This window comes from Chaetodon trifascialis, chromosome 1, assembly GCF_039877785.1.
Source record: "Chaetodon trifascialis isolate fChaTrf1 chromosome 1, fChaTrf1.hap1, whole genome shotgun sequence".
Taxonomy (NCBI): Eukaryota; Metazoa; Chordata; class Actinopteri; order Chaetodontiformes; family Chaetodontidae; genus Chaetodon; species Chaetodon trifascialis.
The window spans coordinates 33,989,962-34,062,050 of NC_092056.1; the positions used below are offsets into that span (position 1 = coordinate 33,989,962).

Below are 72,089 nucleotides of genomic sequence, written 5' to 3' on the forward strand. Positions count from 1 at the left end.
GAAATCTCTAAGTATGTCATTGAAAACTGGGGGGGCATGGGTAAGACAAAAAGGCATTACCAACAGCGCGTTGTGGTGCGTCACGTTGAGCGCATAGGCTTTGATGGGCTTCTCCAGAGACTCCAAGCTGCAACGTATCTGCCTTGCCGTCCGCCCATCCAACAGGTTATCCTCCGCTCTGGAATCAACTAGTGTGAGTAAAGAACAAGACCCCCCCCCCCCACAGTTAAGGCAGCTTGGATCTGAAACTTGCGAGGCTTGGAACATCGTGGATCTTGTGAGATGGGGCTCATCAGTACCCCCATGCTTACTGACGAGCCTTCTTTTGCAGCGGCTCCACTCAAACGGCTGACTCAGGGGGTGAGGTATGACGATAGCGGGGTGAGGGCTGGTATGATGCATGGGCTGACCTCTCCAGCCATCTCTCCCTGAGGCGGTTGTCGATTCATATTCAGGTTGATTAGAGTCTGAAGATCAGTTGGCTCGCCTTGGGTTGCCAATTCATCTCTCAGCTGCTCGCTGAGTCCCTCAAGAAGCGCGTTGCATAACGCAGTGTCTTTCCAGCCTGTGTCTGCGGCCAGTGTCTGAAAACTCACGGCGTAATCGACGGCGGGGTGAGAGCCCTGCCTGAGATTAAGTAGTCAGCTGGAGGCATTGCCCCTACAATTAGGATGATCAAAAACCAGTCAAAGTTGCTGCCCAAAAATATCGTAGGTAAGTGTACTTACTTTAACATCTGCGTGGAATGCCTCAGCCCACGCCAGCGCCTTGCCTCGCAACAACCCCATAACAAAATGGATCTTGGCCTGGTCGGAGGAGAAGGAACGGGGAAGCTGCTTAAAAATTAGGTTGCACTGAAGTAGAAAACCCCGACACTTATCTCGGTTATGTCAAATGGTTCTGGATCACTAATATGCACCTCAGTAACAACCGGAGAGTCAGAGGTGACGGCAGGTGGCTGGTGAAGCAGTGCACCAGTCAGGTGGGACATGTGCCGCGAGAGCTCAGTAACCTGGGCTGCCATGTGCTGGCTAGTTTCACACAAGGCTTGGAGAAGTTGCTTATGTTTGCCAAGGAGCAACCCCTGACTGGCAAAGGCTCTTTTCACCAGGTCTGATGAGTCCATACTGGCCAGATTATTCTGTTAGGCAGTGCCTTAAATTTGGTTGTACTTGGACTCAATTGACAGACTGGAGACAAGAGTAAAAGAAAAAAGTGGTTTATTTACAATAAGAAAATAAAAACACACTCATGAGGAGTGGAGGGAAAATGAACAAAAGGCGCACTTATAAGGAGTGGAACAGCAACTGAAGGCACACTCAAACGAGTGGAACAAACAATTTCTCCACGTGATGGGTTGTGACTGAGCAAGGGCTGAATGCGGCAGGTAGGCAAGACAAAGACAAAAGCACACATTAGGGCAGGGGAAAAAACAGCCAGTAAGTGTGCACATGAGACAGCAACTGACAAAAACTGAGAGTACTCACAAAGCACAGGCTCTGGAAACTCATGGGAGAGATCAGGATAATCCGGCAACAACCCAAGCTCAGAGTTTTCCTTATATTCTAGACCTCTCATAAGGCTCATGCACTCCAGGGGCCTGTTGCACAAAACTAGGATAAGGGATTAAGCCGGGATACGTTGCTTATCCTGGCTCAACTTATCCGTGATCCGGTTGCACAAAAGCAGGATAGTGGAAAGTGGGATATGTTATGGGATAAGTTACCATGGAGATTTATTCTGTGGAGCTAGCCTGCTCCAGACCAGGCTAAATTTCAGGATCTATTTAATCTCATCCCTTATCTCAGTCAGCAGTCATCACAAACGGAAACCAATAGTTATTCCACTGCCCACTACAAATTGTTATCACATTCAACTAGATCCTTATGGTCATTATTTAAACATTAACACAAAACATAAGCATCATTAATTTCAATTTTAATTCATTGTAGAAAAATGATGATTTTAGATGATGTTGCAATCATTAGATAGACAGTTTCCCATATGACTGCTGACATGGCTTACTTTGATATTAATGATTGTATGAATGTTATAGAATTGCACATGCTCATTTACTGGACTGTTTAGGGGGTGGATCACCAGCTAAACAGCTTTTGCAGGTGGCAGACACTGTGTTTAGTGTGGCACGGTGGAACGGTGGCAACACTGTCACCTCACAGCTAGAAGGTCCCAGGTTCATATCTCACCGTGGGTGCTGGGGGGTGTCCTCCATCATGCCTCTGGTGCCTGTTGCTCGAGGAAAGGGGCCTTTCTGTGTAGAGTTTGCATGTTCTCCCCGTGTCCGCCTGGGGTTTCCTCCATAAAAAAAACCCCCACTAAAAACATGCAAGAAGATCACCACTTGACCAATGGTGACAAACAGGAACTGGGTCCCTGGGCACCGGTCGGATGGCAGCCACCACTCCTGGTCTGCTGCAGAGGAAGGATGACCAGGATAGGATAAATGTGGAGGACAAGTTTCAGCAATTGCATGGTGTGTGTGTGCATGAGCATGTAAAAATTGTGTGACGAATAAAGGGGATTGTCCCTCCAATTCTTCTTCTTCTTCTTTAGTGCAGTGGTTAAGTCCGACACCAGTATCACTGCCCCGAAGGACAGCGTTGATAGCACCTTGATTCAGCCGGCAGAAATACATCAAAGGTAAGACAAATTGATTTTCACAACGTAGCATACACACGATATCAAGGAAAAAAAAAAATCTATTTACAGTAGGAGGCCACAGCTTATGGCATAGCCTATATAATTTATCATATAGCTATGTTGGATGTGAAATGCATGAAAAGAAATAAAACAGAGCAATAATAATAAACAAGAATGATGAATATTTCCTCTTTCTGCAGTCTGAGACAACAGAGGAACTGGGGTCTTCCACATCGCAGGCCCACGCTCAGCCTGAGATGCTCCCTCGCCAACACCATCCCTGCTGGAGAAGAAATTGGAGGCTGAGATAGATGTGCTCAAACAGCACAAAAAGTCCTCCTTCTACAGGAGGAGTACTACAGACTCAAAATTGAGCATCTGAAAAATTAATTGGCTGATAAATAGATATTATGCATCTTATGTCTTTACTATAACATGTGTTGAATGTTTATGTATGTTGTTTTAATACAGCCAATACAATTCCCAGTCAGAGCGAAATTCCCCTCCTGGTGAGGATGAACATTTTCATCATCCACGTCATCACTGCTGTCCTAGCCATCCTCGGGAGGTTCTGGGATTTGCCTGGCCTTACTGATGTTGTGGGGTACTGCCCAGGCAATTATTATTTGCAGACCTTTCCCAGCGACAGCCTCACTTCTCCATGCAACATGTGGAACCTCCGTTTCAGCTGTCCAATACCCTGCTCAACCACTGCCCGTGTTTTCTTATGGGCCCTATGCACATACAAAAAAACAGCACAGTTGCACTCAGCAGCTGGATATTGTGAATAATCGCAGATGACTGTCATTGTTTTAGGGAGAGATTTTAAGTAATAGACACTCCAACTGCTCTTCATCTATCTATCTATCTATCTATCTATCTATCTATCTATCTATCTATCTATCTATCTATCTATCTATCTATCTATCTATCTATCTATCTATCTATCATTGGTGCTGCTGTGAACTGGAATTTGAATTGAATTGAATTGAATCGAATTGAATTGAATTGAATTGAATTGAATTGAATTGAATTGAATTGAATTGAATTGAATTGAATTGAATTGAAACTTTACAACGCCCCTGACACTCCGGTACAATAGATGGCGCAATGCACCTACATAGATTGGTTTGCGATTCACCAGAAGACGAAGAAAAATCGTCTTCTTCTCCTTCTGCTACTACTGTGCCGCACATGGAACCACGACGACAACTAAACATGACTTCTGTGAAGTATTGATATAATTATTTAGTCCTTTAGAGAAGGTGTGCGATAGATTCAGGATATTATTGTTCACGAGATGGACAACACATATGACCACGCTCCGTCAGATAAACAGAAACCTCCTATGTGCAATGGCGGCTATCTGGAGAGTCCGTACACCCTTAAGAGACCGACGTTGAGCGCAGCACAAGAACCGACACAGTCGGACCACACTGCTACACGGTGGACACCCTCACAGGGAAACGACAGTCACCCCTACGGATTCGGGAGCAATTTCCCCGCACCGTCTCCCAGTCGTGGTGGTTTTGAAGGGCCTCACTTCGCCCTTTCGTATGGATTTGACCCAACCGTCCCTCCGCCTCCTTTCGGCTGTCCACCTCCCGGACCCTTGTCCGGTGCCCACATGGTGCCCACGGCTCGGATAAACACATACAGCAGCAGGGGAGCCTCAACATTTCAAACATTTAACCAGCAGTTTAGAGCCGGTTATCAGAATGCTCGGTATGACCCAGACTACAGTCAGAAACAACAACAGTATGATTATGCGGATTTCTCTGGGAGTGGAACTCCGTTCGGCTGCCCTCTGTTTCCCCCGCGGGCGAAAGACTACGACCGGAGTCTGGGAACAACAACACGAGCTGAGGATGAAACAGTCCTTCAAAGTAAGCAGGATCAACAGTGGCTCAGACGCTTTTTACAAAGCAGAGATAAAACGTTAAAGACCCCACAGACCCAGCAGCAGCACAGTTGTATTGACGACCTGAGAGAGGCTCTGTACAGGGCAGTTCAGCTCGTCTCACAGATGGAAGAGTCATGTGAAACTCTGAGGAACAACGCGGATAATGCATGTGTTTGGACGGACTCTTATTTAATGGCTTTAAACATCAAGAAAGAGCTACAGGACAAACTCGCAGTCCTCAGTAATAATTTAGATCTCTGGAAAGCTAAACTGTTCCGTGTTTCTAAGAGGAGGACCCGACGACTGAGAGCCAGGAAACTGCAGCAGGTGGAGGAAAAACACAGAGAGGACCACATCTCTGAGAAAGAGGCTGCCATAAATAAATGGAGGATGCAGCAGATACATCAAGTAGAAGAGAAGAAGAAGGTAAATACATTTGTCAGAGGCCTGTTTGCACACCCAGCAAACACAGAGCCACATTAGAGTTCAAGTGAATGTCTAATTGAAGTCCAATAATCACTTCACTTGCCAACTCCATTTTGAAAATTTCTCATCCATTACAAACAGCGGAGGGGCAGAAAACTCAATGCCACAATGTTCCAATCGCTCATATTTACATTGTTACTATTGAAAAATGAGAGCTTGTTACGGACCAGTGAAATCACAGATTCGAGGCAACTTTGTGTGTTGCACTCTACTCTTTGATTCTCCCTTAACATTTTGAGCTGAGAAGGAGTTTTTAGTGTGCAAACCAGAAATTATAACTGTTGACAGCTGATGAATGTCTGTGAATTTTTATTTTACTTAATATATGATTAAAACATGCAGCTTTTGTGTTACTCGATCAAGTCCTGTAATTTAAAAACAAACTGCTATTCTCAGATAGTCTCATCTCATGCTGTGACATATTATTGTTCATTTAGACATAGTAACTTTATTTTGTAACAAAGAGATGATGAGGGGAGAATAGCAGAAAATCATAATGAAAGGTCAGATATGTATCTATTTATGTATCAGGAGCAGGAGCTCAAGCTGGCTGCAGATGCTGTTCTCTGTGAGGTGAGGAAGAAGCAAGCAGATGTGAAGAGGATGCAGGATGTTCTGAGATCTCTGGAGAAGCTGCGCAGACTGAGGAAAGAGGCAGCATTGAGGAAAGGTAACAGTTATTATTGTATTCAGCCATCCACCTTATTCCCAGTCCATTAATACCTTGTTTGCATTATGGGCCAGACTTCCCATTATTCCTTTCACTGAACCATTGTCTGTGCTAATTAGCGGTATGCTAAAAGTGTCTTCACTGTTCTTAGAGATCTGGGAGAAATACCAGCCTGTCCCTCCTTAATTAGTAGTTAGCAAGTTAGTTTTTTTTTTTTTGGTAGTAATCTTTTAATTTCATTACATTTTCCATTTATACTGTTGTTGCATCTAGTCTGTTATCTGCTTTGTATTTTGCTACATTAACCAGGATGAACTGTCATCCAAGGGTTGTGCATGCAGTTGTGCAGGAGAGCTTTAACCAGTTGTCCTTGCAATACAAAGAGACACAGGATTGTGCCAAATATTAAGGAGCTGGCAAAAGCAACAACCTTTGATATTTGTCCAGACCCTGAGTGTTACAGCATAAGTCATGTGAGGATACCTTTCCTATAGAACAGGTCTATACCTTGTCCTTTTATTAAACAAGCTAAATAGCCTTAAGTTATTTATCTTATTTATATAATGGCATGTCATTTGTGTCTCTGCATGGTCGCACATTTACAATTCTCCTTTGCTCTGTATCGCACATGGCGGACTTCCGCCCTGATGTGCGCGCACACACACACAAAGAAGCATGCACACACACCCAGGTGAGCACATTTCCACTAGTGGACAGTGAGTGTGCGTTGGAAAATATGTCACATCAACCACCTGAAAAGCAGACCAAAATATCTGCGTTTGAACTCGATAAATGAACCAGACGTTCCTGACTTCCCATATCAAGAGGCTCTGGAAGCCCAGAAAGACACATGGCAGTGTATCTTTACCCCAGAGATGTAAACCTAGGGGAAACACTGGACTCCACTCACAGAAACAGTAATTTTATCACTGACAAACTCACATTCAAATTCAAGGAAAGCACAACAAAATTCAACAAAACCATTTTTATTCATCCCTACACTACTCCAACAATTACTGCCAGTTCTGCTTTGGTCAAAATAAATAATGGTCAGAGCTTGTCTGACCTGGCTGTCCTCTTGACTTGTAGTCATCCTTAATCTCTTCAAAGTGTGTTTCAATTCAATTTAATTCATACTCTGGCTTGAGGTACTGAACTAGTTCTTTGAATCCCCCAGTCCAGTGAAAATTAGAGATAGATGGGAAAATGTTCTCTCTTTTCCCCTCCTGCTGCCTCTCTGATGTCCACCCTCTCTTCTCTCTGGACACGGTGAATGAAGTGTTTATTTCAACCAATTAAGACTTGGTTGTGATTGTTGGAATGATAAAAGATGACCCAAGAAGATTTTTGGATTGAATTGGGGTCTGATGGCTTCTCGTGAGAGTGATATAGCAGCTGTTTCTGGAAAACCAAAAAGGATTTTATTTTCTAACAAAAAGGTCTATGTCTGTAGGGATCTTTCCATTATGTTGTCAGACACCTATTATGACAACCTGAGTCTGTCAGTGGCAAAAGCAAAGTGTTTTAGTGGACGTACATCAATGGTGTGCAAACGCCTGGAGGGATTCTTGATTAATCACATGAACACAAAACAAGGAAAAAACAGGGTCCTTCATCAGGAATTTCTCCATTTGTTTGGGACATTGAAGTCTTCCAGGACACATGGACCAACACCAGCTGGAAAGTCTGTACACAACGTCAGTTTCATTGATTGAAAATTAAATGTATGTCAAGTTGAAATTAGCACATAATTCAACAACACGGTACAGAACATTATTTTATTTGTTTATTTTGTAATGTGTAGGTATGCAGATCTTTTAAAAGACATGTTTATTTTGAAATAGTATATATAAGTAAAATATATAAGTATTAGCCCGTGTATGTCATTGTGTTGATTTTCCCTCTTATGGACATAATGTGCAAAAGTAGACATTCGCATGGTTTGAACGTGTGTGTGTGTGTGTGTGTGTGTGTGTGTGTGTGTGTGTGTGTGTGTGTGTGTGTGTGTGTGTGTGTGTGTGTGTGTGTGTGTGTGTGTGTGTGTGTGTGTGTGTGTGTGTGTGTGTGTGACCCAGGTATTGTCACTGAGCAAGAATGTGAGGAGGCATTCAGCAGCCAACTGAATCGGCTGAGGTGTGTGTTGAAGAAGAGGACAGCAGTTTACTCAGCAGAGGAGAAAGCTCTGATGGTGATGCTGGAAGGAGAGCAGGAGGAGGAGAGGAGGAGAGAATGGGAGAAACAAGTGAAGAAGAAGAGGGAGAGACAGCTGCAGAGGAAACACAGAGTGGATGCCATGCTGTTTGGAGGTAAGATTTCACAGCCTGTCCACACCAAAAAGACATTTGTCCTATGCACTGTATGTGTTTTATAGAATGTTGTTTTTTCTTATAAGTGCTTTATAATGGAGTATTGTTAGTAATTTAATTTCCTGTTTGTTTCACAGATGAGCTTCCCGCTGATTCTGTTCTGCAGCCCTTCACGGAATTTTACACTCAGGCTGAAAGCTCACTGCACGCTTTACTTCAAATCAGGTTAATCTTCACTTCTTTGCTTAAGTCTGTGTAACAACAATAAAAACCACGATAAGAGTCAGAATGTGCTACTGACACCTATGATTTTCCTGCTGTCACATGTCAACACATCTTGAGACCCATGCACACCCCTACTGCTATTGAAATGAATTTGCAGATGATGAAATAAGATAAGACTTTATTGATCCCACACCGGGGAAATTAAGTCATTACAGCGAGCAAGTATTACAAAAAGCAAAATCAGTGGCACAGAGGGGTCAAGATAAAAAAGTATACAGGGTACAGAATAGAAAAACAATGTATATGTACATTATGTGCCTCTTGCAGGATCATTGTTCAGCCAAGTTATCATGCGTGTCGTTAGGGTCACGTGAGTGCTGGTGTAAGTGGCTGATAATAGTTGTCTTAGACCACTTCCTCTATTCAGTGATGTTCTGATCAGGTGCAGATGACTTTTGCCCCTCCTATACAGGACATCTGGGTTGAGGTGAGCACTCAGGTATTTTTAATCCCCCACAATCTCAATCTCAATGACTCAATGTCGGTGGAATGTCACCGGTGTAGTCTGTGGTACGTTCCTTCGGAAATCAATCACCATCGGGTAGCACGGTGGCACAAGTGGTAACACTGTCGCCTCACAGCGAGAAGGTCCCCGGTTTGAATCCCGCTGTGGGCGCTGGTGGCGTGTCCTCCACCGTGTCTTCAGTGCCTGCTGCTCGAGGAAAAAGGGGGCCTTTCTGTGTGGAGTTTGCATGTTCTCCCTGTGTTCACCCGGGGTTTCCTCCTTAAATAACCCCCACTAAAAACATGCAAGAAGATCACCACCTGACCAACGGTGATGAAGAAGGATGGGTCCCCGGGCACGGGCACCGCTGCCGCAGAGGCAGCTTTTTTTTTTCACATAAAGCATGGCGTGTGTACAGTCTCCTCCTCCCTGTAGCATGTGTGTGCTGTTATTAGTAAAGTAAAATCTTAATCTTAATCTCCTTCATATTGCTGCCGTTGATGTGCAGTGTCACGGGGTTCTCCTCTAAAACACAGGCGTAGTCGGAAATACACTGTTGGTGTTATTTTATTTGCCGGCCTCCCCAGGTGCAAACATATTTACAAAAAAGTGAAATGCAGAAAAAAAAAGAAAATAGAACAAAGTTCAAATAATATTCTAGAAAAGGAAAAAAAAAAAAAGTCCTTCAATAACTCACAGTAGTATATTTTCCCTTCAAAGAAATCACTCACACAGTCTCGAGATCAAACACTGTTACCTCCTCTGTAACCCAGTCAAGACTCTCGATCTAGGGCTGAGCAGCCTCCTTTTAAACCAGTTGCCCCTCCCACTAGGCTCGGTATACACATAAAAAAAACCATATTCAACATTTTCCTTAACCCTATTCATATATTTAGTCTCCCAACTTCCACTATAAATAGAGCAAAAAATAGTATTTATGTTCACAAATGTTCCCCTTTAACCATCCTTAGTTATTCATCACAAAATTCAACTTTACAAACAAAACAAATAATAACGTAGGTCACATGATCATAAAATGCGCGAAGACAGACTATTTAATGTAGCTGTCAGTTACGCCCCTGTTTGGCCAACCAAACTAACGACAGCGTGAGAGAGCAGGATGGACACATGGTAGGTGATAAAATGGTGGTATGAATATGTGTGGAAATATATGTATGAACAGAGGTAGAACTACCAAGTGTGCACCCTTGGCCGTGCTACAGAAACGGAGGAGAAAAGGGAAATGGCTATGGGGTATTTTTAATTACTTATTGAAAAGACGGGGAAAGTGAACAGGGACGTGTGAATGAAAGCGTTTGCGTGCCTATGTGTGTGCCTATGTGTGTGCGTATGTGTGTGAGTGCGCTGCCCAACGTTAGTGACGGAGCCGCTCCGTCACATGCAGGTGGTTCAGTCCACACTAGTCAACGATGTTGGTGATGACCTCCCTGTATTCCAGTTCATTCCCCTGTGATACATGTCCAAAGATGACAGTATCATCGGAGAACCTCTGGATGTGACAACTATCGGTGTTGTGTCTGAAGTTCAATGTGTAGGGGGTGAAGAGGAAAGGGGAGAGCACTCTCCCCTGGTGAGCCCCCGTGCTCCAAACTACCACATCGTTCTTGCAGTCGTGAAGCCTCACATACTGTGGTCTGTTGGTGAGGTAGTTGATGGTCCACACAGCCAGGTGGCAGTCTATGCTGGCTCCTTCCAGCTTCCCCCTGAGGAGTGACTTTTGGATTGTGTTGAAAGCACTGTAGAAGTCAAACAACATGACCCTCACTGTGCTTCCAGTATGCTCCAGATGAGAAAGAGATCGATGGAGCAGGTAGATGACTGCATCCTCCATGCCGATGCCTGGTCAATATGCAAACTGTAGGGGGTCCAGCTTGCTGCTCACCAGTTGACAGGTGGTCCAGTATGATCCTCTCCAAGGTCTACATCAGGTGGGAAGTTAAGGCTACCGGCCTGGTGGTTGGGCTCTCTGGGATGCGCAGTCTTTGGGACTGGAACCACACAGGAAGTTTTCTGCAGGGCTGGAACTCTCTCCAGATTGAAGCTCATATTGAAGATCCCGCAGAGCTGACCTGCACGGTCTCTGAGCAGTATGGAGCTGATGCCTTCTGCCCTGTAGCCTTCCTTGCCCTCATCCTTTTGAGCTCCTTCCTCACCTGGTCAGCTATTATGGAGAGGCTGTGGGGGACTGGGGGTGGCTCCTGTAGAGTGACGTGGGGGGAGTGGAAAGTAGTCTGTGAAGTGGAGTGGAGGGGGATTAAGTGATGTGAAGACGGTGCTGCTGGTGCTGCGAGGGTGAGGTAGGGTAGGATCAAATCTGTTGAGAAACAGGTTCAGTTCATTTGCCCATTCCTGGTCTCCAGATTCAGGGCCCCTCCCACTGTCGCTTCTGTGACCTAAGGTGGCTTTCAGGCCCCTCCAAACCTCTATGGCATTGTTCCCCTGAAGGCACTCCTCCAGCTTCCTCCTGTAGCTGTCCTTGCCTCTCCATATCTCCCATTTCGCTCCCTCTGCACTGTCTTCAGCTAATCTTTGTCCCCTGATCAAAAGACCCTCTTCCTCTCATTCAGTAAGGCTTTCAGTTCCTGGGACACCCAGGGTTTGTTGTTAGGGAAACATCGTACCTTCCTGGTAGGCACAGTGTTTCCCACACAAAAGTTAATGTAGTCCGTGATGCAGGTTGTTAAACTGTTAATGTCCTCCCCGTGTGGACTGCACAACACATCCCAATCAGTCGTTTCAAATAACTTGTTGGCACTGTAATCTGTTTTTCTTTCAGGAGAGAGTGGGATGTGTTTGTAGTTGCAGCGGATCATCCTGACGGTTCCGCTGTTCCTGAGAGCTGGATCCTGCCAGATGCCCCATCTGATCAGGCTTGGGCTTCTGCTCTGCACAGTGCTGACTCCGAGCTGTGAACTCAACTGTAAACTATAAATCCAAACCTGTGCCACTGAAAGTAACAAGTTGATGATATTTAAAGTTCTAAACCCTTTTGTTTTTGAGAGAACAACAACATTAACTTGAAAAAAGAACGAGAAAATGAATGTGTGATCTGATAAGATGTTATCTTGTTAATTTTAACATATTTTTCTTATGAACTATGGTGTCTTGGAGCTGTCAGACTGCAGAACTAAATCGGATCTGATTAATGATGACAAAGAACAAAATAGCTTTGTTTCTGCTGTCCTTTGTGCTGTTAATACCTGCTGAGGTCTTTTTTCTGGTCTCTGTTAATATATTTTCTGTTTTGTACACAAAATATGTTGTGGGAAGCAATTTTGTTGAATATATTGTACACATTGATAAACTACACTCTTTTTTGTAAATATACAGTACTGTGCAAAGGTTTTAGGCAGGTGTACACTTGCACAAAGCCAGGGATTTTGTAGGGTTAAAGTCAGGTGTATGATCAACCAATTATACCAAACAGGTGCTAATGATTATCAGCTTCACATGTAGGTTGAAACACAGTCATTAACTGAAACAGAAATAGCTGTGTAGGAGGCTTAAAACTGGGTGAGGAACAGCCAAACTCTGCTACCAAGGTGAGGCTGTGGACAGTTTCATGTCACAGGTTGTACACCATGGCAAGACTGAGCACAGAAACAAGACTGTCACGGGGTTCTCCTTTAAAACACAGGCGTAGTCGGAAATACACTGTTGGTGTTATTTTATTTGCCGGCCTCCCCAGGTGCAAACATATTTACAAAAAAGTGAAATGCAGAAAAAAAAGAAAATAGAACAAAGTTCAAATAATATTCTAGAAAAGGAAAAAAAAAAAAAGTCCTTCAATAACTCACAGTAGTATATTTTCCCTTCAAAGAAATCACTCACACAGTCTCGAGATCAAACACTGTTACCTCCTCTGTAACCCAGTCAAGACTCTCGATCTAGGGCTGAGCAGCCTCCTTTTAAACCAGTTGCCCCTCCCACTAGGCTCGGTATACACATAAAAAAAACCATATTCAACATTTTCCTTAACCCTATTCATATATTTAGTCTCCCAACTTCCACTATAAATAGAGCAAAAAATAGTATTTATGTTCACAAATGTTCCCCTTTAACCATCCTTAGTTATTCATCACAAAATTCAACTTTACAAACAAAACAAATAATAACGTAGGTCACATGATCATAAAATGCGCGAAGACAGACTATTTAATGTAGCTGTCAGTTACGCCCCTGTTTGGCCAACCAAACTAACGACAGCGTGAGAGAGCAGGATGGACACGCAGCACATCTCCACATGGTAGGTGATAAAATGGTGGTATGAATATGTGTGGAAATATATGTATGAACAGAGGTAGAACTACCAAGTGTGCACCCTTGGCCGTGCTACAGAAACGGAGGAGAAAAGGCAAATGGCTATGGGGTATTTTTAATTACTTATTGAAAAGACGGGGAAAGTGAACAGGGACGTGTGAATGAAAGCGTTTGCGTGCCTATGTGTGTGCCTATGTGTGTGCGTATGTGTGTGAGTGCGCTGCCCAACGTTAGTGACGGAGCCGCTCCGTCACAAAGACACATGGTTATGCTGCATCAGCAAGGTCTCTCCCAGACAAAGATTTCAAAGTGGACTGGGGTTTCAACATTTGCTGTTCAAGCTCTTTTGTACAAGCACAAAAAAAATGGGCAACAAGGAAACTTAGTGCAGCAGATGAAAAGCATATAAAGCTTATTTCCCTTTGAAACTGGAAGATGTTCAGCAGTGCCATCAGCTCAGAACTGGCAGAAACCAGTGGGACCCAGGTACACCCATCTACTGAGAAGTCTGGCCAGAAGTGGTCTTCATGGAAGAGTTGCAGCCAAAAAGCCATACCTCCAACATGGAAACAAGGCGAAGCGATTCAACTAAGCACGAAATCATAGGAGCTGTGGTGCAGAAAAATGGCAGCAGGTGGTCTGGACTGATGAGTCAAAATGTGAAATATTTGGCTGTAGTAGAAGATAGTTTGTTTTCTGAAGGGCTGGAGAGCAGTACAATTATGAGTTTTTGCAGGCGACAGTGAAACATGGTTGAGGTTCCTCGGAAGTTTGGGGCTGCATTTCTGCAAATGGAGTTGGAGATTTGGTCAGGATTAATGGTGTCCTCAATGCTGAGAAATACAAACAGATACTTATCCATCATGTAATACCAGGGAGGTGTATTTTTTGCCCCAATTTTTCTGCAGCAGGACAACAACCCCAAACATACAGCCAATGTCATTAAGAGCTTTCTTCAGTGTAAAGAAGAACAAGAAGTCCTGGAAGTGATGGCATGGCCCCCACAGAGCCCTCATCTCATCATCATCAAGTCTGTCTGGGATTACACGAAGAGACAGAAGGATTTGAGGAAGTCTACATGCACAGAAGATCTGTGGTTAGTTCTCCAAGATGTTTGGAACAACCTACCAGCAGAGTTCCTTCAAAAACTGTGCAAGTGTACCTAGAAGGATTGATGCTGTTGTGTTTCAGAAAAGTTGGGACAGGCCGGAGACATGACTGGGAAGGTGGTAGATATCTTAAATATGTTTGGAACATTCCACAGGTCAACAAGTTAACAAGTAATAGGTGATAGTATCATGACTGGGTATGAATGGAGCATCCTTGAAAGGTGTTCACAAGCAAGGATGGGGTGAGGTTCATCACTTTGTGAAAAACTATGGGAAATTTGTTTATTCTGCACTTCTATCAAGCATGCTGTTCTAGTAGCCAAAAAAAAATTAACATGTACTTATGTTTCACTCTTTTTTCATACATCATGCAATATGTTTTCCCTAATTGTTGTTTTTAATAAATTATTAACTGACCAAGATGGTGGCGTATGCTCAATGTGAGGCTCAGTGTCTCATTTCATTGTCTCTGTGCTGCACTCTGACGATGACAAAGTTGAATTAAATCTAATTGTTGAGAGCTTGTGAAAGTTGAGTGTGTTTTTTTTTTTCTGTCAGACCAAGGAAGCTTAAAGAATTACTACAGAAAAGAGTAATCTAGACCCATCCATGAACAGCAACTATAGACCAGTCTCTAACCCTCCTGTAGTGAAATCCTTAAATATTTCAAATCAGTTTAATTTGTTTTACATGGTCATGTATAGGTTAACACGGGGTCAACTGTACAATGAAATGTGTTGGATGATTAAAAAAATACCAAAATTTAATCATAAATTTGGATATTTAAAAAATCTATATAAAATATAACAGCATATACCTTGTGGTATCTCCTTCATGCTCTTGAGACTGTTGGGAGACACAGCAAACCTTCTTGTGACCACATGTATGGATGTGCCAGCATGCAGGAGCTGGACTACCTGTGCAACCTGACTGGGCTGCAGGTACTGCCTTATGCTACCAGTAGTGACGAGGACACTAACAGAACTCAAAACTAGAGAAGAATAACTCAGGAAGGATAAGGAGAGAGCAATTGTCTATGGCCACTACACGCAAAACCATTCCCTTTTTGGCGGTTCATTTAAACCAAAGCAGGTGTAACTGAGTCACAATCACTTGTGCTTCCTAAATGGACAGATTGGTGTCTAACTTGTTCTAAACTGTTATTCTGCGATGATAACATGTTTCCTTAATTTTTTGAGCAGTGTATATAGCAGTGTATTGTGTATGCGCATGACCTGATGGTGATTAGATTTTTGAGTTCAGCAGCCTGATGGCCTGGTCATAGAAACTGTCCTTGAGTCTGATGGTATGTGCAGCCATGCTCCTGTATTTTCTACCAGACAGTAACAAGGACAACAGTCTGCATACTGGGTGGCAATGGTCCTTGACAATGCTGTGTGCTTTCCGCAGGCAGCGCTGGCGGAAGATGTCCTGAATGGTAGGGAGTCTGTTGCCAGTGATGTACTGTGCTGTAGTGATTTGTGGATGTGGGCAGAACAGCTCCTGTACCAGACTGTGATGTAGCCTGTCAGCAAGCTCTGAATGGTGCATCTGTAGAAGTTTGTGAGGATGTTGGAGTTCATGCCATATTTCCTAAGTCTCCACAGGAAATAGAGCCGCTGGTGAGCTTTCCAGGAGAGTTTCTTGGTGATGTGTACACTAAGAAACTGCTTACTCTTACAACCTCAGCGTCACCGATGTGGATGGGGAGGTGTCCACTTTCCTGCGGTCTCTTATAGTCCAAGATAATCTCCTGTGTTTTGCTGATGTTGGGAGGGTGATTGATGTTCTGGCACCAGCTGGTTAGTGCTTGATTGTTGTCCATGGTGAGGCCCAGGATGGTCATGTTGACAGCAAACAGGGAGTACAGGAAGGGGCTTAGCACACAGCCCTGCAGTGCGCCATGTTAAGGATCAGCAAAGAGGAGTTGTGGCTGCTGATTCTCACCACCTGGGGTCTGCCGTCAGGAAGTCCATTATCCAGCTGTAAATGTCCATTATTCAGCTGCAGATGGGGGTCTCCAGTCCAAGATCAATGAGCTTAGAGATAAGTTTTGTGGGAATGATGCTGTTGAATGCTAAGCTGTAATCAGTGAAGAGCATTCTCACATATATATTCCCTTTGTCCAGGTGGGTAAGCAAAGTGTGTGTCACCAAGGCAATGGCAGCAACTGCACAGTTAGGTTACCTTCCACAGCCTGCATGATGTGTACCAGTTGGTTTTAAGAGTGAAGCATTCAGAAATGGCCCTTGTCAAAGTAGTCAACAGTCTTAACATCAACAAACAAGCCTATTTCTGTGCAAACAAACATTCTAATCTGGTTTTGTTAGACCTAAGTGTAGCTTTCAACACCGTTGATCATGACATTCTAATAAAATGACTTGAAAACTGTACAGGATCATCTAGACCAGTTCTTCAGTGGTTCTCAACATTTGTTTTGGCAACTTCTGAAGAAGAGGACATTTTCTGTGGTATGCCATAAGGGTCAGTTCTCAGCTCGCTATTCAGTCTATACATCCTCCCTCTTGGAACCATCACACAGAATCACAATTTATCCTATTATTCTTATGCTGATGATACACAACTCACTTTCCTTTGACAAGCTCATTTCTATAAACAAGCTTGTTAGATGCAGTGATGACATGTCTCAAAACATTCTATAGTTTAACAGAAAAAAAACAAACAAAAAACTGAAATTCTACTAGAAAGCCTCAAAACACAAAGGCAAAAGGTAGTATCTATGTTGTCTATATGTCACAGTATGGCAGAAATCTGGGTGTTACTATTGATGCCAATCAACTTCCAGCGTCACATCACCACTATTACAAAGACAGCTTTCTACCATTTAAAAAATGTTTCCAATCTTCGGAGATTCCTGTCACATTCTGACTCTGAAAAACAGGTTCATGGATTAATCTCCAGCAGATCAGATTACTGTAATGCTTTTTTTACTCTCCAGCTGATCCAGAATGAGGAGCAAAAATTAAGAAAATAGATCATACTTCTCCCATATTAACTGCTCTGTGCTGGCTTCCTCTAAAATCTAGAAGTTTAAAAGTCTTCTCCTTACCTACAAAGCCCTGAATGTTGAACACTGTGTTTACAGAATGCAGGCTTACTAATGGTTCTTCCAAAAGCAGAATGGGAGCCAGAGCTTCAAGATCATCTCCTGGCTCCATCCAAGCTCCATTCAAGTATTACGGCTTGTTTACAAAGCCCTAAATGGTATGGCTCCTGACTATATTTTTAAGCTGCTGACTGGCTGTAGTCCAGTCATATCAGCATCGTCAAATATGCAACTGCTGAATGTACCTAGAATTAAGACTAAATCAGGTGAAGAGAGGACACACCTGAGAGTCTGACTGCAACTCCAGCACAACATATGTAGGTGAAATATAGTGCTAGGGTGCCATTGTCTGGAACAAACTGCCTGATGACGTAATATCTGCTGCAAATATATCTTCTTTAAAAGCAACCTTAAAACATTGCTTTCCTTTCCGTCTTTTGCTACTTTATGTGTGTGAGTGTGTGTGTTGCTATGTATTCTTCATGTTGGACATAAAATCTGTTTACACAATCACATTGTGGGGACAAAACGCAAGTCCGCATAATGAAAATCATTAAATGTTAGGATGAAGACTTAGGGTTAAGTGGTTACTGGTTAGGCTAAGTCTCCAGGAAATAAAGGTAAGTCTATGTAATGTCCCCAGAAATGATGGAAACGTGTGTGTGTGTTTGTGCCTTCGTGTGCACCCGCTGTAATCCATGTGTGAATGCTGTCGTAGGAATAAGACAGGGGTTATGAAAAACTTTTTTTATGTATTTCTGTGTGCAATATATGGATGCCTGAAAGGTTATTTTATTTATATAGAGTATTTATATATGTTTTTTAAAATCTAATTTGTTTAATGTTTTCTGTCTTTTACTGTAAAGTACATTGAGTTTCTCTGTGTATGAATGATTTGGAGAAATCTCTGCACAGAAAGGGCAAGGCCAACACTGAATGGCCTGACATTCAATCCCTCAGGTGCCACAACATTAAAAACCAACATGATTATAGACAGAGTATTACTAGATGGACTCGGGATACTTAGGAAAAACATTGTTAAACACTGTTTGCTGCTGCAACAACTGCAAGTTAAGACGACCATGCAAAGCAAAAGCCATATATCAACAACTGCCAGAAACACTGCAGACTTCTCTGGGCCTTTGCTCTTCTGAAATGGACTGATGCAAAGTGGAAAAGTGTTCTGTTTTCTGATGAGTCCACATTTCATTGTTTTTTGAAATCATGGATGTCATGTCCACTGGGCTAAAGAGGAAAAAGACCATCCAGACTGTTACCAACAGAAAGTTCAAAAGCCAGCATTTGTGATGGTATGGGGGTGTGTCAGTGTCGACAGCATAGATAACTTGCACATCTGTGAAGGCACCATTAATGCTAGAAAGTACATACAGGTGTGGAGCAACATGTGCTGCTTCCCAGATGCTGCTTTTTTTCAGGGGGGGCCTGCTTATTCAAGCAAGACATTGCCAAGCCATATTCTGCATTTGTAAAACACTCTGTAGAGCTGAGGGAGGCTGCAGAGTCAAATGATAAGTCTATGTGTGGGTTCATAATGCCACCTTTCACAGGTCATTTGCTCTATTATTAATATAAAAACGTTGATTATGGCAACTTTTGGGGTGGCAGAAGCTCAGTCCGTAGGGATTTGCCTTAGAACCCGGGGGTGGCAAGATCAAGTCCAGCTCCAACCATGTGTGAACTGGTGGTTAGAGAGGTTCCAATTCACCACTCATTTCTTGGAGTGCCAACTATGAGACTATCAGATATCTTTCCTTATGCATGTCTATAGGTCACACACAAGATCTTGTGTGTGTACTTTAGGCCTATGTGTGTGCTGATGAGAGGAGATGAGTATCTTTTCATGGGCCAAAGTGTGGAATAACGCTTTCAGTCCCAAGTAAAAAAACTTTGACTGACTGAAGTGTGGCATTAGATGAAAGGTCAAGAAGTCCCCAGAATCCTGTGAAATGAATATTCACAGGTAATGAGATAAAAATCTAGTCATGTTCTAGATGAAGGTGTCAAATAAACAGACAAGTTCATGCCTTGCTGATAGCCACAGAAAAAGTCAGATTTATTTATTTTTTAAATCAAGGTAGACATCATATTTATGTGAATACTGTGATGCTTCATGTGTTTTTGAGCAAAATTTAGTTACTTAGGCATCTGTTTTCTTTTCATGCAATAAGCAAAGGATAATCACAGAATGTTCTTGAAGCTGTAAAGATGGGAAAGTGTATATCACTCACATTGTTCCTGACAGAATCACACTATAATCGGCTGTCTGTAGTGCGGCAACAGCGTTATTGGTGTTGTTGACTCTCTGTGCACCGATTATCTCTCTCTCTCTCTCTCTCTCTCTCTCTCTCTCTCTCTCTCTCTCTCTCTCTCTCTCTCTCTCTCTCTCTCTCTCTCTCTCTCTCTCTCTCTCTCTCTGTGTGTGTGTGTGTGTATGTGGGTTGTGAATCAGCTCATGTGGGTTACTGCAGGTCAATAGATTAGTGCTCCAAATGGCTCTCCTTTAATTCAACTTGCAGTCTCAGTCTCTCCTTCATATACACACCAAAGAGGACACACCTGAGAGTCCAACTGCAGCTTCCACACAACAGAGGTAGGCTGACATTTGTTTTATTAGGAGGGTCATTTGGTAAACTGGCAGTTGCAAAATGTTCAAAATGTTGAATGTTTGCAGCCTGATAGCCGTTGATGACACTTCTCAATGTGCTAAACTGTTGTTTAGCATCTGATCACACATACACTGTCTATCAGAACATGTAATAACAATAATGATGATGATGATGATGGTGGTGGTGGTGGTGGTGGTGATGATGATGATGATGATAATAATAATGTTATATGTATAAAGCAATGTAACAAATTGCTTTACAAAGGAAAAAGAAAACAAGTCAATTAAATAAAACAGTGAAACTTGAAAAATAAAACTTTTGGCTACTATCACTTCACGTCTTTTCAAAAGTTTTAAAAAGTAATTTAAAAGATGTTACTGAGATGTTACTGATTCTGCAAATCTTCAGATGTGAATATTCACTATTGAAGTTCACAGCACAAAATTGTTATAAATAAATTGTTATTCAGCTTTATTGTATATTTGTTATGTATTTCTTTTCTTTCTTTCATTTTTTTTGTTGTACAGTATAAAAATGGGAACAGAGGAGAAGAATATCCGGTACTTTATACTGGGATACACATGTACATTTTTGCTTTTTTAAAGTCACAAATGTACAACGTATGCTACTTGCAACTGGTCACAAACAGTTCATGTGGTGCAGTAGTATCACCATGTAAATACGTGTTTGGCACATCAATGACCTTGAGGAGCATGTGTCCTCTCTGCTGTTGTTAGTCCTGGACCATCTGGCTTGTTGGTATTTTGGTGTTACTGGAGCAAAGACGTGATTAGCTTTCAGGGACAGAGGACACTGAGCAGATTTACCACATTATGTCTCCCTTATAGTGTCACATGGTCATACATGCACATGTTTTTATGTGTGTACATGCAGAGGGGTGGGGGGTGCCAGCTTTGGCACACATCTGAACTAACATGAGGAAATAAAAATTTGATTTCATTTCAATATAATATAAATATACAGTATACCTGAGAGTGGAGTGTCTCTGTGCTTGTTGAAATGAGCCTGATGCTGCCTAGCAAACAATGTTTTAATCCCTGATCCTTCCGCTGCACAGTCACTCTTCATTATGTAACACCCTTGACCAATTTAGACAGGCAGAGGTGTGACCAGACAGGCTTTCTGGGAAAGTAAATCTGATTTAGCTTTATGCTTTTCTTAGATCTTGCTGAATCTCTCGGTGTGCACAAAGTCAAATGTATGAGATTGGATAATTGCTTGACTTAATGTTTAATCGATGAGCTCTTCTCCTGGAGGCTGCCCTCATAACCTGACTGACCAGATAACTTCCACAGTGCACAACCCTACACATTTCCTGCTCATTGCTCTTCCGGACTGAGAGTACACCTCAGCCATGAACTGCCAAAATACAGCACAAGTGTCGAACTAGGGCTAAAAAACACTGAGACATTGTTGCATGATACTTAAGGATGCCTAATGCTTCATCCCTTATGCAGCTTTGGGACCTATGATCACTGTTTGGTTCATCTTGTCCTGACTTACCAGCAAAAACTATGATCTGTGAGATGGACCAGTGAGGCAAAGCTGCAATCATAGGCACTGACTGCACTGATTGGAGCGTTTTTGAGGCTGTAACTGGATGGGCTGTCTGACACTATGGCATATCACCTGTTGTGAGGATGTGTGTGCTGACCACACTCAGGCAGCTTCACCAGGCAAAGAAATGGGGACAGAATCCTGAACAACCAGGACAGAGGTTGACAGAGGAGATCAAATTAGCAAAGTGGAGCTACACTAAAAAGCTGAAAAAAGATTCTCACCCAACACCCTATGTCAGTGTAGAAAGGCCATGTGATGGAGAACCATCAACCTGCTGATGACCTGAATGTGTTTTACTTTAAGTGTGATAAGTAATCATTCATGCTGTAACTAACTTAACCCCCTGCCACTGCCTCACCCCTCCTCACTGATCCTCCACCTGTGCTCAGGATCTGTGAAAAGGATGTGTGCCACCCCTTTCAGGGACAGAAGATCAGGAAGGCACCAGGCACAGATGGCATGTCATTCTCCTGTCTCAAAGCTTTTGCTGACCAGCTGGCCCGCATCTTAACACAAATCTTCAACAGATCACTGGAGTAGCTTCAAGTCCCCTCTGCTTCAAACACTCCAAATCTCAATCATACCAGTCCCAAAGAAACCTTCTATCACATGATTCAATGACTACAGTCCTCTCACCCCGATATCTGTGGTCATGAAATCCTTCAAAGACTGGTCTTGGCCCACCTGAAGGACAAACATCGTGCTGGATGGGATTTTTCCTCATCGGCTGTCTCTTGCCTATACAGATGTTTGTGACCCACTGACAGATGGGAGCTGGCAGGGTGAGCTGTTTGCCTGGTTTCCCTCCTCCTGAAGTTTGCAGATGACACTGTAGGGCAATTTTAGCTCAGTTTTTCATGTCAGTGTAAATCTCCAGGTTTCTGGCATCCAGTTTCTCCCAGGACCTGAAGTGGAACTCAGACATAGCCTCAATAATCAAGAAAGTGCAACAGAGGATGCCTCAACAGCTGCTGATCCATCATTATCTGGTTTGGATCTGTCATCAAACAGGGTAGGACCAGACCAAAACAGATTCTAAGCACTGTTGAGAAAACCACTGGTGTCAACCTGCCCTCCTCTCAGGACTTACACACCTCCAGACTGAGGACACATCACTGCAGAACCCTCACATGGACACAGTCTGTTCCAAATTCTCCCCTCTGGTTGGTGCAACAGATCACTGAATGCCACAACCACACGTGAAAACAGTTTACTTCCCACAAGTCGTCACCCTGACAAACAATTAGCTAGTCATACAGTGTCCCTGACACTCTGATGCCAAAATATCTACTGACTTACAATTTCAAATCCATTACTGTACAGTTTTTAACATGAACATTCATCACTACCATCACTGTCAACATAAGCCTGCACATTGTAAAATTCATTGTATATATTGTTATTGCCTCATCATTCTTTGTATATATTGTTTATTTTATATTTTGCCCTTGCTTTTTTTGTCCTCATTGAGCTGTATGTATTTTTTTCCATGCAAGTTCATTGAGTGTAATGTTTAAACCTGAATCAGATTCCTTATATGTACACACATTCGTGGCCAGTAAAGCCGATTCTGATTCTGAGTCTAATAGAAATTCACCTAGATGAATAGTAATATGAGTAGAACTTGTTGGATTTTGACAACACCAAAATGGGTATACATTATCCAAGGACTGAGATGTGCAAGTCAAAAATGAAAAGTTTTTGTAAGGGACAGAGCATCATCAAGCCATAATTGGGAATGGGCCTACCAAAGAAATTTTTCACCCAACCTATATAGGGGGCGCTCTAAATTCCCAAAACATCGACCTTAAATGAGCGAGTGTGTGATTTGTTTAAACAAAATTAAACTAGTAACTGTGAATTTTCTCACCTTTGTGAAGCCTGAAACATGCTTATTGCTGTTTGCTGCCTTAATTTTGGCCCATTGAGCTGCTTACTTCTGTTCTGAGAACAGAATTACTTGTGGCTATGTAATAATAATAATAATAATCATCATCATCATCATCATCATCATCATCATCATCATCATCATCAAAATTGTGTTTGTGCTGGTTCATTATTATTATTATTTGCTTTATTATTATTTCTGTTTTTATTGCTGGTATTATTATTATTAGTAGTAATATTGTTATTTGTTTTCTTATGCTGCAGTTCACATTTCTATGAGCTCGAATGGAACTCAGTCTGGAAATAAAATAAGCAGAAATGATGTGCATGTCCTTCCATAGAAATGTGAGCCCAATCGGCCAGATGGTTCTGCAATTAAAGCCCAAAAATGCTATTATGAAAAGGCCATGCCCTTCACACTGTAAATCAGCTTGAAATTGGACATATAAGTCCACCTCAATGTGTTCTACAAAAAAGCCTCCTGGTGCACCATGTCTTGGTGAATGGTATCGAGAAGAGATCGAATTAAAAGTCAAACTGTGTGTCTATCTGTCTCTCAGTCAACTGAGCAATATGAACGGTGTCCCTCTGAAGATGCCACAGAATGCCTCACAGGAAGTCAAAGAGGACATAAAAGTTATGGTGCCTGATTCTCTCATCGTTCTGCAGGAGACAGAGGTCAGTGTGGTCTGTGTGTATGTGTACATAAAGCATGTGAAACACAGACTCTACTGTATGTGTGTCACTGTGTGCCCCTATTGCTCTTTCTCCTACAACCATACTCTTGCTAACTACAGTGCAGGCCTTTTTTGCTTCTCTGCTTTTCAGACAGAAAAACACAAACAACTCTTTGCTTTTCAAAATTATTTGTGTGTATATGAATAGTACACATTTTCAGTTGATATGATGTGAATAACAGTTCAAAGCAGAGCTGCAGACTTTAGAGTGACTTCACTGGGGACCTCAGATACAGCTCTTCTGAGAAAGACATTTTCAGAAGACTGGTGAATCTTTTATACCCTGGCTGGATCCAGGAAGCAGATTTTACACAGTCCATTTTTAGAATGCACATCCCTGAAAACATTTTGGAAATGCGAACTGGAAAAAATAAACAAACAAATAACCAAAATTAAATAAAAACAGACCAAAAAACAAACTGACAATTGAAGACTGACTTGACAGGCAAGACATGGCAAGACTAGCTGTGAGAGAATGTATGTACCATATGTTTACAAAGAACTTGAGTTTTCAATTTAAATAAATAATTAGACATTTTCATTCTGTCAAGTTGCATGCTGCATCAATGCACCTTTAGACATTCATCCCCTCAGGATGAATTGCAATAAATTTAATGGTCCTCTGAATGTTCAATGCACACCATCATCATCTGGTCAATATTTTGGTTTATGATAAAATACCAGCAAATCTAGTGACATTCCCATCAGTCTCAGTCGTATGTTAGTTTAGATTAGTGTAAATTAACTAATGTTAACACACTAAACTTGCACGACCAACAAATTGCTGGCTGCTAACATGGCTGTTTAGATATGCCATCATGACCTAATGTTGAGAATTTTGAGATTTTAAGCTGATGATGGACCTAGATGAAAAGTCAAGGGATCACTAAAGTGAAGTTTTGTGGTGTTCCGTGCAACAGGAGTTCAGATATTTCACTTCAGATCAGTACTTGATCAACAGACTGACTTCCAGTGACATTCCTGGAGTGGGGACACCAAGCTAACATAGCTACAAATGTTGAAATAATGATATAAGACCAAAGAAAATGGAAAGCTAAACAGTTGGTTGAGTAGAACACTAACATGTTGTTTGTCCATGTGACAGTATGAGTTCAGTCTGGAGAAGTGGGTGCTAACTGGACTGCAGAGTGGCTTCACCAGCCAGCATCAGCCTCAGCTCTCCTCTTCTTCAGGACTACAGCCAACTTGCCCACCATACTGGATGATGTTCAGCAGCCCACAGCAGAGTCGCCTGGCCAGCCGCCACTGCTCTGACTTCTGGGAGCCCAATCCGAGGCAGCGGTCAAACAGCCTTAACCCCGCCATTCTGCGCACCAGGTTTGTCATCTCAGACTCTGAGGATGAGGGAGAGAGTGCCACAGATAAAGCCAAGACATGTTTGTCAGGGAAAGCCTGCTCAGGTGGAGAGCAGAGTGGTCAGAGGAAAGCACAGAGAGCCTTCGTTCCAGACCTTCTGAACCCTCCGGCCTGTCTCAGCAGCTTGCCACACCAGCGCAGGAAGAACCTACGACAATGTTCACTCTTAGTGTTGGACACATCCAAACAAGATAATCCCAACACAGACAGCCCATCAGTGAGCTCATCCTTACACAGGACCCTGGACACCAGAGCCCCCAACATTACAGCCAATACAGTCGACAGGCTCCCCAGAATCAACAAACACAGCGCAACACATACGGTAAGAGAAACATTGTAGGTAATAAGGTAATATGTCATAGTGTGAGCTCCAGTTTGATTCACACTCAAAATTTTAAATAGCAGTCTATCATTTTGAAGAAGATAACTGAGGTCCAGGATGTGTTGAACCAATAGGCCGATCCAAGGGCAGGGTCAGAGCTGCATTGGCCCTAGCTGAAATCTGACTGGCACCTCAAGTGCCCTGGATTGCTTCAGAGCACTTTACTGGCTGGATTTTTAAAGAAAAAATGGTATGTGAAAATATGACATTGTTGTCTGGCATCTGAGTTTTGTGTTTGCTTGAAAGACAATTCCACACCACATAAAATACAATAGGCGGCGGCGCAAGCAAGTAGTGCACGTGCCTTACAGTAAGAAGGTTGCCGGTTCAATCCCCGGGCAGGGCCTTTCTGTGTGAAGTTTGCATGTTCTGCCTGTGCATGCGTGGGTACTCCGGCTTCCTCCCACAGACCAAAAACATGCTCATTAGGTTGAATGGTGACTCTAAAATTGCCTCTAGGTGTGAGTGTGAGTGTGAATGGTTGTGTGTTTGTACCCTGCGATCGACTGGCGACCGGTCCAGGGTGTACCCCGGTGTATCCCAGCTGACAGCTGGGATAGGCTCCAGAAAGGGATACACGGTACAGAAAATGGATGGATGGATGGATAAAATACAAGAAAACATAGGTTGGCTGTAAATTTGACAGGTGGCATAACCACTGAGCCACATTCCCCTCAGGTAACACAGGTGGCAGTATGTAGAGCATTAGCAGCAACATCCAGTGACAAGAAGTTATTCACTCAAACAGCACCCACCAGTAAAACAAGGCGAGTAGAAACATGGCTGCATTTATACTATGTCCCATATCCATTTTCAAAATCTACCTGTTCAACCAATTGTCCTAGGTGCCAGTAGCCTCTCTCAAAATCACAGACATGACACCTGCCAAACCATAACCTCCTTCTCTCATGGGTCCAGCAATACCAGAGCTTCATCAGGTCACTCAGATGATCTGTCATTGTTACTGGTAAGACAAATATATAACAATATTACATTGTAGTAATATAATATAATATAATATAATATAATATAATATAATATAATATAATATAATATAATATAATATAATATAATATAATATAATATAATCAAAACTATTAAAGGCTGCAACAGCTCATTGTAGCTCAAAGTAGTGCTAATTTATTAGGCTACAAATCTGCATTTCTGATGTGAGGCTGAAGTGTGTGTCTCTGTGCTGGATCAGTTTGACTGACCTTGTTTCATGCGAATGTTGTGATGTGCTGGCCTATATACAGTACAGCCTACTGTATGACTCAATGAAATAATCACATAATTGACTTTTTTTCTTTTTTTTTTGAAAGTTTTGTATTTTGTTTGGTTTAATAATTGGGCCTAAAAGAGGAGTGCCACCATACCTTTGTGCCATAAACAACATAATTTATTAACAATGTCCGGGTATGCGAATGGAGGTTGTGCACCGGGGTCTGTAATCTAGTCTTTCCATGTCATATGGATCTGTATTGTTTGTTAGTGCTTTGTTGCCTAGTGCTTAGTTTTTCCAAATGCTGTTGTTTGTGATTCAGTTTTTCAGGGTAGGATCACTTTTCTTTCTTGTTTCCTGTCTCCATCTATTCCCCTACCCATCAGTTTTGATTGATTTAGCCAACTTTAGCAAAATATAACAAAAGGTAAGCATTTAACCACCATAACAGGCACAGGTAACAGAACGTGTTCCTTACAAGATGGGGCCCCTGTCCCAACACGCAACATGGTGTGATGTACCATCACATTCCCTATACTAACCACATGATGCTTTTCATTATTTAAATCATGATCCTGACTAATTTGGAAGTTAGCAAATGTGACACTGACAAAACAAGACATGGTGTACAGCTCATAGTTTTGTTGAGATGATTCCACCATCGTCAGCAGAATCAGAAGCTGCTGGTGAGGGTGGACCTGATCCTTCAGTGTGTAGCTGAAGGAGTGGCTCCAGCTATCAGCTATCGTATAAATTATTGTAAAGAATTCAACCTGCAAGTTGCTGTTTAACCTCATAGTGATTGAAAAATGTCACAGTGAATGTCATGTCTAATATTATCAGGGAGACTACAAATGCAGCCTAAAGCTCAGGGCATTATTTTTCCTGAGCCCTACTATAAATCTCCACACATTAGCCAGTAACTGATAAGGCTTATTATGGTATCAAAAATACCCTGAATGCTCAACACAGTAGAATTAGTTTCATGTCAAAAATGCATTAGTCAAAGGAGAAAATCAATCCTAAGCCATCCTTTTTTTCAGTTCACATTTCCAAAATGTTTTCAGGGATCTGCACTCTAAAAATAGACTGTGTAAAGTCTGCTTCCTGAATCCAGCCAGGGTATAAGAGGTTCATCTGGATTAGCAAGTGGAAGTCTTCTGAAAATGTCTTTCTCAGTGGAGCTGAATCTCAGGTCAAACCTGCTGTCAGCATTACAGAAAGAACATGAAAATGTGGTTCAATCTGACACAGTAGTACCACTCACTCTATCTGTATAAACACACACTCATTACAGCTTGTTCTTCCGTAGAAATCTCTCAGTCCAGACTTCTCTAGAAAACTCCCTGTGACCTCAACCCATCAGGGTCTCACTGCTTTGGAATCAGACTCATCAGTAGAGCTCCTGTCAGCTCTGAGCCCTGAAGAGAGAGAGCTGCTGGGGGCCATCACTGCCCGAGGTTACCCCCTCCGGACTGCCATCATCGCCTTGCAGAAGACCGGCCAACAAAGCCCAGATCAAGTAAGCCTGTGTCACATACAACACCTAAAGTAAGACTTCTATGAAAGTGGCAGGGCAATTTTTCTGTAGCAGTACTTTTACTCTTAACACTTTCAATCTGCACTGCCTCACCTCTCTGACAGTGAGAGTAACTGAACAATCACTGTGGATGTGCTTATGACTCCATGGGCTCTGCCATAGTCCTAGTTGCTGCAGCCTACTCCGTTGTTACAGTTTGTCCCCCCTTCAGCTCTGGCAACCTAATCATTGCTGGCTGATTTAAAACATATCACATATCACACCTATCATATCGGTAGCACAGGAATATCACCACAGACCCAAGAATTAAAAAATTTGTTATACTATTAAATATAGAGTTTTACGGTGGTGATAGACTTAATCAGTATTGTGTACACTCATTTGGCAAGGGCTTCAATGTAATGGATATCCATTTATATGTAAAAGTGCTAAGATACATCACCCAGATTATACCTAAGTACTTTTACTAAAGTAACATTTTGAATAATGGATGTGACTATTTCCTCTACAACTGCTGGATAGGACAGTTTCTGTTTGAACACTCTTTTCCAACATTAATGAATGTTTTTGTATCTTTGCAGATCTTGAATTACCTGGTAGCATGTGACCATCTCTGTCAGATGGGTTATGATATGGCCCAGGTAGAAGAGGCTCTGGAGATGTTTCAAAACTGTGAAACAAAGGTAAGACATGCTGAGCTACAACATTACACAAGTCTTTAATCTTCTTAGAGACAGAAGTACACTCTTCCTTTCATAGAGCCAGTTTTATTTCAAACAATTCATTAAATAACATGATACTGTCACCCTCTTGAGGCGGAGGAGTTTCTTCACCTACTGAGTCAGTTTAACGAGATGGGCTTTCAGCAGAATGCCATCAAAGAAGTGCTGCTGGTCCATGAAAACCACCGAGAGCGGGCACTGGAGGAGCTGATGATGCGTGTGGCATGACAGCACATCAACACACTCACATGCACGTACACCCACACTCTAAATACATCAACTGCAACCTAAAATTTGTTATTTACTGCAGGACAATATGCAAAAATGTAATTCATATTGATAAAGGCAGAGAGAGAACAACTATACACAGATTATTATAATATAATAATATCTGAAGATGGACCGTGGCCTTCAAAAGTATATTGTTGATATATTGCAGTTATGATTATGATGGTGGTGATATGATGATGATGATGATGATGTTAAAATTAATGATGGTGACATTGATGATGATGATGATGATGATGATGATGATGATGATGATGATGATGATGACGACAATCTGCTCATATTGCACATTTTCATTCATGTGTTTAACATTTTATTTGACTTGTTTGTTTATTATGTCCATGCTTTGTTATAGTGTGAACATGCTCAGTGTAGTATAGTGTAGTGTATCTTTATTATCTGTGTAACAGAATAGAAGTGATCTGAGTAGTTGTAATTGTGTATTATAATATATATTTTCAGTTAACTAATTCATTTGGTTTGTTTTTCTTATTTAATTTCTATTAACTTATATCTTAAACAAACATTTTATAATATTTTTAATTTGAATATAGTTAATTCAGTAATACTTAATGAAACTTAATGTTGACTCAATAAATTGAACTGTACGCAACTTACCACCACGAGAAACTCTACTCAAAGGATCAAAGTGTGTTAAACTCAAATATTAATGGAAACATACCCATTGATCAAAAATAATTTAAACTTCACTGTTGGAATTCAGTCTATTTATTTTAGTTATAAAGCTGTTATGAAACAGCCTGCCTTTTAAAAGGCATCAACAATTCTAATCAGAGCTTGAAACTTTTCCCATATAAACCACACTATTTCACAGAAAACACTCTTTCAACAACGGACTGAAAACAGGTAAAACAAAAGAGCACCCCTCTCTCACACAGAGCATGGTTACCTGGGTGGTAGATTAATAACAATCACAATAAAACTTTTCTCAATAATGAGCTATGTGCTGAGCTAAGTACTGACATATTGCACATACACATTCTGTACCATATTGTCTAATTTATTGACATTATCCATTAAAACATTTTGAAACCTTGCAGTCTGGGCTATCTTGCATATGTGTTGTATCACACTGCAGCACTTGAATTTCCTGTTAAGAATTTTTGTTGAGAAAAAAGAGGAGGTGGCGCAGCAGGTAGTGCGCGTGCCTCACAGCAAGAAGGTCGCAGGTTCGATTCCCGGGTCGGGCCTTTCTGTGTGAAGTTTGCATGTTCTTCCCGTGCATGCGTGGGTTCTCTCCGGGCACTCCGGCTTCCTCCCACAGACCAAAAACATGCTCATTAGGTTGTTTGGTGACTCTAAATTGCCCCTAGGTGTGAGTGTGAGTGTGAATGGTTGTGTGTATGTGCCCTGCGATCGGCTGGTGACCGGTCCAGGGTGTACCCCGCCTCCTGGATAAAAAAAGGATTTAAAGGATTGTGTTTTTTAATATGATAATAATAGCAAACACAACACATGCTTACATTGCAGGCTCTGCAGAAGTCAGAGTCATGGTCTCCTGGGTAGACAGGAAGTGCACGAAGGCACAGAGTATTGACATCATGTTTTTTACTTACCAGACCAGGGAGAACAAGCTTTGAAAACAATGTCTGTGGAGGTCTGATTGATAAAGGTCGCAGTTACAGTATTTGCATCATGGTACTTAAGCTTAACAAACAACAATGTGCCAAGAGGACATAAGATATTATTGACGTAATAAAACCAGGTTTGAAAAGATGAACACCGGATTGATATTTCCTTCACAATGCTGGAACAAACTTTGTGCCTAAACAAATTTTGTAGGACTACTTATTACCAACTTTGACGCCAGACACAGCTTGTCTATGTACACTCATATCTTCTGATTTAATCAGCGACCTTTATTCCAGGAAATAAGTAAATATACCCCAGTAAAATGAAAACATGCTTACTTGTCAATAGAACCGAGAAGTTTATAGCTGGGTTAACTACTTGACTGGTTTTGATTGCTACACATGTAATGTTTGTACTGTTCAGATTTACAGTGTGTGCTCAGGCCATATTGATCCTTATTTTCTTGAATGAATCTGTCTGGGAAGCAAACATTACTGGAGACTTGTTTTCTGTGAAACGAAGAGACGGATAAACACCAACAGAACAGATTCTCAGTTATTCAGATCATCACCAAAGCAGATCTGTTGATTATTAAAGGAGAATTCCAGTTCATTACGGCTTGGGTGTTATTGTCATAGTTTTGTCTATCATTTCTTTCAATTACCAAATGAATATGATGATCTACTGATCTACCAAATCTACCAAATCGAAATGTTCAAGGTTCAGCTTTATTGTTAAGATACACTACAGCATTTGCACACTGAATGCAGTTCTAGGTCCCTACACACCACACACACAGAAAATAAACAAATATTCTAATATTCTAAATTAGAATAGAATAAAACAATAAAATGGGCAATAAAGTCTAAAAGAAGCACCAAAGGGGGAAAAAACAAAACAAAGTAATTCTATTTATTTATCTTTATGAATTTCTTCTGTAATTAGAAGGAATGCATACAGTTGCATATAGGAAGTGGATGTAAACTGTAATGGATGTTTTAAACAGGCCATTTGGGTTTATTCTTTACCTTGTTTTGTCCTCCACAAATTCTTCTGACCTGGGGCTTTGTGTCTGACATTTCTTGCTTCTTTGGACTTCTTATCAACCTTGCCCAAAATAATGGAAATATTATACAAGATAAAGCTCAGCAGCACATCAAGTGATTTGTTACAGGTTATCAGAGCATTGTGGGGAGAAACTGGGACAGTCACCAAGGATTTGGTCCTGAATTTGAGAGTTTCCTATGAGAGAGACAGTTGCTTTAGGCAGCCTCATCAGAAATGTATATATGGATCCAATTCTGCCAAAACCTTTCATCTCACGTCTCAGTCTCCATGTACAATCTTCTACAGTGTACTCCATGGTAACCTGTCTACTGAGTGTAAACACAGAGTCTCCTCTGACCACAGCAGTGAACAGAGAGCCTTTACTGTTCACATAATGGCCTGACACAGCCGTCCATTGGCCTGAGCTCAAGTTATAGCAGTCCATCACACACATTAAAAAGTCATCACAGGGTCCATTGCGTATCACATACAGATTATCCTTATGGGCCACCATATGAAGACCATAACTGTGTTGGCGGATGAGTGTGGTGACCAGAAGCCACTGGTCCTGTTCAGGAATGTATTCGTGGATTTCTGTGGCTCCCTTACCTTTCCAGAGACAGATAAAGATTCTGTTTGTGGCTATGGTAGACACCACTGAGGATGCAGAGCAGGGGAGGGGAGAGACAAAGCTCCAGCTTCCATTAGACACCCTGTATCTCTCCACAGATGACAGGGCCCTCATGTTGTACTCGCCTCCTATGGCATAGAGGCAGCCCTCATGACCTATCAGAGTAAAGTTGTAGCGTAGCTGCTGGGGACCACAGATACTGGACCATGTGTTAGCTGCAGGATTGTAACAGAAACCATGCTCTACTACCTTCTTGCTTAAATCATGTACTCCTCCAACGATGTAAAGTTTATTCTCCAGGACGGCAACACCAGCCATGGTAGTGCTCGTGCTCACAGGTAGATGTGTGAGGACCTTCCACTCTTTGTTGTCTTCATCCAGGTAGCAGACTGTCCTCTGGAGATCCTGCAGCAGCTCAGTGGAGGGCGAGTGACTGCACACTGCCATATAGCTACTTGGAAGAAGAGACTCAATGTACTCTACCAGCTTGTTGGGCAATGTCTGAACATCCTCCTTCAGGTCAGCGTACATATCTCTGATGAATAAGGCTGAAGTGTGAGAAAGCTCCCACACACCATAGGTGGCAGCTGTGTGGTACATGAGGAGGCAGTTTTCAGAATTAATAATGTTGATCAAGTGTTTGGTGAGAGCTGGCACCTGCAGAAAGGCTGTGCACTCAATGGCCTCCACGATCTGGTCACTGTTCAGCACAGGTTGCTCCCCGTCCAGGAGCTGCAGCATGACGAGAAAGCCCAGAACCCCAACACATCGTAGGTGGATCTCTTCCTGTTGGCACTCTCTCATCCCTGACTGAAACAATGCTCTGAAGTACTCGCAGTTCTCAGCCAGAAGGTTTTTATCCACAGTGAAAGAGCTGCAGTCGATGTGGACCCTCAGGCTGAGTGGTGGTTTACAGTGTCTTGGTTGGTGGCTGAAGTTAGGACAGCTGCTAGAGTCCATGACCTCCCTACGGTGGATCTTCATGACATCTCAGCTGAACTACATGCTCACAACAACAGGTGTTTGATCTGTATCAAAATACTGCACATCTGTGGTGTTTTACCTCATACTCTCAGAGAGACTGAATGCCTCCTATCTAGAGCAGATGATAGCTGACAGGCTACTCTCTAGTTGTTTTCACAGCTCTGAGTGCAGACTCTATACATAGCAAGTAGATATGTGACACAGTTCAAGTACATAATAATGACATGCAGCTAGAGGAGAAAGAGGAGCCGGATAATGGCAGGGTAGCTGTGCTGATGATTCAAATTGCTCTTTGTTTTTGACTGACAGTTGTGGAACAGCTGAGGGTTTGTCCTTGAGCAGCAGTAACAGTAACATTCTAACAATAGGCTGTTTTCCTGGGTCACATATTGTGCATGCCATTATTTCAGTCATTGAAAATCTGAGTGCAGGACATGCAGTACTCTTGCTTGTAAGTGAGTAGTTTTCCACTGTGGCAATGCTAATTTTACTGTTACTCTGACTTTATCTTATTACATATGTATGTGCTGCATTTTTGTTACTGACAGCAACACTATTATGCCTATGATAAGCTAAAATCAGCTCATGTTATTGGGTGATAGGTGAAGAAAGTTGAACAACAACAACAAACACCCAGTTATTTCTTTCAGGTGCTGGTAGAGACCAAACACAGAACTAAAAGAGAATGAATAGTGACTCATATCAGGTGGACACAAACACCACTCCAAATGAAATATAAAATGTCTCTATAACATTTGGATGTGGAAACAAACAACTTTTTGTCAACATGTTCAACATAAAATCTGGGTGTTTGCCAGCTTCTGTTGGAAGCGTTCATAGTACAAATGGGCCAAAGGGGAAAAAAAGAAGAAACAAAATCAGTATTCAGATAATGAGTAAATATACATCCATTTATGTAGACTATTCTTTGCAAATTCTAAAAAATATATTCTTTCTCAAATTCACAGTCCTAAAGGGGGAGGAAGAGGCTGCTGATTTGATCACTCATCAGCATAGTCAGCCAACGCCCCAGAAAAGCTTGGACTGCCCCTGCATGGAGGGAAACATAATCACAAATATATAGTCTGTTGACAAAAATAGCTCCTGAGGCCTGACAATGAAATTAGACACATATCATGCTGTATGAATTCCTTGTGTGTAGATAGTTTCAAATCATTGAATTAGCTGGTATTTAAGTTCAGGTCTGGATTTACAAAGTGAAAGTCTTTTTCCAAAAAAGGAAGAGGTTAGTGAATCAGTGTTCAGGCTTGGCAAAATGACTTGACTCAATAATGCAGACTGGCAGGCAAGAATGCACTGTAAGAAAAAGCACATGGGAAAGTCCTAAAGCCCAAAAAGCAAAACAAAATCCAACACTAGCACTGTCCAGGGGAACTAGGCAAGGTCCACACACACAGATTATCAAAAAGGTACTCACATTGAGAAATGCTTGACACAGGAGAAATCAGGACTAACTGACAATCAGAGGTGAAGAAAGCCAGGCTTATATGCAGATGTGCAGGTGATTAGGCAGGAGACAGCAGAGACCACCCCCAGCCTCAGTCAGACAATGGAACAGACAGACAGACAGACAGACAGACAGACAGACAGACAGACAGACAGACAGACAGACAGACAGACAGACAGACAGACAGACAGACAGACAGACAGACAGATAACATGAAGGGAAAGAGGAAAAGGAAAACACTAGGGACAGACGTGAGCATATCCTAACAACAAGACTCTTTTTGACTCTCAGGGGAACAGAAAAATGACATGGTGATTACAGTTCAGTATCTGGAATATGATGTTTTCAGTACAGGAAATACATTTTTATCAGCTTCTGTATTAACCAATGTGACCATAGACTTTGTTAGAAATCAGTTTGTGGGAAGATAAGCATGTCAGTGATGATTGTTAGAGTAAAGACAAGTAACTCTGCAGCAGCTCCTGACAAAACTCTATAACCTGGTGCTGCTTGATGTGATTTCACTTCACATCTTTCCCTTTTATATTTAGATTAAAATCTTTGTGAAGAAACAAAATAAACCTCCTTAAACTCACCTATGGAAAACTTTAAGGGATTATATTAAAATCATAATGCATGGGCGCTTCGGGGCATGTCCTCCACCATGCCTTCGGTGCCTACTGCCCTTTGCCTCGAGGCCTTTCTGTGTGGAGTTTGCATGTTCTCCACAAAAAACCCCCACTAAAAACATGCAAGAAGATCACCACCTGACCGAATGGTGACAACAAGGAACTGGGTCCCCGGCGCCACTGGTAGCTTGTAACCCACAGCTCCTGGTCTGCCGCAGAGGAAGGAGGAATAATTTCACCCCCAAAAAAGCATGACATGTGCATGTTGTGCGTGTGTGTTCACCGATGCATGGCATGTTGTGTGGTGATTAATAAAGTATGGATCTTAAATCTTAAATCTTAAACTAAAACTGACTGAAATCTTTTTGATTTAGTTTTACTGAAATTCAGGATTTCCACTTTTTTCCTACTGTATCCAAACGTAGTTTTAATCCTTACCACAACAAACTAAATTTCTATCATCTGCAAATAATAATAATAATGATTCTTAATATTTTGGAAGCCCCACATATATCATTTATGTACTGGATAAACAACAATGGGTCCAACATTGAGTCCTAGGGAACCCCACAAGTAGTCTTTTGGAACCACCCGCATGAGATAGAACCAACCAGTAGTAGTCTTCAGTAGTTGTAAATCACCAAGAGGACATGCGGACATGGGGAGAACATGCTAACTCTGAACCCAGAACCTTCTCACTGTGCTGTTGCTCCTGTATTTGCTTTGTTGCTAGTTTAAACATTACATTTCATTCCGTGCGACACCAAACTCAACCTATTTAACCAACCTCAGCAGCAGTTAGTCATAATATCATGATAGCCTCTTTGGATTTCGATATGTGTCAGTAAGATTTCAGCTCAGTGACAGAATTTAAGATCGTGTCCACTAAGTCAGAGTTTAAGATTTGTTTGTTCATTAAATTACCACTTCCTTATTGACACAACCAATGGAAGTCTCAGGAGTTGTCATGTGACACGTTACATCGGGTCCTAATATTAACTTCATGAAACTGTTACTGTTACATGAACTTTGTCATATTACTGTTCTAAAACACAATGTGTTTGTATTTAGAATATATACACAGTCTCTTCTGGTTCACCACAGTGCATTCTGTTTGGCTTTCAAATTGCCTCAGTCAGCTTCAAACAGTACTTGCCAGATCCTGCATCTTGTCTTCTTCTGTTGAGTTTTATGGTGGTTAGCATCCATATGTGTTGCATTACTGTCACCTACCGGATAGTAAAAGTCTTCCCACATCTTCTGACTCTACATACTGCAGCAACATGTTCATACTCCTGACAGCAGAAACATCAGGGGGGAGCTCTCTCATAATCCCACCCTTTAAATCACATACTCAAGTTACACCCTTTCCAGCAATTCCTCTCAGATGTCTGTGCTAAAACCACCTGGCAGCACTGTTAGTGTGGACACAAATAGTTTTTTTTTTTTTTTTAATCAAGACATCTTAATGTAGGAGTAGTGCAACACAATAAATGGATTCAAAAGAAATAAAGCAGCAGACTGCTGCATCCACTCTGTAAGAAAGAACGCTACTGCAGGTCCTTCATTCCAACTGTGATCAGACTGCTTAACTCTAGTACTGTTTAATGTACCCCTGTGTTTACTGTTTTGCACTACAGTGTGAATCTGTCTTCATCAACTTGCCATTACATCCATGAAATATTGACTCATGAAATATTGATACATGCAATAGTGAAAAAACACTGTATTTAAACCATGTGCAATTCTTCGTTTCGTGTGCAATTAATAGATCAGTTACTAGAGTTTGATTTTTTTATTTTCTGTTTTACTCCCTTCTTTGCCTTTTTTATATTCCTATTACTATCAGTGGCGTTTTCTCCCGGAGGCCAAGGGAAGCCATGCTTCCCCTCTTTTTCAGACTGTAGCTGTGATTTAATGAAAATACTCCTTTTAACAATTTCGGTAATTCTTCAGTGTTTCGTCACTGTCATCTCTTCCTCATTTCTCTCCTCTACTTATTGAGCATTTTACGATGTGTAAAACAGCGCCCTCCTAAATGTTACGTGGCGAATGAGTGGTGAAATACGATATTGCACATATTGCCAAGCCGAGTTGGCGTCTCTTGGTGAAAAAAAAAAAAAAAACCAAGAGTGATTAACCAATCAGGTGAGGCTACCGTCATGACACTGCTCACCTGTGATTAGCCAGGACTGTGCCAAGGGAAGCCACCCAGTCTTTGGCCTCAAACCAATCAAATCACAGATCGTCATCATCAAGCTACTGAATGAAATCAGGGAGATTAGCAAGTTTGTGTTGACATTTTATTAGCAAAATTAGCAAGTGCAGTGATGGAGAGTAGAGATTTAGAGTATTTAGTAAGAAACAATTTTACTAAACTACCTCTACAGCAACAGCTAAAATTAAAATCTGAAAATTAGAGATGCGTACGGAGAGGAAAAAGGGTTTTCGGACTTTCAATGAGGAGAATTATGTCCGCACTGAGTGGCTAGCTGGTAGCGCTCAACTTCAGCGGTTATTTTGTCAACTTAGCAAAGATATCCATTGACTCTGTTGTTGTGGAGGACCTCAAGGACAGCGGGAAATTATACAACATGGTTATTGACCACTTTGCCACCATAAGACAGGAGAATGGCGTTCCTCTTCAAATAGGGTGAGTAAAATGCACACTACGCTCTTTTATGTGCTTTAGTGGTTACTGATCTGCCTATTTAGCCATGCGTCTTATTTTGTGGTTATATTTCTTTTGAGTCTTGCTTGCCCGTTTAAGCTGTATGTGTTATTCCACTGAAGTTATTGTTTATTGTGGTTGTTTAGTCACAGCGGCCGTATAGGACAGGTGTCGCGCCAGAAATTGATATTTGCCAGAAACTGATTTCCAGTCCACGGGAGCGCGCACAGTCGCTATAGTAGAAAAGCGCAGCTTCTGTGGCTCTGCGGCAGGCTTCGTCGGGCTCAAACAACCAGTTTGTTTATGATCATCTAACGATGTTTATTTGTGTTTGCGTTTGGTAGCCTCCTGTACGTCCAGCTGCCTTATATTGCTGCTGAATAGGCTAGTTGGTGATTTAAATCTGGCTTGTATTTGCGATAATAAAGATATTTGTCACCGAGGGAGCTTCTTTTTTCTGCACCAAAATTACATTAGATCCCTCAACAGAGTAATTTGACCCCAAACAGTGCTTTGTACGGTTTGAAAAATGAGTAAAGGGAAATTACAGTGTAAAAATCAGCTTATTTTGCTTGCCAAAAACTGATTCATGCCTCTGGTATTGTACATAGAGGGATATTTAGCCCCAAAATGACTGAATATGACACAGAAGAGTGATATATGCAAGATTTGAGTCCAACCAGTCTTTTTTACCTCTTGAAAAATTAGTAAAGGGACATTACAGTGTAAAAATCAGCTTATTTTCCTTGCCAAAAACTGATTCATGCCTCTGGTATTGTACATAGAGGGATATTTTGCCCTGAAATGACCTTGGATCACTCAGCAGAGTGAGATTTAAAAGATTTGAGCTCAAACAGTACTTTTTACTACTGGGAACATGACTAAAGGGCTATCACAATGTAAAAATCAGGCTATATCACCTGCCAAAAATTGATTCACACCTCTGGTACTGCAGAGAGCTGCATATTTTTCCCAAAATTATTAGTTATAATGACCAGATTTGAACTCAATCAGTGCTTGAGAAATGAGTAAAGGGTATCACTTGGTGTCACTCAGCAAAGTTTGAGTCTTTTACCCTATAATAAAATGTAATCATCACAATGACAAGACCTTGTTTGATATCTTACTATACTGTGTCCACTTGTTTAAACAATGATAGAATTCATGAATTTTCAGAAAAAGAACGATTTATTTTGGACAGTAACACAATAACAGACAGACAGACAGACAGACAGACAGACAGACAGACAGACAGACACTCTCCCATCCACACTACCATGCACACTACCACACACACACACACACACACACACACACACACACACACACACACACTACTTGCATGCTTCACACACATATGAACTGCTTCCCTTTTGGGGGTATTTTGTGCAACTTTGGTGGTACCACCTTGGACACACATCACACCCACACATCTAAAAAAACAATGTGAGTGATGACTATATTGTTGGAATTTGGGATATTTAAGCATTTTTTAATCAAAGCCAAATTTAGGAAGGATGGGTAAAACACTTACCCACAAAGTGTCCCCTGTGTGCTCCCCACAGATATGACAGAGGTCTGTCAGGTCATCTTGCAATAAAAAGAAAAAGGGTCAGTCAGTAATGTTTGTTAGAGTAATGGTATTAGAATTAGAAAAGGAGAAATTAAAAAAACACACCTGTATTCACAAGAAGAGAAACAGCTATTTCTTCTCTCATGTTGTTGACATTGGATGGTGAAGTGTCAAACACTAGAGGCAACCCATCCAGGATGCATTCAGCAAACTGTGAATAATAGATGCCACAATGTATTTCTGTATTATATTTGAACATCAAGCATACCTTAAGTGTCATTTGACCATCTAATGTCCAAAATTGACAATAGCATTAATGTTTGTGTAAGTAACACATAACAGTGAAATCCCCCAAAATTTACAAGTTTATTCTCATAAATTTATGACTTTATTCTTGTAAATTTACGACTTTAATCTCGAAGTATTAGATTTTTTTTTTTATGTGGCCCTAATCCTCTGTCATAATAAAGTAAAACTGTCCAAAAAACAAAGAAAAAGAAAAAAGACAAGATAGAATAGTGACCCGAGATAGCCTGCAAGTCTATGACATTTAAGACGTCCCAACTCACCTTGCAACTCGTAGTTTTTTGTCTTTTGACGGAAATTGTTCTGTTGGACCTTTGTCAGTCCAGGAGGGATGGTTCCATCACTCAGGAAAGACTTAATGTTGTTAAATACAACAGGATCCATAATTTCGACTCACTCCTAGAATCACTCCTAGCACGAAGGTTAATTGGCTATGATTGGCTATGAAGCGTGCACTGTGACGTCTCATTCAACTATGCATAATGGTGCATAAAGGCCTTAATTACCCTATACATTAGCGGGGAAAATGCCATGTGTTGATTGCATAACACCAAGTCATTCTGAGCATATATTTTAATTTTAATTTTTATAATATGCAGGTCTGTGCAATACCAGGGGCGTGAATCAATTTTTGGCAGGTGAAATAGCCGGATCTTTACACTGTGATGGACCTTTACTCGTTTTTCAAATGGTATAAAGCACTGGTTGGGGCCAAATCTTTTAAATCTCACTCTGCTGAGTGACCCAAAGTAATGTCTGGGCAAAATATCAATCTACATACAATACCAGAGACATCAATCAGTTTTTGGCAAGCAAAATAAGCTGATTTTTACATTGTAATGTCCCTTTACTCATTTTTCAGGAGGTAAAAAGGACTGGTTGGAGTCAAATCTTGCATGTATCACTCTGCTGTGTCATATTAAGTCATTTGGGGCTAAATATCCCTCTATGTACAATACCAGAGGCATGAATCACTTTTTGGCAAGCAAAATAAGCTGATTTTTACATTGTAATGTCCCTTTACTCATTTTTCAAGAGGTAAAAAGGACTGGTTGGAGTCAAATCTTGCAATTGTTACTCTGCTGTGTTATATTTAGTCATTCTGGGGCTAAATATCCCTCTATGTACAATACCAGAGGCATGAATCAGTTTTTGGCAAGCAAAATAAGCTGATTTTTACATTGTAATGTCCCTTTACTCATTTTTCAAGAGGTAAAAAGGACTGGTTGGAGTCAAATCTCGCAATTGTTACTCTGCTGTGTTATATTCAGTCATTTTGGGGCTAAATCTCTCTCTATGTACAATACCAGAGGCATGAATCAGTTTTTGGCAAGCAAAATAAGCTGATTTTTACATTGTAATGTCCCTTTACTCATTTTTCAGGAGGTAAAAAGGACTCGTTGGAGTCAAATCTTGCATGTATTACTCTGCTGTGTCATATTAAGTCATTTTGGGGCTAAATATCACTCTATGTACAATACCAGAGGCATGAATCACTTTTTGGCAAGCAAAATAAGCTGATTTTTTCATTGTAATGTCCCTTTACTCATTTTTCAAGAGGTAAAAAGGACTGGTTGGAGTCAAATCTCGCAATTGTTACTCTGCTGTGTTATATTCAGTCATTTTGGGGCTAAATATCCCTCTATGTACAATACCAGAGGCATGAATCAGTTTTTGGCAAGCAAAATAAGCTGATTTTTACACTGTAATGTCCCTTTACTCATTTTTCAAACCGTAGAAAGCACTGTTTGGGGTCAAATTACTCTGTTGAGGGATCTAATGTAATTTTGGTGCAGAAAAAAGAAGCTCCCTCGGTGACAAATATCTTTATTATCGCAAATACAAGTCAGATTTAAATCACCAACTAGCCAATTCAGCAGCAATATAAGGCAGCTGGACGTACAGGAGGCTATCAAACGCAAACACAAATAAACATCGTTAGATGATCATAAACAAACTGGTTGTTTGAGCCCGACGAAGCCTGCCGCAGAGCCACAGAAGCTGCGCTTTTCTACTATAGCGACTGTGCGCGCTCCCGTGGACAGGAAATCAGTTTCTGGCAAAAATCAACTTCTGGCACGACACCGGCATTCCTGAGCAGATGCACGTGTCAGGTGAGCTGTTCACAGTCATTGTTTTGTTTTGTTGCTGTCTTTTGGGTTATGCAGTATAATGAACATTTGGGCTATTAAACAATAAGGTAATGTGGAAAGTGTGCAGGCCTGCAAGCAGTGTTTGACGTGGATGTAAAGCGTCATGTCCTCTGATAACGTTTGTGAATGAATGCTATTTTTATCACTATCAAATATGCACTGTGCACGAAGCGGCGCTGTGTATTTGAGTGGACGGTTGAGTAAATTAATAAGACATTTAAACTAAGTCAAGAAGACCATGTACGTGTGTGAATGAGTGACTGAGGGTGGGGGAGTGAAAGGGCGTGTGTCGGTGTTCAAAGCGTCGATTACATAATAAACGTGTGTAAGTAAAATGAGTGCTCTCAGGACGCTCTTAACAGGTCATTCCGTTACATGAAATAATGATATAAAGCTGCAACATAGTCAACATGTCCCCCACTCCCTAAAAAACATACAGATTAGAGGTTTTGTCTCACTTGGCTTCCTCAAAAAATCCCCACGCCACGCCAGTGATTACTATTGCTGCTACCTGTAACACCCTGACCTCCCCTGTGGGGGATTAATAAAGTCTTATCTTATCTTACCTTATCTTGTCTTATAAAAATGTGAGCTGTCATTCCCCTGTGTATGATTCATTACATCATTGCTTCAAAGATGCACAAAAGACACAAAAACACAGAGTAAAGAGATCAGAGAAGTAGAGGGATGCAGTGTTCACCGTTTGAAGGATAATGTCTGACTGAAGCTTGTTCCTATCTGACGGAGCAGCACGCATCAGAGATCTTCCCTCTTCCTAAAGAAGCATCTGAAGCAAACTGATGCCTTTAAAGTAGCAGTAAATCAGTTGACCTGCTGACTGCAAACCCATCAACATGCAGTATTTGGAAACAGTCAAATCAAATCAAATCAAACTTTATTTTTATAGCACTTTTCATACATAATAAAATGCAAGACAAAGTGCTTCACAGGAGTTAAAAAACAATATAAATCAAAATAAAGCAACAATAAAAACCCATCCCTCCCACCCTCTGTATGTACAAACACCCATCCTCAACTACATGCATACACACACACACACACACACACACACATTCTAACTGCAGAGAATAGCATGGGTAAGGAGACATGGCACAGCACTAATGATTGAGGAGAATACAACCTTTGGAGTCGTCCACACCGAGAGACATCAGGGACTGTGAGCACAGGGGGCACCCGCACCCGGGCCCACCCGAGCCCGACAGACCGGTGGACCCCACACCAAGGCAGGGAGTCCCCCGACCAGCTGGGCCAAGAGGGCCCAAGGACAGCACCCCCTGTAACAGATCAGACACATCTCTCATAAGATAATTATTAAAATAAATAAAATAGGGTAGAATAATACAACATATAAAACATGAACATTGAATGAAATGAGATGAGTAAAGGAAATAAATAGTAAATAAACTATAAGTGAAAACTATAGATAAACTATAAATAAAATGAGTAAATGAAATAAATAGTAAATAAACATGTCATTAAAACATACAACTAAAATATTATAAGATGAGAAGCCTGATTAAAGGAATGAAATAAATCAAATATATCAATTGAAAGCCTGGTTAAAAAAGTGAGTCTTGAGCCTCTTTTTAAAACATCAACAGTCTCTGCAGTCCTGAGGTTCTCTGGCAGGCTGTTCCACAGTCGGGGGCCATAATGACTAAAAGCCGCCTCCCCGTGTGTTTTAGTTCTTACTTTTGGTATGGTTAAGAGGCCGGAGCCGGAGGATCTCAGGGTCCGCAAGGGTTGATATGGTAAAAGAAGGTCAGATAAATAAGAAGGCTGGAGACCATTAAGACATTTGAAAACTAATAAAAGAACCTTAAAATCTATCCTGAAACGCACGGGGAGCCAATGCAGCGATTTTAAAACTGATGTAATGTGCTCCTGCCCTCTGGTCCTTGTCAGCACTCGTGCGGCTGAATTCTGTAGTAGTTGAAAATTTGAGGTACTCTTTTTGGGAAGACCAGAGAGCAGGGCATTACAATAATCTAAGCGACAAGAGATAAAAGCATGCATCAGCACCTCCGTGCTGGCCTGAGAGAGAAACGGGCGGACTCTGGCTATATTCTTAAGATGGTAAAAACCTATCTTTGTTATGTTTTTGATGTGTGGAATAAAAATAAGCTCAGAGTCAAAAATCACGCCCTGACTTTTTGCAGAATGTGTTGGTTTAAGATCTTTTAGTTTTGGTAAAAGTTTCTCTTTCTGGCCTTCAGAACCAATGACTAAGACCTCTGTTTTGTCCTGATTGAGCTGAAGGAAATTTTCTGCCATCCATGACTTGATGTCTAAAATACAGTTAAAAAGGGCATCAATAGGCCCTGTGTCATCAGGAGACACGGCGATGTACAGTTGCGTATCATCAGCATAACTATGGAAGCTGATGCCGTGCCTCCTGATGATGTCCCCGAGGGGTAGGATGTACAGATTAAAAAGAGTTGGACCTAAAATTGACCCCTGGGGAAACCCACACTTGATCTCATGGGCACCTGAGGAACATGCATCCCAACTTACAAAGAAGTGTCGGTCAGTGAGGTATGAGACGATCCAGTTAAAAGCAGTACCTGAGAGGCCGACCAGGTGCTTCAGTCTGTTAAATAAAATGTGATGGTCTACTGTATCGAAGGCAGCAGTTAGATCCAGTAGAACCAAGACTGTGAGCTTGTGCTTATCTAAGTTGCACCTGATATCATTTACAATCTTTAATAGGGCTGTCTCGGTACTGTGGTTCATCCTAAAACCAGACTGATACCTTTCTAAAATGTTCTTTTTGTTTAAAAAATCGTTTACTTGGTTAAAAACCAGTTTTTCTAAAATTTTACTTAAAAAAGGTAAGTTGGATACAGGTCGGTAATTATTAAGAATATTGGGGTCTAAATTGCTCTTTTTCAGAAGGGGCTTCACCACCGCCGTTTTAAAGGAGGCGGGGAATACATCTGTCTGAAGAGAGCAATTCACCATGTAAAACAGCTGTTCTTCAAAGAACCCATAGAGTGTTTTAAGAAACGGTGTGGGAATTGGGTCTAAGAGGCAGGTTGTGGGGTTTACCTGGGAGAAAACTCAACCAAGTGTCCTTGCATCAACCCAGGGCAAAACTCTCCAGTATTTCCTCCGGTAATACCAGTGATCCAGACGTATTGGTAGTTAAAACCTGTTGCGATAAAAGACTGGATCTAATGTTAGCAATTTTGCGCCTGAAGTGGTCTGCAAAGTCTTCACACAGGGTATTTGTTATTGTCTTGTGAGATCTGTTAAAATTACTGTTTATTAAAAGATCAATTGTGGAGAAGAGAAATTTGGGATTATTTTTGTGGTCAGAGATTAGCTTTTTTAAGTGAGAAATTCTTGCCTGTTTAATGGTGTTATTGTAAGTTTTGAGGTGATGACGTAAAATTTCATAGTGGACTGTTAGTTTTGATTTTCTCCATTTCCTCTCAGCACTCCTGCAGTTTCTTTTCAGATGCTTAATTTCTTCATTTCTCCAGGGAGGTGTAGGTTTTTTCTTAATTGTTTTTGTTAAAAGAGGAGCCACTGAGTCCAGTGTTGACTTCAGATTACTGTTAAAATTGTCAGGGATAAAATCACATGGTGCTGGTAAAATCTCTGCAGGAGTGCTCTGTAAAATCTGGATAAAATTTGCAGCCACTTCAGGAGTTAGGTAGTGTTTCCTCACTGTTCTCAATGGTGCCTCCCGTTGATTAAAACTGGCGATGTTAAAAAACACACAGAAGTGATCGGACACCGCCAAATCCACAACAGAGGACACCCCCCCAGAAAGGCCATAAGTTATGATCAGGTCCAGGGTGTGCCCCCTGCTGTGGGTCGGCTGTGTAACGTGCTGTTTAAAATCCATACCGTTTAAGAGGTTTAAAAATTCTCTGGGTACTGGGTCCGAGTTGATGTCAATGTGCAGATTAAAATCACCAGCTATTAAAATCCTGTTGTAGGTGCTGTGAATGATTGATAAGAACTCAGAAAATTCGCTGATAAAAGAGGATGAATACTGGGGTGGTCTGTAGACTGTTATGCAAAGAATAGGAGGACTGCTAAAAACAAAGGCATGGTGCTCAAATGATGTAAAACTGTTAAAAGGGAGAGAGTCCTGAGGTTTCGGTGGAGAAGAGGGGGTTACTGACGGGAAGGTGTGCATGGTGTGGGTGAAACATGTAGTGGGTGAGGGTGAGGGAGAGTGTGGAGCAGAGTGCTTGTGTGCATGAGTCATACCCGTTAGTCAGGATGTGGCTGAAGTGCAGGACCGGACAGTGGCAAGGCAAGGCAAATTTATTTGTGTAGCACAATTCATACACTAGGCAATTCAAAGTGCTTTACAGAAGCATAAAAATCATACATTTTGATTAGAAGAGAACAAAAAAATAAAATACAATTAAAGGAAAATTAAAAACAGACACCAGTAAAAGACAATAATTTAGCATTTAAAATGTTTAAAACCATTGAGCAAATACATTTACTTTAAGTAAAAGCTGTAGCAAATAATAATGTTTTCAACCCTGATTTAAATGAGCTGACACTTGGTGCAGACCTCAGGTGTGCAGGGAGAATGTTCCACAGGTGAGGAGCATAATAACTGAAAGCTGCTTCACTTTGTTTGGTTCTGATTCTGGGAACACACAATAGACCTGTCCCTGATGACCTGAGAGGTCTGGATACTTCATATGGGAGTCAATAAATCTAGAATATATTTTGGTCCTAGACCATTTAATGCTTTATAGACCAACAGTAAGATTTTAAAGTCTATTCTTTGACTCACAGGAAGCCAATGTAGTGATCTGAGGACTGGTGTGATATGGTCCATTTTTCTGGTGTTTGTAAGGACTCGTGCAGCCGCATTTTGGATCAGCTGTAGTTGCCTAATTGATTTTTTGTTTCGGCCAGTAAAGACTCCATAGCAATAGTCCAACCTACTGAAAATGAATGCATGAACAAGTTTTTCCATGTCTTCTTTGGACAGACAACCCTTGATTCCATAGTTATGCTGACTTCCATAGTTATGCTGATGATACGCAACTGTACATTGCCGTGTCTCCTGATGACACAGGGCCTATTGATGCCCTTTTTAACTGTATTTTAGACATCATGTCATGGATGGCAGAAAATTTCCTTCAGCTCAATCAGGACAAAACAGAGGTCTTAGTCATTGGTCCTGAAGGCCAGAGAGAGAAACTTTTACCAAAACTTAAAGATCTTAAACCGACACATTCTGTAAAAAATCTGGGCGTGATTTTTGACTCTGAGCTTACTTTTATTCCACACATCAAAAACATAACAAAGATAGGTTTTTACCATCTTAAGAATATAGCCAGAGTCCGTCCGTTTTTCTCTCAGGCCAGCACGGAGGTGCTGATGCATGCTTTTATCTCTTGTCGCTTAGATTATTGTAATGCCCTGCTCTCTGGTCTTCCCAAAAAGAGTACTTCAAATTTTCAACTACTACAGAACTCGGCCGCTCGCGTGCTGATGAGGGCCAGAGGGCGGGAGCACATTACACCAGTTTTAAAATCGCTGCATTGGCTCCCCGTGCGTTTCAGGATAGATTTTAAGGTTCTTTTATTAGTTTTCAAATGTCTTAACGGTCTCGGGCCTTCTTATTTATCTGACCTTCTTTTACCATATCAACCCTCGCGGACCCTGAGGTCCTCCGGCTCCGGCCTCTTAACCATACCAAAAGTAAGAACTAAAACACATGGGGAGGCGGCTTTTAGTCATTATGGCCCCCGACTGTGGAACAGCCTGCCGGAGAACCTCAGGGCTGCAGAGACCGTTGATGTTTTTAAAAAGAGGCTCAAGACTCATTTCTTTAACTAGGCTTTTAATTGATATGTCTGATTTTTCTCATTCCTTTAATCAGGCTTCTTATCTTATCATATTTTAGTTGTATGTTCTTAAGACATGACTATTTACTATTTATTTCATTTACTCAGTTTATTACTAGTTTATCTATAGCTTTCATTTATAGTTTATTTACTATTTATTCCTTTTATTCCTTTACTCATCTCATTTCACTCAATGTTCATGTTTTATACATTGTATTATTTTACTCTATCTTATCTACTCTACTTATTGTCTTATGAACTTTTCTTCTTTTAAATGTTTATTTATTTATTTATTTTTTCAACTTATTTATTTATTTGTTTATTTTTTAATTCCAGTGTTTCCTCGGCGGGTCCTCCACACTGAGAGATGTGTCTGATCTGTTGCAGGGGGGGCTGTCCTCAGGCCCTCTTGGCCCGGCTGGTTGGGGGACTCCCTACCTTGGTGTGGGGCCCACCGGTCTGTCGGGCTCGGGTGGGCCCGGGTGCGGGTGCCCCCTGTGCTCACAGTCCCTGATGTCCCTCGGTGTGGACGACCCGAAAGGTGGCCTTTTCCTCAGTCATTAGTGCCGTGCCATGTCTCGTTACCCCTGCCATCGTCTGCAGTAAGAGTGTGTGTGTGTGTGTGTGTGTGTGTGTGTGTGTGTGTATGTATGTGCGCATGTGTGCGTGTGTGTATGCATGTAGTTGAGGGTGGGTGCTTGTACATACGGAGGGTGGGAGGGATGGGTTTTTATTGTTGCTTTATTTTGATTTCTATTGTTTTTAAATCCTGTGAAGCACTTTGTGTTACATTTTATTATGTATGAACAGTGCTATATAAATAAAGTTTGATTTGATTTGATTTGATTCTGGTTATATTTTTCAGGTGGTAGTAGGCTGATTTGGTAATCAGCTTTAAATGGTTGTTAAAATTCTGGTCCGAATCAATAATTACACCAAGATTTCTGGCTTTATCTGTTGTTGTCAGTGACATGGAGTTAAGTTGAGCACTGATCTTTGACCTTTCATTTTTGGGGCCAAAAACAATCACTTCTGTCTTATCTGCATTAAGCTGAAGAAAATTCTGGCACATCCACTCATTGATTTGATGAATACACTCACTCAGTGAAAGTAAGGGACTGTAGTCATGTGATGACACAGAAATATAAAGTTGTGTATCATCTGCGTAAGTATGATAAGAAATATTATGATGCTCCATAATCTGAGCTAGGGGCAACATGTAGATATTGAAAAGAAGTGGTCCGAGAATGGACCCTTGTGGCACCCCCGACATCATCTTTTTTCGTTCAGACACATGCTCACCAATTGACACAAAGTAGTCTCTATCTTGTAAATAGGATTTGAACCAGTGTAGTACAGTGCCAGTAAGTCCTACCCACTTTTCCAGTCTGTCAAGAAGTATGTCATGATCAACCGTATCAAAGGCAGCACTGAGATCTAATAATACTAAGACTGAGGTTTTGGAAGCATCATTATTCAGATGTATGTCATTTAAAACTTTGATAAGTACAGTCTCTTTTCTGGACTTTGACCAGTGTGGTGTTTCTCCAAGGTGCCTTTTTCCTTCCTGACAAAACTTTGGTCTTAATTGGAGCAATGGAGTCAATAATAGTCATAACTTTGGAACTGAAATCATTTACAAAGTCATCAGTTGACGCTGAGGGCAGTGTTGGTGATGGTGTAAAAGACTGAATGAAGACTGCACAGGTGTTATCATTAATATAACGCTTTTTGATTACCTCTGTTCCACTTTTGTTACGAATAGCAGGTGTGGCCATTTTAAATGACACACAGTAATGATCAGAAAGAGCAACATCAGTCACCATAACCTCAGAGATATTAAGCCCTTTGGAGATAACCAAATCTAATATATGCCCTTTGTTATGTGTTGAATGTGTTACATGCTGAGATAGGCCAAAATGTTCCAGGATGTTTAGAAGTTCTTTAGCACATCCATCTTTGAGATTATCAACATGAATGTTGAAGTCACCCACTAACACAACACAGTCAAAATCAATACAAACAACAGACAGTAGATTGGCAAACTCATCAGAAAACTTTGCATTGTATTTTGGGGGCTTGTAGATGGTTATGAAGACTGATCGACAGGGAGACTTTGATTGAGTGGCAACATATTCAAAAGATTCAAAATGACCATAAGAGACTCTCTTGCTTGATGATAAAGTCATTGATTAAGAATGATTTGCCTGCCAAAGACCTAACATTTAAAAGAGCTAAGTTAAATGTGCTAAAAAGTCCAACATCCCCACGTTTTAGAACATACTATGGATGACATGGAATACATGTTAAATTCGATGATGTGATGTTTCTGGAGAGATGGACCGATCTTCTCCTCCTACCTAAGGAGACATGAATCAATGAAGCTTCCGGCACAATGGGCCCTGGCTTTTTGCTGACCTCGGTGGAGTTTTAGTGGTTGGAGTCAGTGAATCCTCACGAGCAGTGGCCTCTGGTGGAGGACATGAGGCATCTGCTTTTTTGCTCTGGCATCCCTCATGGTTAGAGCACACAGACGGGGGGAGAGTTGGTTCTCCTTCATGTTTTGGTGTTTGCTGCTTTTGTTTGGATTCCTCTTGTCTCTTGTCCTTGGGAGTGGGAACAGTGTGACGCAGGAAAAAAGATAGGTTGGAGGCAAAAAGTTTTACTTCTGGCATCAGAAGTTTTACTCAGGTGTTATGAGAGCCCAGGTTGCTTTGATGGTGGCCTTCAGCTCTTCTGCGTTGTTGAGTCTGGCATCTCGCATCTTCCTCTTCACAATACCCAATAGATTTTCTATGGGGTTAAGGTCAGGGGAGTTTGCTGGCCAATCAAGAACAGGGATACCATGGTCCTTAAACCAGGTACTGGTAGCTTTGGCACTGTGAGCAGGTGCCAAGTCCTGTTGAAAAATTAAATCTGCATCTCCATAAAGTTGGTCAGCAGCAGGAAGCATGAAGTGCTCCAAAACTTCCTGATAGACAGCTGCATTGACCTTGGGAAACACAAGGAAAACACAGTGGACCAACACCAGCAGATGACATGGCACCCCAAACCATCACTGACTGTGGAAACTTGACACTCGACCTCAGGCAACGTGGATTCTGTGCCTCTCCTCTCTTCCTCCAGACTCTGGGACCTTGATTACCAAAGGACATGCAAAATTTACTTTCATCCGAGAACATGACTTTGGACCACTCAGCAGCAGTCCAGTCCTTTTTGTCTTAAGCCCAGGTGAGACGCTTCTGACGCTGTCTCTTGTTCAAGAGTGGCTTGACACAAGGAATGCGACAGCTGAAACCCATGTCTTGCATACGTCTGTGAGTGGTGGTTCTTGAAGCACCGACTCCCGCTGCAGTCCACTCTTTGTGAATCTCCCCCGCAGTTTTGAATGGGTTTTGTCTCACTATCCTCTCCAGGGTGCGGTTATCCCTATTGCTTGTACACTTTTTTCTACCACATCTTTTCCTTCCCTTTGCCTTTCTACTAATGTGCTTGGACACAGAGCTCTGTGAACATCCAGCCTCTTTAGCAATGACCTTTTCGGACTTGCCCTCCTTGTGCAAGGTGTCAATGATCGTCTTTTGGACAACTGTCAGGTCAGCAGTCTTCCCCATGATTGTGTAGCTTACAGAACTAGACTGAGAGACCATTTAAAGGCCTTTGCAGGTGTTTTGAGTTATTTAGTTGATTAGAGTGTGGCACCAGATATCTTCAATATTGACCTTTTCCACAATATTCTAATTTTCTGAGATACTCAATTGGTGGTTTTCATTAGTTGTCAGATATAATCATCAATATTAAAAGAAGTAAATACTTGAAATATGTCGGTCTGTGTGAAATGAATGTATACATTATACAAGTTTCACTTTTTGAATGGAATTACTGAAAAAAATCAACTTTTCCATGATATTCTAATTTTATGACCAGCACCTGTAAGTGAGCACAGGTTTTTGTTTAGGTCAACACAGACTCACCATGACAAGATTTCAGAAAGCTGCACACAGTCACTGCACCCAACCACTGTTTGAAACTGTTTGAAGTTATAGCACAAAACTCTCCCTAAAACCCCAACCTGTTCTTTTTACATTTATTTCTGTGTACAGTTTAAACTAATAAGGTACACTGTGTTAGTTGTTGAGCTTTACAGGTGAAGGTGGGCCTGTTTTCGGATAGACTGGTCTGTTTACCCTTGCTTGCTTTTCATGTTAAACTAAGAAAAATCTATTTTCTTATCCCTCTGAAAGAAAATAAATAATTTCCCAAAAATAAATAATGAGTTATTTCTTTGAGAAACATAGGCTCTGGTTTCTGAGTATTGTAAGGTGTATATCCAGATATATATCATGTATTGCAGGAACTTCTATCATTTTTTTTTTTTTAACAAATTTTATTTTTCATTGCATATTTTATTTTTATTCAAATGAATAAACTACACTCCTTCATGCCACAAAGCACTATTACACATATGGTATATCTGGTGTATTCAACATTCTGCCTACATTCAAACTAATGGACTGTTTTTCAACCTTTGCAGTGAATTTGGACATAATATTTTCAAGTACTGATTAATATGCTAAACTGTCAGACTGCTGTGAGTTTACACAATTTTACAAGTTGCACGTGCTGCTAGCATCCTGAGCAGTGGGTGGTGAAGGGCTGAACTGTGTGCAATTAAAACTGATAAGTCTTTGTAAACAACTCTATAGAGCATAGAGACATTATTCACACTATATCTTTCACTCAGTTGTCTTCATTGCCTCATCTGCTTCCAACTCAGCAGTTGACACCTGCTCCTGTTTTTCCTCCTCTGCTGCGGGATCTGAGTACAAGCAGGAGGCGTTGCCATCTTTCCATGTGACCACTATATCTCCCGCTCTGAGCTCAGTCATCTCCCCATTGGATGGGGAGGGTTTCTTTCCCTCCCGCAGACTGTCCAGTGATGGTGATGGTATACTGCTGCTGTTGTCTCTGAGTGGTGAAATGACCAGCAGCTCCTCACCTTCAGTCTTCTGAGCCACAGCAGCTGCTGCCTTGTACTTTGCAATCTTCTTCCTGTTCCTGAATGAAAAAAGACAGGAACTGTGTCACTCAGCAGCCTTTAAAATGTCAGTATTATATATTTTTCTACAAGTGTTGCTATGAAAGTGTCATTGTATAACTTCAGGTCATACTTATTGGCCATAGCTCCCATTCCCAGCAGCAGAAAGCCAACAAGAAGGCAGACAAAGGCCAACCCCAGCAGCACAAACTTCCACGTGGTTGCTGCATCGGGAGAACACGCTGGTAACCAGACAGCTCATGTAATAAAATTAATACAGTGCTTTACAATAGATAACATAATACGACAGCTTTTGGCTGCAGGATGCAGTTTGTGCACATACACAAGTATCCTGCTTATTATTAGGTTTTTGGGGGATCCTGGTTATGGTCAGGTTTTTGTAGGATTGCGGCTATGTTTTGCACATGTAAAAATCTTATCCTGGTTTCAGAAACCTGAATATAATACCTGAAATGCTCTGATATTAATCAGACTGCTGTGGCATGAGAACACTTGATTAGGTGTATTATCATTCTTCGTCTGCGCATATCATAGTAGCTGAGGTTGTCACAGATGGTGACAAACAGGCACATCAACACAGTTGGAGAGTTTGTTTTTGATCTTGGATAAAGATACTTTGAACAGTCACACAGTGCTTGTGTGATTTGCTGGATTAGGAGCAGCAGTACTTACGGTCCTCTGTGCGATAGTACCAGCGTAGGTACTCTCTCTCTTCCTCTGTCATAGCTGCCAGCTCGCCTGTCTGCTTCTCTGCAGCCTCAAATTCGTCAAGATCATCAGATGCCCTTCTGGATCCTGGAGGAAGAACAAACACTCAAATAAAATAAAAACGCTAAATTTGCCTTTATTATCATCGGCCTTTCCAGACCCTTTTGTTCAACCAAGTCAATTCAATGATCATTTGTAAAATGTCACTCATGTAAATGTGCTGCATGTGCAGACGTTTCTTTACAGTTCTGCTTAAACAGGCTCAATTTGATATTGTGAAAAACACTGCAATTTCTGTTTTCCGGGAAAGTTAGCAAATTAGAGACTTTTTTCAGTTGTCATTTTGGTTCACTCTCGCAGCATCATTTTCAGCAGTAGCAGGCAGCTGTTTTCAGAGCAAAAGCTCTAAAACCTAATGTACACTGCCTGCTCAGCAGCAAACGGCAGGAAGATACAGTGGTACATTTAGCAGCTGAAGAACCAAATAGCTCCCTCAGGAATTGGTAAAGACCAAAAAGAGAGTTACACAAGCAACTTAATAAGTGCTGATGATGTGTTAGTTAGGGTTGGCTACTTCTTTCTGCAGAAAATAACTACAAAAAAATCAGTTATTGCAAGGTTAAAGGTTGGAGTACTTGGAGTTGGAGTACTTCTTCCAAGATTTCCTGTATGTAAATGCTCAGTTTGGAACCTTTTAATACAAATAAATAGAATGTGGACTGTAGAAATCAAATTTAAATTCAGTACCTATCTGCACAAATTGCCAAGACAGTGCAGAAAACAAACTTTCTCTTCCTATAATCCTCACTGACTTACTGAGTTTTTCCTGACAGATGTCCCCTTCATCTAGAGATCTCCACTTAGAGTGTTTGTTGTCATGTGTGAGAATCAGATGCCGGCCATCTATTGATAGCAGCATTGATGTGTTCCTGCTGATCAGTCTGTCCCTGTCGCAGTCCCACATTAAACCTGCAGCATCCACCTTTGGCCCCTGGCAGGACTGGGTATTGAGAGGCTCTCTCTGCATTGCTGACAAACATCTGGATGATGCAACACACATCAGCATGCCCTGATTGATCCAAATCCACTGCTGGGACTGTGAGTCCAAGTTGCACTTCTTCAGTAGAACTTGATCTGTAACTGCTGACTCCTCCAGACACAGGCTGTGCTGGGTGTTGTGGATCATAAACGCCCTCGCCCCTGCAGACATTGTGAAAGTGACAGGTTTAGATGAACTGACAATATAATTCAGTTCTAAATGTGTCTCAATGATGCCTTAACTTACCTAACAGGAGGGGAGAAAGTAAGATCCAGGCATCAAACATATCTATACAGAATGAAGCATTATTATCAGAAATCACTGTTATTTCAAGGTTTTCATTTCAGCATTGACATGAGGAAAGTGGAGTAATTTGTACTGACTGAAAAACTCAGTACCTCCTTCAACTCCTCTTTCAAACCATCATATGTCCATCAGTCTAATTCTATAGCAGTTATGCTGCTATAGGATTAGACTGTCGGGGGACCTCCAAAGACACACCGAGCTCCTCTGTCCTTCTGTCCCTCTCCATCTGCACGCTTTCATGTCCTACCACGGCATGTTACTAACTTAGCTCCTTCCCTGGAGTCTCTGTGCTTGGCTGTCTTGCAGGTTCCACAGTGGCTGAATCTGGATCATGGATTGCAGCTGTGTCTCCTGCCTTGGCCCTGCCTGACATCCACTGCAACTGCTACTACTGTTATTACATCCACTGTCACTGTTACTGTGACTGCATGTCTGTCTCTCTGTCTCACCCTCTCTCTCTCTCTCTGACTGCATTTCTGTCTGTCTGTCTGTCTGTCTGTCTGTCTGTCTGTCTGTCTGTCTGTCTCACTCTCTTGCTCTCTCTCTCTCACCCAACTGGTCGAGGCAGACGGCCGCCCACCCAGAGTCTGGTTCTGCTCGAGGTTTCTGCCTGTTAAAAGGATGTTTTTCCTCGCCACTGTCGCCAAGTGCTTGCTCATGAGGGAATTGTTGGTTCTCTGTAGATAAAAGAGCTCAGTCTGTACCAGCTCTATATGGAAAGTGTCCTGAGACAACTTCTGTTGTGTTTGGCACTATACAAATAAAATTGAATTGAATTGAATTGAATATGGTTTAACCATCATATAATTTGATAGAGAATAAATATCTGGGACTCCCCACCCATCAGTTAGAACTTAAGAAGTTTCTTGGATAAGAGGTAAAACACTTTCAAATATCTACAACCAAGTCCAGTTTGCCCTGAATTCAACTCATCCTTGGCTAACGGTATGGACACAGATCATCTCCAGACTAACACATTTCCACTGGCTGTCTGCAAACTGTATAACTGAACATTTTAAAATGACTTCACAGCCTTACAGCAGACTACATCAGTGACCTCCTCACAGTTTAAGTTCCTGATAGATCACTGTGTACTGCTGACACTCTCACAGTCTTTGGTGCAGGACTCTCCAATGATGTTGCATTTGGTTGATACACCCCCAGTACACCGTATTTTACCACATGCACACTGGTACTGCCACATGGTTATTTGTCTGATTTGTTCTAAATAAAATGATTATCATTATGCTTAGCATATGTAAAATAGGAACACTTACAGTTTAACTGCTTGTTTAATGTCAAGTGTACATACATTAAAATGTAGTTATTAAAATCTTTGTAAGTTGTTGCAATTTTGACCTATGATAAAGACATTCATTATTTTAGGATTTCTAATATATACACATCACTACAATGCACACGCATGTGTTTAAACTGAACATTACAAAGGATAAATAAACTTGAATTTGCAGTTTCTTCAAATGTTTGTGGAGAGTTGTGTTTACTGATCTGGGAATATGTAAGACTGTAAATCTGAGTAAGATTTATACATGTGTAGATGAATCTGTAAACGTGTGGGGGAAAAAAGTTAATAATAGAAAAAGTACAAAGTTAGTTTCAAAACAGAATTCCTGAGTTCCACCTGAAGTACAGTATGCCCCTCTTTTAGCTGAGTTCTCTGTAACACTTTACAGGATGTATAGCGCAAATCTTCCCAAATTACATGTATAGGAAAATTCCCAGATGGCCATATTCATAAAGCTAAAATGTGCTACAATATAGTGGGATTAAATAATCTAATATATAATTATTAAAAGTTATTACTCCCATGACAAATTTTCCTAATTTTTCATATATCAGCATTATAGCTTTAAAGCTAATCATTGACCAATAGCTAAGCCCAGTTCAATTTACTGATACAATAAAGTTGATGTAATGTCTTGGGTATAGGAATAACAAATCATAGCAACTTTAGAAGTTTTTTGTAACATTATTTAATTCAGTGCTAGCAAGTTAACATTACTTTAGGTGTGCCAACATTTTGTGGATCTTAAAAAACACCTACATGAATTCCACTGGCTATTGATGGTAATGTTTGCCATTACAGGGTAACTTAAGCTTAAGTTATCAATACAGTCAAAGAGGTAGAGTTAAGTGTACTGTACTTTCTATTAGCGTACTATTAGCTACTTTTTGGTGTTTCTAACTAAACTCTAACCTCTTGTTATATGTTTACTTATTGGTAAACATCCACGTTTTTTGTGGGTAAACATCCACTGCATGCTATAATCAGAAACCTTTCAGTGGCAGGCAAGATCAAATTGTGTGGAGTGACCACTCCCCATTAACTCCAAACAACACTATTTATACTTTTAAAAGCACTGGTTAGCCCAATTTAGTGGCAGTGAAACACTGAATAAATTGAAACGCGCCGTTCAATCACTGAGCCTTTCACCTTGGATTTGCTGTTTGTACCTGAAGTGAACAGGTCGCCAGGCAGTCAGGGTTGACACATGAGACAAGCATTCCCTTTAACTTCTCATCTTGTTCCTTTGCACCTAATGGTACGTACTGTACTGGTACACCATTAATACAATAAATTATGCTGTAAATTGGGAAGAATTATGCTGTAAGTTGCGGGACGTATTAGAAAGGGTTTTCAAATTTTCACGTATAAATGTCTGCAAAGCACATGCCCCACAACTGTACCCCTCACAAGAATCTCTTTTACAAAAAGTATAAAAAACAAAAAGGTTAAAGTAAATATTTTACCAATCACATAGCAACCAAAGCTCATCATTTGAATCATTACATTACTTTGTTGATGTCTGTGTTTTCATTTCTTACTTTCTACCATAAAATTAGGTCTACATATAGAGTTAGTATTACTCACTTATATGATGTTCTGTCTCTGGCTGAGATGAGAAAGAGGGAAAGTCTAACTGGTGAGCAGACCAAAAGATGAAGACAACAAGAAGCTTTCCAAAGTTCATGGGGAGGAGCCTGCAGATCACTTCATTACTCTGCTCTTACTCTCAATACTGACTATGACAGACAATAAGCATGCAGAGTTGATCATGAAATGATATTATGTGCTTAGAGGAAAATGTTGCCAAGCTGTACAATGATATCATTGTCCTCTGTGAGTTTTCATGTATTTGTACATTCTACACATGATGCAGAGCCTTTAAAACATAGCTCAGGTAGTTAAATTGCAGGTCTTTGACCTTGATTCTTGGTTACTGTTTAGACAGCTTTGCAGTAACCTTGCCTTTTCTGTTTGTAAGAGTATGTGACTCATCGGTCAATTGCCTGCACACCTTGGTTGATAACAGATTTCATTTTTATAGCAGAGGTGTGGAGGGGTAAATAACCTCTGTGTCACTGAAAGACTGAGGAGGACATATTTGAATCTGCTTGCATCTGTTGTTTGCACTCAAATTATTCTTAATATGAGAAGCAGTGAATGTCACAATAAACAAGTTAAAGCTGATGTGTTAGAGATCATTCAATAGACATTGAAATGCAGACACATGTTCTGTGTTTGTCTACACTGCTAATTTTCTCAACACATCAGTTCTACCTATTAACCAACACAATTCATGCTGTTAACCAGGGCAGTTAATACTGTTAACTAGTCCCGTTCATGCTGTTAACCAGGGAAATTGGGAATTTTTAAAAGTTGTTGTTCCGACCCATGACACTCATCTTTGAACTTGGCCTTCATTTTGATCTCAACTACACACCTGAAAAAAGCCAAAGCTATGAAACAACTTGGCTTTGATCAGTGTATCAAAGAAGAAACTATAGAGAATGGAGCTCCCATTGACCACATGAAAGCAGAGTGTGTCCTGAAATCCTCACAGATGTTGTCAACACCAATTACTCTGACCTTGATCTCAACAGCAGTGATGGTACCTTTGGATTCAACAGTTTCAGCTGTTGTTGGACATTCAATATTCATCACTCATCTAAACCAAAGTAACTGCATGATGATGATGATGATGGTTGTTGTTGTTGTTGTTGTTGTTGTTATTGTTATTATTAATTATAATTATAATAATTATTGTGACTATTATTATTATTGTAGGATGGCACGGTGTCACAAGTGGTAACACTGTCACCTCACAGCTAGAAGGTGTGTCCTCCACCATGCCTTCGGTGCCTGCTGCTCGAGGAAAGGGGTCTTTCTGTGTGGAGTTTGCATGTTCTCCCCGTGTTCACCCAGGGTATCCTCCTTAAATAACCCCCACTAAAAACATGAAGATCACCACCTGACCAATGGTGACGACGGAGAGTTGGGTCCCCGGGCGCCGCTGTCAGCCCACTGCTCCTGGTCTGCCGCGGAGGAAGGACGGACCAAGGATGGGTTAAATGCGGAGAAAGAATTTCATGGAAGCATGTGCATGATGTGTTGTGTTCTTCAAAAAGCATGGAATGTGCATGTGTGATTAATAAAATAAAGTTCTTCTTCTTCTTCTTCTTCTTCTTCTTCTTCTTCTTCATTTGTTTGGGTTTCCACATTTCAAGTTGATTTCTGTACATCACCCCATTTTTCATCTGTCTGTCCTGGTATATTTTATCCCCATTTCAATTTATCTGTAAAGTCATTACCGTTTGCTTTTGCATCAATAAAAAACGCATTTAAGTATGTGTTTATGCATGTAAAGAAACATGGATGTCTATGTATGTGGGTTATTAAGACAGAGGAAAAGGCACTAAAAACGAAGCAGAGGAGATTCTAACTGCTGCAGAAAGGCACAATAGCTGTCCGTTTATAACCCAGCATGCAAACTTGGATTTGTCAGCTGTGGCACTGGTCTTTTAATTGAAGTGCACCGTGCTGGCTTTACACACACTGGCAGAAACTAACACAAACACAGTCCAATGGTGTGGTAAAATGCAATTAATGTAATGTGTTAAGCACACAGAAACAAACAGCAAGCGCAATGATTGAAGTATTCTAGAAAGCAGCGGGACTTGAAATTAACAGGTTGTTAAATTCACAATAATACAGTCAAGCTTACACAACAATGAAGCTTATGACTATTTGCACTTCTGGTTAGATTCTCAGCTGCATTTCATTGTCTCTTTGCTGCAATCTGACAATGACAATAAAATTGAATCTTAATCTAATCTAATCTAAAACACAGTGGTACTCATCTGTCTCTGCCCTGACACGTGCTTCTTGTCAACGGGTTTAATGGCAGACTGGTCCTTTTAAGGTATCAGGGAAAGCAGTGAGAGTTGACTTCATAGAAAGAGAGCGGGTTGTAAAAGTTATACTTCACTTTCTTGAAGAAAACATGTAATCTTCCCTCTGCAGGCAAGGTAAGATCACTGGTTGCATGGATATTTCTCAGAATCCAAATGTGTACAGTGAACACAAGACAGCCTATACGCATGCAGTTTGGGGACTGCTGCCAAGGCTACATGCAAATGTCTACTATAGCAACTTGACACTGCAGCAGAAAGGCAATGTGGTGTGATGTGCATTGATTCTTTTATCCATTTTATTGTTCAGACTTTTGCTTTTACATTGAGGCCTCTCTTAGTTCACCCACATGCAGAGGTCCCAACACAACTCAGGTATACAGGTGCTGGCAGAAGCCGATGGCCTGCAAAGTGACAAGGAACACAAACAGTTGTGCTGTATTGTGGGTCTTATGTACCCACAGCCTACAGTATATGCCTCTGGCATCTTATGAACCCATAAAGGAAATTATAGACAATCTCTTGGAAAAGGAATCATCAGACCCTCTAACAGTACATATTGAGCAACAGTATGGCCAGTACTGAAGCTAAATGACAAATGGCAGCTGATTATTGACTCTGGCAGGCTGGTAACAGGTTCTGTTAGGTCTATTAGGTACCAAAATATGATTGATTGATTACGTTTAGGCATCAAAACTGTTTGGTGAGGTATAGGGAAAGATCGTTCACTTATGGTTTAACTTTGGTGTCTCACGGGACACGAACCCTGGTCTCCTGGGTGAAGGTCAAGTTTGTTTGACCCAACTGCTGAAAATATATTAGAATTGTAAAACTCTGTTCGGTGTTGGTGAACAGCACTGCCATGGTGGATGCACTGAATACACTATTTTATTTATTTACTTCTGTTATAGTGCTTTTCAAGGAACATTTGTTATCATGAGCAGGTTTTGTGATTTTTGCTTGTGTAGCAGTAACCATTCTTGTAAGTGAATTTAATTAATTGTAATGTTAAATAATTGTTGCATTGTGGTACTGTATATACAAGTTATAAAATAAAACCTGAAGAGGACTGCATTTAAACTCTGGTGTAAAAACTCGTAATTGGGAGTACAATTACTCACAGTGACAGGAAGTAAATTCCATATTGTACATTACATAAGTGCCAAAAAAAATGTGTTAGAGTACATTTTTTCATGCCGTGTACTGTATTCTGAGGCTTCAGAGGTAGTTGTTGCTGCTCCCAAATCTCCCACTCTACCACTTTTTCACCCAGATGTCACTTACTCAGTGCCTCCCAGAACTACTCTTGCAGCTTATCAACAATAACCAGTGCAACCCAGATCTGGGTGTGATGTGGATCGATATGTTGGAACACTTTCCAATGTAGTCTGAATGCCAATAAAATACTAAGTGGACATGCAAATGTGGCGATGAGCGGGGATGGTATAGGAAGGTTTTTGTAAATCTGGTTAAATCTGGTAAAACTGACTCTGAATCTGACTGCCAACAAGGCCACCTGGAGAATTTCACCCCAGAAAGTATTTTTAAACCAAAGTCACCCTTAAGGCACGCAGGTATGTTTTACTCAAGGCAGATGAGACACAATTGAACTATTAAAAGAGAGTATGCTTTATTACAAAAAATACCATTTAAAGACAATGATAAAACACCATTCACACTGGGCCAAATAAAGAGGGGAACTAATTTAAAGCTGAGGCTTACCAGGGTGTAGGGGCTAATGATTGGTGTGGAGAAACCCAACCAAATATATAAGCACCCAGACACTCATGACAGTCACACACGCACACACTCTGTGGGGAAACCCAGAACCCAGGGGAGCACAGCATACAAGAAGGGGGTATCCTTCCACCAGATCACCAGCACCACTACCGGACGACAGGTTAAAGGAAAAAAAAGTAATTAGTGGGGTTATACCAACGCCCCTTCTAGAGGTCAGTGCGCCTCCTGTGGTTGGCTGCGGTGTTGCCAATTAGGCATGGAAACCCACAGATCTCTATACTACTACACAAATATAAGTAAGAACACTAACAGGTAAAAGCAACATAAACAAAACAAACAGGACATGGGGAACCTACTGCAAGTCACTCAGAATTGAATGTAAAAAATTATGTATTTGCCTGTCTATGTACCTGAGTTCATTCAAGGTGCAAAATATAATAAATCGCATGTTTAAGTGTGCAAATAACTATAACACTGTGCTGAAGGTTCAGAGAGTTGTTAATCAATATCCAACCAATTAATCCACAGTTGCCATTAAGCTGCTGAGATGTCCAGCTCTGAAAATAGCCAAGCCATGTAGCCATGTAGCTGAGCCATTTCGTCATATTTTCAAACTGAAGCTCAGAGGCAAAATAATCCATCAGGAGCCATATGAGACTAAAATCCACTGTTTCCATCACAAAGCAAATGGTTTTCCACTGGTGGCTGACAGCTAACAGTGGCTGGGTGGAGCATATTATGTAGTTGTGTGTGTGTGTGTGTGTGTGTGTGTGTGTGTGTGTGTGTGTGTGTGTGTGTGTGTGTGTGTGTGTGTGTGTGTGTGTGTGTGTGCGTGTGTTTACAGACTTTGTGCTGATGACACCATCTAGTGGTCAGACATTGCACACTGCACCTTTTTACATGCAGTGGAGTCAGGTTGTCATTCAGTTCATTACATCAACAGATGCAGAGCTGGTGTGCTTACGTGGCATGGCTTTAAAAAAGCAGTAGAAACATGCACAAAGGTCACACTAGAGAACTATAGTATTTATGGTTTATTGAAGATGTCCATGGCTTTGTTTGTGGATCATTGAAGAATAATTATAGTATAGCTTAGATGGATGACAGAATTTAAATATTGTGCATTGGTAATATTGTGTTCAAGTTAGCTAACTGCAGAGAGACATGAGGGGTCAGGTTGAATTTACATTAGTTTAATGCATGTGGTATTTGTCCTTGCTCGAAAGTATAGGTATGTGAGATGCATTCAGTGATGGTTGGCATTTGTATGTATCTATATATGTACTATTTTTATTTCATTTTATTCTGTGTATGTATAACAAGTTTTTTATTTATTTACTTATTTTATGGTAATGCTTCAGTAAAGGAGCATTAAAGTCTCTCCCCCTTTCTTTTTCTCTCCCTGAAAACAAGCAGAGAGAGAATGAAGGTGTTCATCAATAAATGCAGACAACGTGTAGTTAACTGAAAGTGATGGTCCATGTGCAGTTGTTTCAGTGCACATTGTGCCAAGTTGGACATTTATTCTGTTGTTTCAGTGCAGGTTGTGGCACTAAAACTTTGCTAATCTGGACATTTGAATCTATTGTATTTGGGGTTTTGTAGCTAGATGAAGTTCTGTTAATTTTGTAAAAAAAAAAATAAAATCATAGCTGTCTTCCCTTGTATCAAAATCCATGACCTTTTTAAAAACAAACTGAGAATTTATTTTAAATTCAAAATCACTGCAAACATGGAAAACATGTGAAGGAAATTATTTGTATATTATCAGTGCTGTGGACAGAGCCGATATTGTGCAGCTTGTGCTATGCATTCAGGAAGTTAGCAGTGTAAATACAGCTGTAAGGAGCCAGAGACTAACAGCAAATTGCAAAAGCGCATCTAGTATACCCTGTTGAGATGTTCCCTTCTATGATAACATCCCCAGCATACATCTTCAATTGGGCTGATCACCAGACAGTGGCTTCTCACGATTCCGGTCTTGGTTGCTGCCTTAGTCAAAATACTTCAAGCCTATTCCACAAACAAGTCCTGAAGATATGAGGCCAGCTTCATCATGACATGATTAATCATCAGGTTATGGCCATTTACCCACTAAACCATGCCACTTACAAAATGTTTTGGTTAATGACAGCCATGTTTTTCAACTGGACTTGCTCATTTATGATAGAAATGTGTGTCTAAGTCCTGTAATGCCACTGTCGCCAAGTGCTTGCTCATGGGGGAATTGTTGGTTCCCTGTAGATAAAAGAGCTTGGTCTGTACCAGCTCTATATGGAAAGTGTCCTGAGACATCTTCTATTGTGATTTGGCGCTATACAAATAAAATTGAATTTAATTGAATTAATACTGTAATACCTATTTTGGTGCTGACAGAGTCACAATCAAGTAGTAATGGTAAAAAAGTTTTATTCATATTATTGATAAAAATCAAAATGTCGGAAACACCATATGGCAGATTTCTATGGCCTATGAGGCTGCTATGTAGAGCACATTGAGCTGAGCTCATCTGTCCAATTTCAAGACAATTGGGCTTCTGGTGTGAGGGGCCCTGCCTTTTTGAGAAGCACTTGCACATCATTTCCAGTTACTGCCCTGCCATATAAATATGGTCTATTTACCATTTGCAGTCCATAAAGTAGAGACAAATGATGCAGCAAATCAGTGATCATAAAAGCTTGATCTAAACAGAAAGTTGGGTTTATTGAATTTCCATAAGTTCTTAGTATGTGTGGCCTGCGGATAATTTTGTGAACTGCATTAATAACTATTAATAACTGCATGTGCATTTTAGTGATTTTGGCTAGTCTTATGTTGCATTGTTAGGTAAATAATAACTGAATGGTTTTGAAAATATTGTAGGATCATGATTTATTCAAATTTCAGGAGATTATCAGCCTCACGTAATTACTTTGAAAGACCAGCAGGGGTCAGTGTTCTGGATTCATCTTCCATTGCATACTTGAACATCACACCTGAGACAATGAAAATATTGGTGAGTCTTCCTGCTTTGTCAAGCCTTTCAATAAATTAACTAATAAAATGAAAATAACTGTAGCTGGAAAACAAATTTAATGAAGAAGCGGCAAGGAAATTCAGGGATAAGTAACTGGATCTTAAGGTTTCTGCTTATGATACTGTTAAAGAAGTCTAGCTTAGCTCAGGCTACTGTAAAGTTAGTTAGCTTTTAGCTTAACTATTTATTGCAGAGGCATGGTCTTTTGGTCAAGTAACTGTACTCAAGTAACTTTGTGACAGGATACTTTATTTCAGAGTGATTTTATTCATTTCATTAACAATGCAGCAGTGTGAAATGCTTTCACTAGCCATTATCATTACTCAGTACAGGAGGAGTACTCCCTCCTTGGCACAGGATGTCCCCCCACGGTCAGTGATGTCTGAGGTCAGGGCAGTAAGGCGATGGTGGTGCCACCGTATGTGGCTGAGCACGGTCCTTGGAGCATCATGGTGATGGAGGTTGAAAATGACCAAAGGGTGGGCCAGGACCTGAGGCTTCCTCAGTGGAGACCCATGAATGGCAGAATACTAACAACACTCTACCAGGGAATTCTCATCTTCAGGGATCAGAAGTTGCCTCTGACACCTCATGAACACTGACAGAAGCCACCCCTCCACTGACTCGGTCACTCAAATTTTGGTTTAAAGGTACGTTTCATATTGCATTGCATCATGCATAGATATACTTACCACATGCAGATACACAAATATATTTAGCTTACATCAAAGCAGTATTACAATTTCTATATCCACATTTTCTTTTACCATCTTGATACACCTGCAAGCTCTCTCTCTCTCTCTCTCTCTCTCTCTCTCTCTCTCTCTCTCTCTCTCTCTCTGTACGGTCTGTACCAGCTCTACATGGAAAATGTCCTGATTTGGCGCTTTATAAATATAACTGAATTTGACTAATACGTATAGTTTGAAAAAAGTAGGGTAAGTGTACCCAAAATGCCCATCTTTCTTTATACAGGGAATTTTTCAAGAGAAATGAGCTGTATTTCAGTTTTTCAAAGAAGCCCACCCTGTTTCTATTTTAGCTCAGAAGGAATTGAAACACGTGGCGCATGTTAATTTGAATTGTGTTAATGTTGTATTTAATACAAAATGAATATCCTGTTTGTGTGTTCTAAAGTTAGATATTCTGTATGTTGCACTTAGAATTTTAAGTTTTGTGTTTAAATGTGTAAAACAATGCCCTACATGTGTGTTTTGTATTTAAAACTGTCTAATGAATGTCTCACAAAACCTGATTCTTCCAGTTTCAGTGTTAAAACACTCAAGGAACTGAATCTAACCCTGCATATGAATTAGGAATTTGCATTTTTGTAAGTGTAATTTTTACTGTCTATACAATGTATCTTGTAAATAATAATCATAATAAAATTTCATTTGCAACACAGTTTCTTTTGCTGCTAAATCAATATAGTAGCCCACTGACTCAGCTATGTAGTCTTATGATAATCATTACTAGCTTGACCATGTGTCTACCCAGCTAAAATGTATTCCCAACTGTGACCACTGTGACCAGCTAAACTGCCCAGCTAAAGTGTCAAAACCTCTCTAAACAAACTAACCAGCTTGATCAGGCTGGTCGACCATCTTGACAAGGTGTGGTCTAGTCTGGTCTAAGATGGTTTTTCCACTGCCTCTTTTGGATCTTGAACCCTAACAATTCCAATTCTATGTTTCCCCCCATGAACGTAGTAGTGTAGTAAGGTCACTGCTACGTAACAATACGTGCGACGTAACTGCGCAGCTTTCCTTCCGTCAACTAATTTCCTCCCTACTCTTGCGAGACACACAAGGTCGTCGTAGTAGCATTCAGTCACAAACATGATGTCCCTTGCTGCCCGGTCAGGGGCATTTTCCCCTTACATGCAGGCTACAGCTTTTACAGTCGCTGGCCCCCTGAAAGCTCTGGTACCTGGGCTTGTTGTAAAGGGAGAGAAGATTTTGTTGAATCCGAAGAAACAGTTCCTGTGCCGTGAGTCGCTGAACGGTCAAAGCCCCCAAACAGGGCCTGCTGTGACAGTTAGCATCAATGGTAAGTATGGAACTTTCTCTTGTAATTCATGCAGTGAAACTTAACTGGAAAGACCATATCCTATCTCGGTGCTGAAAAGTGATGTCCTGTCACATTTATCGCTGATAACTATCATTATCTTACAGCGTGTTGGCCATGCACTTAGTTAGCTTAGCTAACGTTAGTAGCCGATATTTTTAGGTTAACATCCCGTTAGCCTGGTTGCTAAAGGACGGCCTACAGTTGAGGTCAATATTAGCTAAGTAGGTATAATATTACACTTGCTTCATGCGGTGTGGACTGACAGTACCTTTGTCGGTCGTAACATGATCTGCAGAGCCCCGACAGGCTGCTTTCACCGATTTTACCAACTGATGGTGGCCGTTCCAAAGACACATAAGTTGGTGCTCTGGTAACTTACCAACAGTGTCAGCATGACACGCCTGTTACTTGTTGAGCAGTCAGTATTGCAGGACCTTCTATTTTGTCGGTCTCATATAATGACTTATCCTATCCAGTATTTCTCAAACACCAGAATAGGTATAAGATGACATTTTGTCATCCCGGGGAAGTTGTTGGGCAATATCGTTACAAGCGGTACAGAATGGGAGAGTGCATATATAAAATATCAAATACCTATGCAAAGTCCAAGTTTGCTGTGGTCTAATTTTCTAGCATTCAGTAGGGATTTGGGGTCCCCTTCCTTATTTCTTACATTTTTTTTTACCTAATCCTGTAATGATTGACACTCACAACTACCATGAAAGAAAGTTCAGTAGTGATTGCAGTTTTGTTATTTGAAATTGAAGTCTGCCAATTTGAATTTAGTGTTCATATTTTGCCACTTGCAGATGCTATGCTTTCATGAACTCCTCCCAGACAATTAACCAGATTGATTTTTGTGATAAGCGTCTAGCTTTTTTCCTCCTTTAATTCAAAACTACATGCAATGCAGCAAATAAACAAACTCACATTTCTCTGTGTCTCTGCCATCACACTGGACAACAATAACATGTTATCCCCCTCTATAAACATGAACAGTTAACCTGCTAGCTAACAATTAACATTATGTGATAAGCACAATTGTGTATAGTGTTGGCTAGCTGTGAATGTGCATAGTTTAGAAGCTCTAGTGAAATTTCGCTTGCCACTTATCTGTATATTGTGTTCAGTAATCTTCAATTTCCAGTGATGTTGATAGTTATGCATCCTGTGTTGATGCTTAATTCGCGGCGTAACTGGTGCAACTAGTGTACCCCATTTTCCCATGTGTCAAAAAAAAAAAGTTAATTGAGACAGTAATTTTTGAAATTGATGTATCTGACAAATTATGGAAATGATCCCCACAGGGATAGTCCTTTTTGTTAAAGAGTCAACATAAACAAAAGTCACCAAAACTGTTGTGGTTCGTCTTTGACTGTTCCAGCAATCTGCACCAACTCTGGTTTAGTCTAAGGGCATATTCACACCTGCCTTGTTTGGTTTGAACCAAACCAAAAAATCACTGGTGTGGACCTTTTGAGCTGGTGTGAATACAAACCATCGAACTCTGGTGCGGTGCAAACAGCCGGACCGAGACCCAGCTGGAGAGGTGGTCTCGGTTCGCTTCCAAACGAACTCTGGTGTGGTTCGCTTGATATGTGAAAGCAGCCGTGCTCGGTCCAACCCAGTCCTAAAAATGATATGTCTTTTTGGACACAACAGGCTCCCATTGCTGCAGGCATTATGTTGTGCAAAACTGATGCTCCAAAAGTTCTGCAAACGTTTACAACTGTATGAAACAAATCAATATAAGCACAACGAGTGCAACACGCTGAATCTCCATAATCTCCATAGTTTGTTTTCACCGGTGCTTTTTTTTACTGCATTACCTGCTCCCAACCGTTTTGTCCAATGATTGAATGATCTTTGCACACATGTGGGTTTGTTGACAAATTCTGGGGCTCTTGCAAAAATTGCAATGTGAAAAGGAACCGCACCAAACCAAAAAAGAAACATCGTACTTTGGTCCGAACCAAAGACAGCAGACCAATGGACTTTCCTGGTCTGAATACGCCCTAAATAAAATACTCAGTGAAGTGAAAGAGGAGCAAGTAAGAGGGCAAACATCAGAGAAGCAGCAGGGAAAAATGGCAGGTAGAGCCTGAATCTAACTTGGGAATTGTTTTCACCAGACATTATGAAGAAGAAACATCCTTTATTTGTCACAATGAACACAACATGCAGAGTTAGGAGGGGAAACTGCACACGCCATGCATATGTGAAATTCTCTCTCCACATTTGACCCATTCTTGGTCTCTCTGTCCGCGGCAGACCAGGAGCGGTGGGCTGCCAGCTGACCAGCGCCTGGGGACCAGTTCCTTTTGTCACCATTGGTCAGGTGGTGATCTTCTTGCATGTTTTTAATGGGGGTGTTTTTATAGACGATACCCCAGGTGAACACAGGGAGAACAATCAAACTGCACACAGAAAGGCCCTTTTTCCTCGAGCAGCAGGCACTAAAGGCATGGTGGAGGACACGCCACCAGTGCCCACAGCGGGAATCGAACCGGGACCTTCTAGCTGTGAGGCGACAGTGTTACCACTTGTGCCACCATGGATGAATGGATATTTTCCCATGTGTTTGTGGCCAGGTGACTAATGGAGACAAGATTGTTACAGTGGCAAGAAAAAGTTTGTGAATCTTTTGGAATTTCATTGTTTTCTGAATAAATTTGTCATAAAATGTGATCTGATCTTCATCTAAGTCAAGGGGTTTGACAAACATAATGTGTCCAAAATAATCACACAAAAAATTCTGATCTTTCATGTCCTTATTGGACACACTCATTCAACATTCAAAATGGCAGTGGAAAAAGTAAGTGAACCCTTAGAATTAATAACTGCATGACCCTCATTTGGCAGCAATAACCGTAGCGTTCCTGTAGCTGTTGATCAGACCTGCACAATGTTGAGGAGGAATTTTATCCCATTCTTTCTGGCAGAACTGCTTTAGCTCTGTCATATTATTTGGACATCTCATGTTCATGGTTCTCTTCAAGTCAATCCATAGCATCTCTATTGTGTTGAGGTCTGGGCTCTGACTTGGCCACTCCAAAAGGTGGATTTTGTCTTTCTGAAGCCATTCTGTTGGCTCGCATAAGTGTGTTCTTCTTGTGCAGAGCAAACTCCAAAAGTTTGAGGGGTTTTTATCGGTCAAAATTGCTGTCCCCAAACTCATTAACTTAACGAGACTCCAGGTGTGCTGAAACCTGACTCCAATTAGCTTTTTTGAGGTCATTAACTCGAAGGCTTCACATACTTTTTCCACAAGCACTATAAGTTTTTTTTGGTTTTTCTCAGTAAAGACATGACAGATCAAAAAAAATTATCTTGTTATTATTTTAGACACATTATTTTTGTTAATACCCTTGACTTAGATGAAGATCAGATAACATTTTATGACAAATGACAAGTGCCTGACAGTGTTATGGAAAGGATCCCTGCAGAGACTTTTTGTTTTAAGAGCGAGATCCGTTTTGTTTAACCAGAAACAGCTATTGTATCAGTCTCTCCAAAGCTCCATTCACAAAAACAGTAATTTTATTGTCATAAAACACTTCATTCAAACACGACAAAACAAAATAAAACTCAACAAAATCTACTTCGTTCATCTTTTCACTTTTACCTCAATCACCGCTGGTTCTGGATTGGTTGAAATAAACTTTTAATTCACCAAATCAGGAGAGGAGCAAGAGGGACACCAGAGAATCAGTGGGGGAACACATTTTTACATCTACATAGACTAAGTATGTCAGATTTCAATAGATATTCCTGGTTTAAAAAAAAAAAAAAGGTTGCCTTTCACTTCTTTCTGTTATCGGAGTTAGCGTTGTAGCAAGAAAAATGGTAGTTACTGGATGTAACTCAATTTCTTTGTATGTGTGTAGACCTCCATATGAAAGGCATCACACACGGTAGATGAGTAGCAAATCCTCTTCACGGTGCACATTGGTTGTTAGTATTCCCCTGTGCAGTCTATCTGATGACCCATTTGTTTTTGCCCACAGGCTGTGCAGGAGTCCGATTTGCTCACACAGATATCAGGGTACCAGACTTCTCTGACTACAGGCGCCTAGAGGTGCTCGACCCCAACAAGTCCTCTCAGGAGAGCAGTGAATCCAGAAGAACCTTCTCCTACTTGGTCACTGGTGCCACAACAGTAGTAGGTGTCTATGCAGCAAAGACAGTGGTCACTCAGTTTGTTTCGTCCATGAGCGCCTCAGCTGATGTCCTGGCCCTGTCCAAGATTGAAATCAAGCTGGGTGACATCCCCGAAGGTAAGAACATGACCTTCAAGTGGAGAGGCAAACCGCTGTTTGTCCGTCATCGCACAGAGAAGGAGATCGCCGCAGAAGCCGCTGTGAACATGGCAGAGCTACGAGACCCTCAGCACGACAAGGATCGCGTCATCAACCCTAGCTGGGTCATTGTCCTTGGGGTGTGTACACATCTGG

The 72,089-nt window shown here is 41.0% G+C and overlaps 5 protein-coding genes across 5 annotated transcripts in view; 3 read left to right on the forward strand and 2 right to left on the reverse strand.

The window, feature by feature from the left end:
- The first annotated feature begins 3,821 nt into the window (after positions 1-3,821).
- On the forward strand, positions 3,822-12,498 carry pdcd7 (programmed cell death 7). The gene is made up of 5 exons (XM_070964200.1): positions 3,822-4,990; positions 5,582-5,720; positions 7,796-8,026; positions 8,164-8,251; positions 11,554-12,498. Exons 1-5 carry the CDS (start codon positions 3,962-3,964, stop codon positions 11,687-11,689), a joined length of 1,623 nt encoding a protein of 540 aa, XP_070820301.1. The 5' UTR covers positions 3,822-3,961; the 3' UTR covers positions 11,690-12,498.
- Positions 12,499-19,762: 7,264 nt separating this feature from the next.
- Positions 19,763-30,540, forward strand: ubap1lb (ubiquitin associated protein 1-like b). The gene is made up of 6 exons (XM_070966396.1): positions 19,763-19,824; positions 23,869-23,986; positions 25,151-25,744; positions 28,339-28,548; positions 29,148-29,249; positions 29,382-30,540. Exons 2-6 carry the CDS (start codon positions 23,882-23,884, stop codon positions 29,514-29,516), a joined length of 1,146 nt encoding a protein of 381 aa, XP_070822497.1. The 5' UTR covers positions 19,763-19,824; positions 23,869-23,881; the 3' UTR covers positions 29,517-30,540.
- Positions 30,541-32,337: 1,797 nt separating this feature from the next.
- kbtbd13a (kelch repeat and BTB domain containing 13a) lies at positions 32,338-33,831 on the reverse strand. Its single transcript, XM_070984259.1, has one exon. It carries the CDS (start codon positions 33,829-33,831, stop codon positions 32,338-32,340), a length of 1,494 nt encoding a protein of 497 aa, XP_070840360.1.
- A 19,388-nt stretch (positions 33,832-53,219) lies between these two features.
- On the reverse strand, positions 53,220-55,460 carry LOC139346127 (uncharacterized). The gene is made up of 4 exons (XM_070985455.1): positions 55,067-55,460; positions 54,215-54,337; positions 53,655-53,745; positions 53,220-53,541 (listed from the first exon to the last, which is right to left on the reverse strand). Exons 1-4 carry the CDS (start codon positions 55,458-55,460, stop codon positions 53,220-53,222), a joined length of 930 nt encoding a protein of 309 aa, XP_070841556.1.
- Positions 55,461-67,336: 11,876 nt separating this feature from the next.
- The window catches only part of uqcrfs1 (ubiquinol-cytochrome c reductase, Rieske iron-sulfur polypeptide 1), a 5,417-nt gene continuing 664 nt past the window's right edge, over positions 67,337-72,089 (forward strand). Inside the window, exons 1-2 of the mRNA XM_070970020.1 lie at positions 67,337-67,614; positions 71,643-72,089. The exon at positions 71,643-72,089 is cut by the window's right edge and continues 664 nt beyond it. Of these exons, the coding sequence (XP_070826121.1) occupies positions 67,404-67,614; positions 71,643-72,089 (658 nt within the window). The 5' untranslated portion in view covers positions 67,337-67,403. The remainder of the gene's footprint in view (positions 67,615-71,642) is intronic.

Coding starts and splice junctions, on each gene's coding strand:
- pdcd7 (XM_070964200.1), top strand. CDS start 3,962: ATGGACAACACATATGACCACGCTCCGTCAGATAAACAGAAACCTCCT. Junction 5,721..7,795: donor AGAGGCAGCATTGAGGAAAG/GTAACAGTTATT, acceptor TGTGTGACCCAG/GTATTGTCACTGAGCAAGAA. Junction 8,252..11,553: donor CACGCTTTACTTCAAATCAG/GTTAATCTTCAC, acceptor TTTTTCTTTCAG/GAGAGAGTGGGATGTGTTTG.
- ubap1lb (XM_070966396.1), top strand. CDS start 23,882: ATGAACGGTGTCCCTCTGAAGATGCCACAGAATGCCTCACAGGAAGTC. Junction 25,745..28,338: donor AACACAGCGCAACACATACG/GTAAGAGAAACA, acceptor GTTCTTCCGTAG/AAATCTCTCAGTCCAGACTT. Junction 29,250..29,381: donor TTCAAAACTGTGAAACAAAG/GTAAGACATGCT, acceptor CACCCTCTTGAG/GCGGAGGAGTTTCTTCACCT.
- kbtbd13a (XM_070984259.1), bottom strand. CDS start 33,831: ATGAAGATCCACCGTAGGGAGGTCATGGACTCTAGCAGCTGTCCTAAC.
- LOC139346127 (XM_070985455.1), bottom strand. CDS start 55,460: ATGTCTGCAGGGGCGAGGGCGTTTATGATCCACAACACCCAGCACAGC. Junction 54,338..55,066: donor CATCTGTCAGGAAAAACTCA/GTAAGTCAGTGA, acceptor TTCTTCCTCCAG/GATCCAGAAGGGCATCTGAT. Junction 53,542..53,654: donor ATGGGAGCTATGGCCAATAA/GTATGACCTGAA, acceptor TTTTTCATTCAG/GAACAGGAAGAAGATTGCAA.